The 72,089-nt window shown below is 38.3% G+C and overlaps 5 protein-coding genes across 5 annotated transcripts; 1 reads left to right on the forward strand and 4 right to left on the reverse strand.

Annotated features, from left to right (window-relative positions):
- The first annotated feature begins 23,442 nt into the window (after window positions 1-23,442).
- Window positions 23,443-27,425, forward strand: LOC141643190 (E3 ubiquitin-protein ligase SINA-like 10). Its single transcript, XM_074452232.1, has 2 exons — window positions 23,443-23,911; window positions 25,939-27,425. Exons 1-2 carry the CDS (start codon window positions 23,660-23,662, stop codon window positions 26,590-26,592), a joined length of 906 nt encoding a protein of 301 aa, XP_074308333.1. The 5' UTR covers window positions 23,443-23,659; the 3' UTR covers window positions 26,593-27,425.
- A 123-nt stretch (window positions 27,426-27,548) lies between these two features.
- Window positions 27,549-28,627, reverse strand: LOC141643192 (gibberellin-regulated protein 1-like). The gene is made up of 3 exons (XM_074452234.1): window positions 28,471-28,627; window positions 28,256-28,295; window positions 27,549-27,896 (listed from the first exon to the last, which is right to left on the reverse strand). Exons 1-3 carry the CDS (start codon window positions 28,546-28,548, stop codon window positions 27,715-27,717), a joined length of 300 nt encoding a protein of 99 aa, XP_074308335.1. The 5' UTR covers window positions 28,549-28,627; the 3' UTR covers window positions 27,549-27,714.
- Window positions 28,628-32,048: 3,421 nt separating this feature from the next.
- LOC141643191 (uncharacterized) lies at window positions 32,049-38,622 on the reverse strand. The gene is made up of 8 exons (XM_074452233.1): window positions 38,452-38,622; window positions 37,735-37,825; window positions 37,567-37,626; window positions 36,609-36,671; window positions 36,307-36,510; window positions 36,092-36,212; window positions 35,773-35,987; window positions 32,049-32,332 (listed from the first exon to the last, which is right to left on the reverse strand). The coding sequence occupies exons 5-8, from the start codon at window positions 36,319-36,321 to the stop codon at window positions 32,237-32,239; spliced, it is 447 nt and encodes a 148-aa protein (XP_074308334.1). The 5' UTR covers window positions 36,322-36,510; window positions 36,609-36,671; window positions 37,567-37,626; window positions 37,735-37,825; window positions 38,452-38,622; the 3' UTR covers window positions 32,049-32,236.
- Window positions 38,623-42,616: 3,994 nt separating this feature from the next.
- Window positions 42,617-44,707, reverse strand: LOC141641515 (uncharacterized). Its single transcript, XM_074450174.1, has one exon. The coding sequence runs from the start codon at window positions 44,705-44,707 to the stop codon at window positions 42,617-42,619; it is 2,091 nt and encodes a 696-aa protein (XP_074306275.1).
- Window positions 44,708-47,445: 2,738 nt separating this feature from the next.
- On the reverse strand, window positions 47,446-58,954 carry LOC141643193 (regulator of nonsense transcripts UPF2-like). The gene is made up of 17 exons (XM_074452235.1): window positions 58,593-58,954; window positions 58,303-58,370; window positions 56,512-56,599; window positions 56,008-56,210; window positions 55,228-55,572; window positions 53,928-54,032; window positions 53,325-53,452; window positions 53,040-53,216; window positions 52,764-52,845; window positions 52,033-52,356; window positions 51,728-51,925; window positions 51,507-51,608; window positions 50,847-51,098; window positions 50,529-50,747; window positions 49,968-50,138; window positions 49,100-49,285; window positions 47,446-48,705 (listed from the first exon to the last, which is right to left on the reverse strand). The coding sequence occupies exons 2-17, from the start codon at window positions 58,357-58,359 to the stop codon at window positions 47,761-47,763; spliced, it is 3,582 nt and encodes a 1,193-aa protein (XP_074308336.1). The 5' UTR covers window positions 58,360-58,370; window positions 58,593-58,954; the 3' UTR covers window positions 47,446-47,760.
- Between the last annotated feature and the right edge of the window lie 13,135 nt (window positions 58,955-72,089).

Consider the following 72,089-nt stretch of genomic DNA (forward strand, 5'->3'; position numbering starts at 1 on the left):
CGAAATAATCTCAAGAACCCTAATTATTTCCCTAACTAACTGATGATAATGACTTGATGAAAGCTTGATGATTATTCTGAAAACTAAGGTTACGTTATATAGAAATATTACGTAACCCTTATTCCTAAACCTAATTACAATGGGCTTCAGAAATCTCGTTCTTTTAACTTGCGTCAGATTTATCGGTGTGGTCGATCGACCAAGGCATCCGGTCGATCGACTGATACGCGCTGAACAGCAGCTTCTGTAACTCGTGCTCTGGTCGATCGACCATGAAGACCAGTCGATCGACTGAGGTAACTGGTACTTGGCTCCAAAAGCTTCGTGAATTCATCTTTCAGGCCTCGATACGCGCACCAAGTTCGTTTCTTGTGCAAATACTTCATGTCAAATGCAATGCAAGATACTCGGGGACGGATTCGGCTCGATATCTACTCATTTCCGCAATAATCTGCAATATTACAAGAAAATACGAAAGTAGACGAAAATGGGGAAAATGGTAGCTTAAACTACATAAATGAGCTCTGAAATGCGTGTAAAATAGGGTGTAAAACATCATATAAAAGACACGCATCAAACTTCCCCAAACCAAACCCTTGCTTGTCCCCAATCAAGAACAAGACTCGATCCTAAAACCTAATGGAACGAGTTCAATATCAGAGCGAAATGCAAACTGAATAGCCTAAACCAATTTAATGCAACAACTAGCAATCAATTAGCAATATGAATCATGCAAACGAGTTATGTAGTCGTCAAAAACTGCTGAACCATCAACTGTAGAGACTTATCAAATCGGACTCTCACGGATCGCTCATATCACTCAATAAATACAGGTGAGTATATGTAAAGATAGAAAGAAGTAAATGTAAAGACACTCACCTAACTACGACCTATAAGAACATGCCTGCAATCTAATATAAAAATAATCTCTACAACCGTACATATGCATTCCAACCAAACAAATGACCATGACACATGCCGAGGTAAGTATGGATATGTGAGGTAAGGGTAAGAAGGGGCTAAGACGAATTTGGTAAAAACAGAGTTAAAAGCCAAGCTAGTAACTAAGGGAACCAAACTAATAAATCATCCCAACTTCTAGCTCAAAATTTCAATCGAAACGGTGCTAATAGCAAGCACAAATCTCACAATCTCCGATATAATTGTAATTCCCCAAATAATGATAATAAAGCATGGGAATAAAATCACCAACTAATCAAAACTCCAACCATGTGATTTTGATTTTTTTTTTCTTTCTCTTCTCGGGCTTCAGTCGATCGACCAAGATGGCCAGTCGACCGACCGCCCTCTACAGTACAGCACTCATTTTCTCTTTTTCGAATCATTTTTCTTCTCTTTTTTTCTTTTTTTCTTTTCTTCTTTTCTTTTATTCCTTTTTCATCTTCCCAACATCATCTCAAAATGAGCATTAGCTACCAAAAACAAAGTAACAATCCCAAGAACATAAACTACTAGCTTGACAAGGGCAGGCTAAGTGTAGGATGTAGTTATCGGGACAAAAAAAAGGCTATTTCTGGCAATGTGGAGCTTATGGGCAAAACGAATAAAGGGGTGACCTCTTCCACATGTGTCAACTAACCACGAACCCGAATGCATACAGGTATTAAGCAGATTAAGTTCATACTTATGCATATTGATATAACATGTCTCATAAGGAGTAACTACTCACAATCCTAGATGAACTGGTCATGAATGACACCAGTTATAAGCTCTAAACCTCAGAAAATGATGTAGTTTGCCATAAATCCAAGTCAAGTCTAAAGTTCAGCAAGAAATTTAACGAAAACTCGTAGACTATGCAAATGATTCTACTAATAACATGTCAATTAGCAAGGCTTAGGCATATACAAGTGCAAATACAATGTCATCATAGAAATACTACCGTTCCGACTCGACCTACATGCTAAAATAAACATGCATTTTTGTATTTTTTGAAATTTTTTAATTTTTTTGAATTTTTGTATATATAGAGAAATTAAACAACAATGCAAGACAAAAATGTAAACGTGAATGCAAAAACATATGAATGTTATGCAAAACCCTTCCCCAAACCAAATCACACAATGTCCCCATTGTGCAAAATCATATATAAAGAAGCAAAAGGAAATGGGATTTTGCGATAAATAACTAAAGAAGACATGAAATTAAGCTCGGAAACTCACAAGACTTTAAGTGCAGCAAAAGGAAACCTCCCCAAACCAGCGTGAGTTAGGAGGTTTCGGTAGCCAGCAGTGCTACCAATAAGTACCTGAAAAGAAACAAAAGTACCGCGCGTAAATCCGAGAAAACAATTTATTAAACGCAAAATTATGTGTAAAATAAGAAAACAGAAGAAAACAGAAATGAGTCGGAGAATAAAGTGGAGAAAAGACTCCCTCAACTCCGCAAATCGGTCAAACACAGCAGGGGAATGATCGAAAACAGGTACAGCAGCGAACATGGTCGATCGACCACATCACCTAGTCGATCGACCAGAGTGAACAGGAACAGAAGCTCCTGGAATTCGCAGCTCAGTCGATCGACCATAGAAGGCAGTCGATCGACCGGAAAACCTGCTGTAAGTTCTGATTTTCTTCGAATTAGCTCAATAAATTGAGCCAACATGGTCTATAAACCTGCAAATACACATAATAACGCGCCCAAAATTGCGCAAAACCCAAAGTAACAGCCTAAAGTATTTAAAATCTTAAGCAAACTTATTAAAATGCGAAGTCTCGCGCACACAAAAGCAGTAAAAAGTCTAACAAAAGCAATAAAATGAATGTTTTTGAAAAAGTCTTAATCAACTAATAGTTGATCAAGAATGGCCACGGAATGGCCCACTTGCTCGGCTCCTGGCTACAGGAAGTAGCCTCTACAGTGCTCATCTCCTAAGTTGCACTCCTATCAACTTCAACATCCGCAGAACTCAACGGATCAACAGCTTCAACATCTTCCCAAGCAATGACCTCTTCTGGCTCATCAAAATCCAAGTCGGACTTCGTCACTTTGACTGGCTCCTCATCAGGCTCCTCATCTGTGTCATAGCTAAGACATCCTAAGCCGCCTCTTTAAAGATTTGCGCCTTCACAGCTGGAGCAACATGCGGCTCTTCCTTCCCCAAACCAGCTCCTGCAACATCCAAAACAGAAGAATCTTCCTCCAATTTGCTCCGAATCTGGGGCGGAGGTGTTATAGCAGAAACAGGCATAGAGGCAGGCATATCAGAAAGCACAAAATAAGATTTCTTTTCAGAAATCGTATTACAAGTTACTGGCCACATGGGGTCTTTCTTCTTAGCTGTCTGGGCAAAGACAATGGAATGCTTCCCTACCTTAAAAGTCAATGTCCCTGAGCCAACATCTATAACTGCACCAGCAGTGTGCAGAAATGGTCTACCCAAAATGATAGGAATATGAGCATCCTCGGGCATATCTAACACAACGAAGTCAACAGGGAAAAAGAACTTTCCTATTTGCACGGGAATGTCCTCTAAGACTCCTATAGGCTGGACCGCAGAGCGATCAGCCATCTGTACTGTCATGTTGGTAACTGCAAACCTAGTCTATTTCAACTTTCTAACAAGACTCAAAGGCATTACACTAATACTGGCTCCTAGGTCACACAAGGCCTTTTCAATAGAAAAGGTGTCAATACTACATGGGACTGAAAAGCTACCTGGGTCTTCTAGCTTGTGAGGTGCAGTATGGGTCAAATAAGAACATGACTCCTCAGTTAGTGCGACAGATTGCACAGTTTCAAGTGACTTCTTTTTAGACAAAAGTTGCTTCATAAATTTCATGTAAGCAAGCACTTGATTAACTAATTCAAGAAAAGGAACTTGTACATTTAAGTTACGAATAACATTTTCAAATTTGTTAAACGATACATGTTCGTTCGTCGGCACCAATCTCTCCGGATAGGGGACTGTAAGAAGCAACTTAACCCTCTCCTCTAGATCTCTTACACCGGCATCGGTGGATTTAGGCTGAAAATCCACTACCTTCTCCTTGTTGAAGCTTAAACCCTCTTCAGACAGTCTCAAGAATGAGCCATTAATCGTCATCGGGTTATACTTTGGAACCGGACTTGACCCATCAGCATTTGGGTCTTGCCTCAATAGTTTCGGAGTTGTCGTACCCCGAAATAAGTGGTCCCTCAAGTTATTTGGCATTGGAGGACGAAAAGATTCAACATCAGCAGCGTTGTCAGTCGATCGATCATGCATGTCAGTCGATCGACTGACTTCTACAGGAACAGTAGTTGTGTCACTTCGCGGACTGGTCGATCGACTGGGTATGTCAGTCGATCGACTGATATACCTGTTGATCGTCTTCTTCTTGCTATTATTCGTTACTGCCTTCTTCTTACTCGGTTCCGCCTTATCTTTTTCAGTAGCTTCCTCGACCATAGCGGTCCCATCAAAGGTAGACCCACTCCTCAAGGTGATAGCATTAAGGGTCTCTTTTTGATCCGGCTGAGACGGTAAATGCCCCGAAGCTCGAGTTGCACTCTTGCTAGCCAATTGAGCAATTTGGCTCTCCAGCATTTTCATCCCGGCCTCTCTAGCTTGAGACTCTTTCAACAACAAATTTTTCAACTCGGCAAAATCGGAGCCATGGGACTGCTGCTGCTGCTGCTGTGGCACATAGGGAGGCTTTTGAAACTGTTGTTGCTTATGAGGAGGCATATAACTTTGCTGCTGCTGTGGGGGTAGAGTTGGATTTTGGACATTTTGGCTGCTCCACCTCAATTTTGGATGGACATTCGGCTCAAAATAAGTGTTTGTCTGCCTATAATGTTGAAAAGCAGCACAAGACTCATAGGGATTAGGACAAAAATCTGAAACATGTCCCTCAGCTCCATATCTTTTGCAGATGAAAGGACCGTCTGACACAGCATTCACTTGATAAATCCCTCCTTTTGAAGCTCCTCCCAACTCGTACTTATCAAATCTCGTCGTAAGAGCCTCTAATGCAGCTACAGAAGGGGATTCAGCAGCTCTCCTTTGATTTCCCCTGAAATTTCCATACTCAGCTTTTTGGGTGGCCAAATCATCAATAATTTTCCACCCCTTAGTTTCTCCAACATTCTCTAGGAATCTGTCATTAGCTGCCGCATCCAGGATAGCCCTCTGATCGTAAAAAAGCCCATTATAAAATTGATTGCATAGGCTCCATTTCTCAAACCCATGGTGCGGAATAGTTCGCACCAGCTTTTTGAAACGGACCCATGCCTCATGAAAATTCTCATCAAGACCCTGTTTAATCCTCGTGATCTGAGCTCTAATGGCATTGGTCTTCGAGGCAGAGAAATATTTCTTATAGAATGCTAGGGCCAGCGACTTCCAATCAGTGATCCCGTAAGCAGCTCGATCCAGGTCTCGGTACCACTCCCTTGCAGCATCACGAAGAGAGAATATGAACATCGTCTCCTTCACCTGGTCCTGGGTCACACCGGTTGGTGGGGGTATGGAACAGCAGTAGTCAATGAATGTCTCCATATGTTTAGCTGCATCTTCATTTGCAGCTCCCCCAAATTGGTTCCTCTCAACCAAGTTGATATAAGACGGTTTTGCCTCGAATTTTCTATCCGTCCCTGGCAGTGCGAATCCCTCATAGAGATTCTCAGTTGTTGGCTCCGAATGACTATCTATACTTGCTTCTTCAGCCATATCTGGAGATGTGACGGTCTCAGCTAATAAAGTAGAAACAGGAGATGAAGGTGGATCCTCCTCAAATAGATCGTTCTCGTAGTAACTGGACAGAGTACTCAGCTCTTCCTCTGTCGGCAATACTCTACATGATCGTCTCGACTCACGCAAGGTCTTCTCAATCTCAGGATTGAACGGTAGTAATTCACCACCCTATGACCTGCGCATAAGAGGAAACTACAAGTAGAATATGAGAATAGTTTAAGGAACAGATGTCCCTTAAACTAAGAGAAAGACTAAAAACAAAACAACCAAAAATGTAAAAAATTGCCTCCCCGGCAACGACGCCAAAATTTGATACCGTCGTAGAGTACCAAAAATAATATTTATAGTCCAAACTACTACTATAGCTAGTGGCAGTCAGGGTCGAACCACGGAGAGGCGAATGTAATTTATAGTTATCTACTTCTAGTCTAAGGTAACAATTGTGAGAGGGATTTGATTTGAGTTGATCTATAACTAAAGGCAATAAATGAAAAGTAAACTAAGCTAACAGATGAATTCAAATATTAAAAGGGTGCTAAGATGGTCGGTTTACTGTAGTTTCGGCGGCAGTATACTAGGTAAGTCTGAAACAAACACGAGAGACGGGAAAATAAGAAGTCCTCTCGGTCCATTCTTAACATGTAGCATCTTTCGATCTCGCTACAGGTCCCTAATATCACTAATGCCAACTTTCGTCCTGAAATGTGATGTAAAAGTCTAAATTAACTTATCTCTCGATCTCATTAATTTAGTCGTCTTAATTAGGCAGTCTATTTTCCTCCCCTATCTTTCGATCTTTATGGGTCGGTCAATTCCTAGGCATTCAACTAGTCGTGTGCACTCGATTCGTCAAAAATAGAAATTAAATTAATTAAAACGAAGGTAATCTCACTTGGCCGGTCGATCGACCAAGTAGGCCAGTCGATCGACCATGGCGCGATTTCAGGTCACTATTCTACGCCGCCTACTTCTACAGATTCCCTACATCCTAGCACAGGATATTTAGCTACTCATGTTTGCGATAAAAACAACAACAAGATTAACGAATAAAGATATTGAATTCATGGTTAAATTAATTAAATGAACAATTAACATAAAACGATAATCGGCTTTGGAAATTCTAACCTAACAATTCTATACTATGAATGAAAGCAATAAAACTGAATATTAGAACGGAAGAATACCGTAAAAGGAATTGCAGAGAAAAGATCAAAACCGAATGCAAAAGTAAACTTTATTGAAGACGAAATAATCTCAAGAACCCTAATTATTTCCCTAACTAACTGATGATAATGACTTGATGAAAGCTTGATGATTATTCTGAAAACTAAGGTTACGTTATATAGAAATATTACGTAACCCTTATTCCTAAACCTAATTACAATGGGCTTCAGAAATCTCGTTCTTTTAACTTGCGTCAGATTTATCGGTGTGGTCGATCGACCAAGGCATCCGGTCGATCGACTGATACGCGCTGAACAGCAGATTCTGTAACTCGTGCTCTGGTCGATCGACCATGAAGACCAGTCGATCGACTGAGGTAACTGGTACTTAGCTCCAAAAGCTTCGTGAATTCATCTTTCGGGCCTCGATACGCGCACCAAGTTCGTTTCTTGTGCAAATACTTCATGTCAAATGCAATGCAAGATACTCGGGGACGGATTCGGCTCGATATCTACTCATTTCCGCAATAATCTGCAATATTACAAGAAAATTCGAAAGTAGACGAAAATGGGGAAAATGGAAGCTTAAACTACATAAATGAGCTCTGAAATGTGTGTAAAATAGGGTGTAAAACATCATATAAAAGACACGCATCACCTCATATTCTCTTTTTTTCTTGTTCCTTGACAACACGATTGCCGACGATCATCACGAGGATTCTTATTTCTTCCCTTTTCGTATAATACAAATTGTAAGTATCAAGTTTATTCAAATTCTTCAATTTGTTTTTATAAAGCAAATTTGGTATATAAAGATTTACGAATTTCTGAATTTATATTAAAATTTGGTAATATGTATTGGGTATTACTAACTATGATGAGTTTATATAAGTTGTGGGTACTGTTCGCCAGAATTGGAACTGGTTTATTGGGTTTGTTACCGAAGCGGTGATGTTCGGTATTGTTGTTGTATGTCACACTAGCTACCATCTATTGTGCGGTGGACCTTTGTATGTGTGGTCAACAATAATTGGATTGTGTACAAGCATAGGTTATACAAATTGCGAGTTCTTATCTATTTTGTTTGTACAGTGGAGTAAAATTTGATGGAGAGAATGTTGGCAGGGGATGAAAGAGGTTCATTTACAAGATGAGTGTAATCGGTGTTGGTGTAATATAGAGGACGAGTTGTTAGTTAAAGTCTATGGCATTCATTATATCTGATGTGATTCAATTAATATACGAGAGATTGGTATTTTAGGAAAATTGTTGTCCCCTTTTTAATATTGCGCAAAATAGTAATCGGATTACTTATTGTATACTTGTAGCTTGTGGTTATGAAGTAACGGATTTGGGGCTAAGCTTAGTTTGGAATGTTTGTCTTGGGAGGTAAGGACTTTTACCCTTTCTAAAATTAAGAGCATGTTCGGTTTAATGTTTAAGCTATTTTTATAATATTTTAATATCCATGAATTTCTACTTGCATTTCTAAATTTTTGAATATTACACATTGGAATGGTTTCGGCTCAGGCCGCTTTGGAAAATTTGGTTTTCTTCTGGTCTAGAAGGTTTAAGGTCATATTTGACGCTCCTGGGATTTTGTCTCGAAAATTTAACTCTTGGCCCGAGTTCATTTGGGTGGGGATTGTCCGGCCCCCACTCGCTAGGTAGTTAGACTTTCTTCTTTGGCGGTTCCATCCTACTGACTGTCCAAATGTGAGAGGTGCGCACTTTTATGAGTCTAACAAAGCACGGGTGGTGCCTCTAGACCGTGTCAAGGGTAGGACCTTGGCACATAGGTGGTGAAAGTTTTGGTTTTTGAATGTTCTGATAATTTTTATTGGAAATGCTGGCTTTGAATGATTATTTTATTCTTATTCGATCTTATTTGATTAATTTATCTTTGTAAACTTAACATTGTTTATTATTTCCTTGAAACTCAGTTTTGCTAACGTCCTTATGTTTTGGGTCGTTCCCCCACTGGAACCCGTACCTATTTATGTTTTGGGTACAATTGAGATGCTTGAGATGCTGCATGGGTGCATACTGGATCCGGGGATTAGTACGAGCGTGGAAGGATTTTGAATAAAGACTCCGTTTTAAATCTATTTATAATTTTATAATATCGTATGATTTGAATTTTATTTATTGTTTTAGATTTTGTAAGAATTGAGTCTTCCGCTGCAACGTTTTAATTATTTGATAAAGTTTTGAGACATGTATTTTGTTTTTAAAGGTTGACTCTGTATTTACCTTACACTTGGCATTTTCAGCTAAGTGTGGAGTGACAGCCGTGAATTTTCCATCTTTAGTTTATCGTTTTTGGTCGTGAAAATTTAGGGTTGTTACATCCTGGAACATTAGTTGGAGGCTCGATCAACCGCAGACGCTCCATGAGCCAAACCTACCAAAGACGGGAATTAGTATCCGACCAAAAAACAAAAAAAACGATAAAAAAAACGATCGAAAAAAAGAAAAAAAAAACGGTTGGTATTGTACGTGAAGGTTCTTACCTGCAAAATGATAGGACTTCCCAATTACGGAAGCTCGCGGTTGGCTTTTTCTATTATCCAGCCCCAAAATGATCTCTCCTAGACACAGACAAGCTAGGCTCCTGCGCAGCTCCATTTGCTCAATCAAGCTCAAATAACGAGGATCTCCTCTCATTTCCTTATCAACATGCCCTTGGAGGACATAACCATGTAGTAGGCAAAACCCGAATGCCCTACGCCTCGCTACATAAGAGATAGAAGGGTCTTCCCTGTTTATGAATCGATCAATAAAGTCAAGCATACAGACTCCTTTTGAGGTCACAAGACGGTCAACCTCAACTTTAGTCAGTCCAAGCAAATCTCTAAACTTGCTTTTATACCCTTGAGAGCTAGAGGGTATGGCGGACATATTTTCTGGGTCCCATCCTCCAATTACAGCAATTTTCTCAGGAAAAGGACATATATCACCTCCAGGGAAGGCAAATACATGGAAATTAGGTTCCAATATTCGAGACAAACATCCAAGAAAGGGTTCACAACCTTCACCAATTTGAGACTCAAAATCGACCCCAAATTGAAAGCACCCATATCATGCTTCTTAACGTTTGTAAATTCATTTGTCTACTCCTTGAGACGGTTTTCCAAGGCATCCATAATTTGTAAAAAAAATTATGTGATAGGAGAGTTTTTATATAATAGACGGAAGAAAGATAGAAGAATTATGTGAATAAAAGCTCCCTGAAAGTCTATATTTATACTAAAAGCTGTTTCCTAAATTCCGTCAGAACTGACCAACCGAGGAAATGGCGCAACCACCTGCTTCGCCTCTTCGAAGGATCGCAGCTCGTGCTGCGCCTCTTCCTCAGAGGATTTCTGAAAATTTTCTGCGTTGGATCTTTCCTAATTCATTTTGCTTATAATTTCCTATTCTTATAGGTTATTATTTTGGTAATTCCGTTAAATTACCATATTTTATGTTTCCTAATTCTCCAGGCACGCTTTTTGAGGCGACATCGACATTTTCGCCAAATAAGCACACTTACCCATTTCATTTTATTTTCTTTTTTAGGGGAATCATTTCACTCCCCGTTTCACATTTCATTCCAAACTTATACATTTCTTTTTTCGTTTTTTTAGGGGTAGACCTCCCTACCGCCCGGTCATTTTTTGGCAATTTTTTCCGACATTTCCGGGCAATTTTTTTGCATTTTTTTAGGTCTTTTCCTCGTTTTGCGCAAGTTTAAGCCATATGTACAATATGTGTTTACGTGTAATTCTATGCAAATTTCGGCAGCATGCCGGCGTAAACCGTCATCTACCAAACCTGTTCTAAGCTAACCTGCAGGAATGAACAGACAACCCAGCAGCAAAGGCACTCAGGCCATCATATATACAACCAAAATGCCATATGTACGTCCAACTGGGGGCTCCTGCCCAAAACGAGTCCAAAAATCCAAAATGAAGTCCTAAATGTACAAAATGTATACAACACAGGCGACGACAACACAAGCAAAGACAACTACTCCTGGTCGCCACCTCGCTCGATGACCCTAGCCTCGAGGGAAGCGATCTCGGCGTCCCTGACCTCCAACTCCCTCAACAGGCGAGCCGTCTCCTCCTGGGACCGTGCCAGCTCCCGCTCCAGGTCGCGCTCCCTCTGCAAATGACAAAGAAATGCCTCATTTCAGTCATTTCAAAATGCGAGAAAATTACAACAGAAATCAAAGTAAATGAAAGGTTCATACCTGTCGTCCTCGGCCGCCAGCAAGTGCCTCAATGGCAGTAGCCCGTAGCCGGTTGGCCACCCTCCACAACGCCACGTACCGAGACTGTGCCATCTGCATTTCAATAAACAAAGATTTTCAATGAAATGGACAAATGTATTCTTATATAATAGCAAAAGCTAACTGAATCAGGGGCTTACCCTCCTAACCAAGTGCGGCCACTCCTCCAGGCCAGCATCTGTCACCGCCTCGCCAAAGTTGCGCAGCTCGGAGATTGTCATCCCCGTCGCGTCAGTGTACTCAAGAGTCTCGGGGTACGCTGGGGGCTCGACGCCCGCCTCCTCAACCTCCTGCAAAATTCAAAAAGAAGTTTTTATTCGATGATCGTACATCATTTTGTCAAGTCAACTCGAAAAGAGAAAATGAAGCACTTACCACGACCGGCCAGTACGCCAACCTCCGACGAACGAACAGAGTAATCCTCACCATAAAGGAGAAGAGCGTCGCCACCAACGTTTGCCAGGTCAGCCTCCCTCTCAGCGTAAGAAGGCTCCCTAAACATCGTCCTAGGAGGACCGATGGGAGCCGAGAAGGCATCACGAGAGCACTGACGAGTCAAACGCTCGCCTAGATACCACATTAGACCCCATAGACGTCCTCAGCAGCAACCGACTTGAGCTCCTAGGTCGAAGGACCTCAGCCACGAAAGGAAGGGCGTCGGGCTATTCCACCCAAGGCCTGGGCACCCACTAAGACAAGCGAACAAGGGGTCATTCTTATGATCGCTTCTACGGGACAATGAGTAAACAAATGAGAGAAAAGCGATCAAAAATACTTATGTCACTCAGCTTCAGGGCATTCACGCCCCATCGACAGACATCGTAAGAAGAGCGTTGGCTCTTCCTACGACACATCACCCAATCCCGCACAACTGGGTAAGCTCTCGGTCCAGGCTCTGTCCTCTTGGGCGCGAAGCTCGGGAAGTAGGAGTACACCCACGCCTGCAAAGCAAGATAATCGATGACGATCTTTCACGATTCGATAAAAAGAAGAAGCAATGATTTTCATGATAAAATGAAGGTTCATACCTCCAACAACAGTCCAGGGCCGACAGTAGCAGGAGAAGTCCCCTTCTCCACCAGCTCAAGACGAACCATGGCCCTCATGTAGCGTGTGAGGACCGCAAAGCCAGGAGTGACCTAGTCCCAACTACCTATGCCACTCAGGTCAGAAAGGAAAGGAAGAAGCTTCGTCGATAGCCTCTCCCCCTTGTCTCCAAGGTAGAGTGAAGACAAGAACCACCAAAGCCACAGACGAGCCCTCTGCTCCGCAGTACAAGGAGGAGGAGCCACCTCCCTCCCATCCATCGTCACCAACGCTGGGGTCTTACCCGCAAAGTAATCCCTGACGTAAGTGCTCGGCACTTACACGGGAAACGCAGCAGCGCTCGCCGCCAGGTTCCGGCCAATCAGCCTCCTAGCCTCAGCCGAGTCCACCCTCATGGCCGTCGACGGCCACACCACAGCCTCCTCTCCACACGGAAGACCAGAGATCATGCCGTAGTCCACCAACGTAACCCCAACCTTACCAAAAGGCATGTGAAAGGTCGAGGTCGTATCCCAATACCGATCAAGGAAGGCTCGAATCAGGCAAAGGTTAGCCCGAAGCTTCCTTCCCTTGATCTCCCTCCACGCTCCCACCAAGGCTCCGAAAGCTCCTAGCTCGATGATGGCCTGCTCCTCCTCCGACAGTCTCCCGTAGGCCTCCATCATCGTCATATGGCCAGAAAAGGACCTCATGTTCCTAGCCTCTTGTATTGATTCGGCGGAAAGCTATCTTAGCTCAAAGTGAAGGAGAAATGAAACGGCAAACAAATAAAGAAAGATAATGAGAGAATGACAAGCTCGAGACGTACCAAACTCTTCACCGTCTTGTAAGACATGTGGCTCTCCACTGCCCAAATGAGATGGTGACCATCCCATTTCTCAGCCCACTCGTGTGCCCTCGCTAGCTGGCGACCGCCTCTTCCAAGAGTCGCAGCTCTTGCTGCGCCTCTACCTCAGCTTCCCTCCAATTCAATTTTCAAAAATTCATTACAAGTTCGTTATTCGTGGGCTCATCTTTGGTGCGCCTCTTCTCCAACACCATATATCGTATATTTGGTCCGTTTGATATTTATTCTTTGTCCGGACCCATATTTTCGAGCAGACTGTGAATCGTCGCAGTACCGTACCTTCGAGCAGACTGTGAATTGTCACAGTACTTCATCAAGACTTTGCTTGCAACAACGAGCAGGTTTTCTTCGACGGTGTTTAGACACACCTCAATTATTTTCCCAGCGAGAGTTCATGACAGCCGATTGTACTTCTCGAGATATGGAGTTCGCTTGAGGCCGACGCGAGCAGATTCCACCCAGCAGTTTCTACCGACGTCCTGCTGCCCCTCAATGTTAAGTTTTGTTTCCTCTCAGAGTTCGAGAAAGAGGTCACAGATATGGTTTCTTCTTATGGCTGACGAGCTTCCTTACGTAGTCTAATGGATTTTAAACGACTCTCCCCGATAGTCGACAGACTCTAAAATGTTCCCGACGATAGGTCCTTGGCTCAGACCCCTTGAACCGCCTCGCGTCGCCATAGTCTTCAGGTTGTAATCTTCGATTGACCTGATGGCTATACTTTGACTTTCGCCTTGTCCAAGCCTCAGTCAAAGTGGGGGCTCTGTAGATACCTCATTTCTGCATCTCCCGCAAACCACTCGGTGATGATTGGGCCGCATGTTTGGTACACGGAACGATTTATGATAGTTCGTAAATTTATGGTCAAGTGATAGCTCAAATACTTGTGTTTACCCCTTGGTTGTCATCTTCGCGCCGTTACGGTCGTTTTGACAGTAATTAGAGTTCATTTGGAGTCCGGGTCAAAAACCGTCTTCATTTTCTAATAAGCCATTTAAAATGTCGAGTCGGAGCGTCTGGAATATTCCGGATATTTCTATTCCATAATTTTAATATTTTCATCTTTTGGCAAAATATATCCCGAAATCATATTTTAAACAATAAGGAAGTTGAGATCTACCGCAATTCCATGACAGAAACGCGGAAAATCTTTCTTCCGCAGGAGAAAACATCTGGGGAAAAGACGCAGCACCTGCTGCGCCTCTTCCAAGAGCCGCAGTGGTTGCTGCGCCTCTTCCCCAGCTCTTTTTAAAATCTTTTCAAGATTTGTTTCCAAAGTTTTACCGTAACCCTAATTCCTCCGTGTGATTAGTATAAATAGGAGCCTTCGTTCCTCATATTTCTCACGCGAGTGTCCGCCCTTCTCTTCTCCCTTTTGCATTCTAAGACCGCGTTCTTTGCTTATTGACGTCTACGTGCTTGAACTTTCGACCACGTAAGCTCGGATCCTTCTGAGTACCAGTCTCGTTTTGCATGACCGGCCAATTTGAGCAACTCCACTCAATTAATCAAATCAATTTAATTTAATTCCTCTTACGGAGGCACTTTCATCATACATTCGAGTCGAGCAATCACTAATCGTTAACTTAGTTAATCTCGTTTCGTCAAACATGTAAGTTTGAGGGTGTAAATCCCATGTTTTATTATTATACTTTTTATTGTATGAAATATTTTAAGATTTACGTCGAAAACATGTTTAAAACCGATTTATAAAACCTTTTATCAAACCTGTTTTCACGGATTAACGGAAGGCGGACGTCGAGAAGAAACGCAGCAACTGCTGCGCCTCTTCGAAGAGTCGCAGCATCTGCTGCGCCACTTCCTGAGGCTGCCGCAGTTTCTGCCTTTCTTCTTCTTCCTTTGTTCTTTGTTGATTCGTCTCTCTTATTTCGTTTTGTCTTATTTTCTTATTTTCCTCGCACCTCATAGTTATAATATACATAACTCATATTAATTTATCACCTTTAAATCCGACTTAAATCCCAAGTAATCAATATTTGTGGATTTTCGTCATTAAAATCAAACCCGGGTTTTAGAGATTCGATTTGTTCATATCAAGTCTCTGGAATTCGCCTTTTGTATATCTTTCATCTGTTTATCATAATCTAACCTAATTAATTAACTTAATTAATTTTTATTAATAAACCTAATTTGTGATTAGTCTATAATTAATTCTCATTCGTTCTAATTAATTTAAGTTCGTTCTTTATCGCTTTTATGACCACTTCACATGTAACTAATCCGTTAAATCACTTCTACTTGAGTCGAACATTAATAATCGATCATTAAATTCACCAACGAATATTAACAATATGCAGTTCCGGCTTCACAGCCAGAACTCACCTCAGGAACAGACGCAGTGACCATTGTGCCTCTTCCAAGGGACGCAACATTGTTGCGCCTGTTCCGAGGTGATTTCTGTCCCCGAACTTCCGTTTCTTGCTTTGACCTAGCTTGTTAGCTTACGTATTAATCAACTATTAATCGTAATATCACCACTAATCTGTCCGTTTTCTAACCTTAATTATTTTCCTTTTCTGTTCTCAAATTATCCGTTTTAAACGTATTTTCGACGTAAATCGTTGAGCCATTGTAATTATTGTAATTTTTAATTATCGTATTTTGTTTCTTGTCCTTTTATTATCGTTTGTTTGCTCTCACATGTAATCAACCTTAAATCCTTAGTTCGACCCAAATGTGTGCTAAATTGCGTGTTCACCGACTTAGTTAATTTTCACATGCTAGGATTAATTTATTGAATGTTGCATTGCATGCATATAATCGACAACATATCAAGTATATATGATTTCCCTAATCATTAGTAGAGGCCGCTATCGAGGCGGGCGGGATTAGGTGTTCGATCAAAAGAGCTTCCTAATTGATGCGTGCATTTTATATAGGTATTTTGTACTTTATTTGCACGCATTTCAATGAATTTTGTGTAGTGTTTAGCTACAAATGTCTCCCGAATTGTCTACTTTGGTTTCTCTTGTATTATTTACAGGTATGAACCGTAAAGGAGCATATCAAGCCTAAAACATGTCCTTATACATGCATTTAGAAGATGAGTTGAGTCGGAGCCTTAAGACTACTATTTTGAGATGCACAAAGAAGAAAGTTCGCTAGGCGAGCAAAGGAAGAACTTCAAATTGCTAGTGCCTAATTTGAAGAGCCTAATATCAAGTTCTACAACTAATTTTCAGGTGATTTCAATTGGAGATTAAATCTTGTCCTATTATCTTTCCAACGCCACCGGAAACGCCCTGTTTGCCCAAGTAACAAAGAAATGGCAGCCGTTTGAAGTTCAAGACGCGAAGGTGAATTGTCTTATTTGGAAAGTACTCGATCGAGTACAATTGTGTTCGATCGACTCCTTTTTCTACTCGATCGAATGGGGACTTTTTGATAAGTGTTCGATAGAGTACCTAAAGTACTCGATCGAGAGGTTTTAGCTTGGTTTTGCTCGATCGAGTGATTTAAAAGTCCTCGATCGAATATTTAGCTATTATACTCGGGATTTTTATCCCGTGATAGGTTTAGTTTTGTTAATTTTCACTTTCCTATATAAGGGAGTCGTAATTAGGTTAATGGACTTCTTCTTTTACCTTTTTAATACTTCTCTTTTCTCATACTTTCTACGGTAAACTCTTTTTCTCTTCCCTTTAATCTTTACTTTGCTTAGTGGAACGATCTTTACGCCGGATTGCTTAAGATTGTAATCACACCTTTCTCTCTTAATCTTAATCTTGTTATTTGTTGCGTTAATTTCTTGCTTTCTCTCCTTATTACTTTCCGCCCTAATTTAGTTTATGCATTATTATTATTATTATTATTATTATTATTATTATTATTATTATTATTATTATTATTATTATTATTATTATTATTATTATTATTATTTCATCATGCCTTTCATTAGTACATTCATTATTATTATTGTTGACGCCATTAGTAATATGAATAGCTAAATTCTCTTATGTTAGGATTAGAAAATCCATGGTAGGATTGTGAAGATGTAGCGAATAGGCTAGATAATTTATATGTGAGAATCTGTCTCCATAGCAATATAACTGTATACCAATTTAGTTGAATGCATGCTTCTAAATTACATTAATCTGGTTAATTTCGTTCCTGGATCAGAAGATTGGAATGAACAGACATGCTATGAACAGTAGACTACCCTAATGAGGACGGAAGTTAAGTTAGCGGAAATCTAGGATAGATAGTGGACCGGAAGGACCTTTCCTGTATCCTTCTCACCGTAGATTGTCTAGGCTATTTGCAACAGAGTCGATAAACTGCCATGGTGAACCGAAATCCTGACATACTCTCTTTTATCTGATCACATCTATCATATTCTTCCTTTACTGCTCTTACTTTATTTCTCTTGCCCTTTGACTTCCAGTAGTTTAGAAAATCAAATATAAAAACCCCCAATTGTGACCTTAGACAGACCGAGTTGACAAGTAAATAGTGACCGCCTCCCTGTGGAGATCGACCCTACTTACCGCTGACTTCTGTTAGTAGTATCTAGGTATTTATTTTTGGTACTGAAACGACGGTATCACTAATACGTACCCCCACCCCTTACTCCAGATCTCTGTGAACATCCGTATTCATTGGCATCCACAAGAGTCATTTTAGACATAGAATGCAAGGGTAACGAGTTCTTGGTGTCTATGTCATTACTTGGGGTCTTGACATGACGCGAAGTATTCGAACAGTTTCCAATTTTCCACAATAAATTGGTGGCGACTCCACAAATGCAAACGCTTGTTTTCCCAAGCGCCCTCGTGCCCCCCCCCCCCCCCCCCCCCTCCCTCCCCCGTGTCCACAACTACAAGAGAAATCACAATACAAGACATAAAAGGGGAAAGTGAGACTTATGACTAACTTCAAAAATGGATGAAATTCTCTCCCAATTCCCCAACTTAATAAATAACCATGTAATGAGCATCAAAATGAGGTCTTTGACATAGTTAGTGTTCAAATTTTGAGAATTCAATTCACATTTTTAAGATGAAACTTTCTTGATTTCATAGTGTAATAATAACCATCAAATTCCTAACTTATCAACACTTCTCAAACCATTTTTAAGACAAAATCAAAGTTGTTCATGGCTACTTAGGAAGTTTTCAAGAGTTTCACCCAAATTTCAAGATGGAAAAATTTCGTTTTGATGACACATACCTTATTACCAATTAGGGTGGTCAGTCATAAGGCAATTAAACCAACTTTTTACTCATGAAAATCAAAATTTGGGCATGACTTGTCTAGAATTCAGAAATTTAAGACGGAGTTTTAAGACGAAATTTTCACATATTGAACAAAATTCATCCATAACAACAAAGGTTAAGACCTTGTTGTCCAATTAGACACAACCACAAACATTAAAATCCACATATAAATGCATTATCAAAATTTCGTATTCCTCGATGATGACCAAAATTTTTGACACAAAAATTTGATTTTTAGCAACAATAATGATGTAGAAAACTATTTGCTACTATGAATTGAGTAAAAATATGAAATTAATTGACAAGACTCAAGCACATTAGTGTAGATCTAACAAATTCAAGATGGAGAAACAAGAAGAAGAACGGTCTACTTACCTTGCTGATTATGAGAGATTTGAGACGGAAATTTTGAGTGGAAAACTTAGTCCAAGTAACAAATCACAAAAATGGAGTTTTGGAATTATTTTTAAAGAGATTTTGGTGTTGTTTGAATGAGGTGAAAATGAGATATGAATAAGATAAGGAATGAAAAAAAGGGGATTAAATCCGTGTAAGTTGTTAGATTTATATAATCTCATTAATTTAACATATTCATATATGTAATAAATTATTTAGTCATAAAATAAATATTAGATCTTATGCATGCAAACTTAATAAAAGGAGATGGAAAAATCGATTTCTCACCATCTTATTTTCGGCCATTTGGGCACCAACAAGATCTTCTTCTTGTTAGTTATTGAGCTTTTCAACAATGGATGAACAAGGTTCAAATTAGAACCTCTCCCAAAAGCATATACCCAAGGAATACTCTTAATAATTAATAATATTATGAACTAGTAATATTATTAATCTAGCTTAAATATTTGACCCAAAAATATTAATTTGTTCTCTTGAATATTTCGGTCAAGAGAGTAGTGATTTGTGAGGTTTTTGTTTCTCTAAGTTTTCACAAATTATAGAGAGAATTCATTTTCTTACACTAGAAAATATGAGTTGAAGTTGTGTAATGAATAATGGAGGAATCCATATTGTTGCACTTGATGGAAAAACCGGTGGGAGGGCTATTGGGGAGCCAATGCATGGTCTTGTTCTTCTCAAGATGAGACTAGGCATGCAAGGCTAGAAGTAGGGTTGTTATCATTGTGTTTCCATTTAAATATAAACAACACAATATAAATTCTATCCTCCCACCCTTATTTTCGGTACATGCATAAAATGGAGAATCCATTTTATTTTGTCATTTGTCAATTTGTGACATATGTGACATGTTACTTGACATGTGAAATTGTAATGTATTTTTAACATATTAAAAATCAACATACTCATAAAATATGTCATATACAAAATCGACTAGTAATTCGTAATTACTTGTACCAAAACGGTTTATCAATTATAAATCACAACATCTTCTATTTATAATAAAATATTCATTCAGTTTCAATTGTTTCGTAAACAATAATTTTATCTAAGTAATAAAACAATTCGATTACTTAGACCGTATCTCATTTAATCAATTACAATAAGACACGTTAATATTACTCACAAAATCATCAATTTTAAGCAATTTAATTAACCCATATCGGCATACGATTAACTAAATAATCAATTAAGAGTATTTCTCTATAGGTATGACCTAAGGGGATCAACTGATCACCACCGTCGCACGACAGTAATGTCAAACTCTAGTCAGCCAATCATTACCGATATGTGTGGACCAGTTGACTGTAAAATATTACATCCCACATGTATTCTTAAAACGAGATTTAAACATGTGATCATCATGATCGACAGTTGTGATCGCATTATTGCCGGAGGACACATATGTAAGTCCCATCCCAGCTCCACTCAGTCGAGTGGCCGAGTTTACTCGGTCGAGTGCCCTATTTTCCAGGATGTTTCCATCTTCTAAAAAATGGTCCACTCGGTCGAGTGTCAGGGCTTACCGGTCGAGTGCGAAGTTACTTGGTCGGATGTGAACTCGTACTCGGTAGAGTGGTTGCTTATGGTTAGAAATTTCGAGTCGAACTAGAACGATGAAATTCCTGCAACACAAAGAGAGGGTTCGGGAGTCCACCGGCTATCGGTGACTCACCCGAGTTAGTTCATACGACATCCTATTTTACCATCTTTGGTACATTATCGTAGTACTAATAACTTCTCTACCACATAATTCACCAATCATATACAATAAATACACTAATATACACTCAATTAACACAAGGTGCAAAATTTAAAGAGTAATGTCATCATTCGCATACCAACATATACCAACTATTTCTAAGCATACTACTCCTAACAACCTAGCATTCAACTTCCACACACCTTCATGCATAATGGCAAGTACTATATCATACAAGAACTTAATGTAAATCACGTATTCATGCAATCATGCCACTATACAACTTTCCACATACCGTTCACCCATACTCTTAACTACCCACGTAGTGACCAATCGAGACAATAGAAACTAATTTTGATATGAGGGCGCCCACTCATCCAAAACCAATCTCCTATAGTACTCAAGTCGGGTTCATTTTATTAGACACACCTAGGTTCATTCTGGTTCATTGGTTTAGGTTCCAAAATCCTCGCTCTGATACCACTTTGTAACATCCCCTTCTTACCCGGCCAAAGTAATTGGGAGATATTACCTTCTCGGTTTCCCGAGGCGGTAAATCGGAGATACAATAAAGAAACATTTATTATAAATGACAAGTTTGGTGATTACAAACCATTAACTAATGAATAAAATACAACTCATGACCACAATACTCATCTAACTAACTATCCTCGTCCCGTGACTCGTCAACCTCGTCCCGTCTCCCGCGTGCTATCCAAACAACTTGTACTTAACTTGATCCCCATATGATCGGAAATATCATATGGATCGACACAGACCACCCCGGAAATAGGTGACAATTACACAGACACACAACATGTCAGTTTCAATAAACAAATAAAATGTGACACGACTCAAGTGTGTGAATATGCAACAGGACTCCTAATATGAATGACGCACTATCAACCAACCTCCACTACCACGGTACCGGAACACGCCCAGACATACCGACAACCACACTGGTACCGGGACACGCCCTGGCATACCAACATCACAAATAGGTACCGGGACACGTCCAGACGTACCGGGTCCGGAAGCTAACCGGATCCCTTGGCAGACGTCATGCCTTAACCACACGAGTCCCTCCGTGACTCAAGTCATTAATGTGCACATCCCTCTTGGAGTGGCAAGCTCCAAGAGGCGACTTAAGCGTAAGACGGTCTCCCAACCGTCTTACTTCTTCAAAACAGCAACAACAGCAACAACAGCAACAACAACAACAACAACAACAACAACAACAACAACAACAACAACAACAACAACAACAACAACAACAACAACAACAACAACAACAACAACAACAACAACAACAACAACAACAACAACAACAACAACAACAACAAATCCTCCAACATATATGATAATACCAATACATGAATCACACCTAACATATCATAATCATCATCTTAATGATGTGATTACCACTAAACATGTTATAATGCAAATGCCCTAATTATGTAAGACTAACTACATACAACATCAACATAAACAACATCACATTATTGAAACCGAGTAGGATTAACCTACCTTTTAGCAATCTTCTCAAGCAACTCGAATTCGGGCCGAAACCGTCTTGAGGAACCGTCTCATCCTATACAAATCACATGATAACTATCACAATGCATCCTATACTAGTTTATACTACAAAACCCCTTATCATTACCCCTTAATTACCATTATTACTCATGCTAATTACTAATTAATTACCCATAACGAATTCCCTCAAAAGTTAGGGTTTAAAAGACTAGAAAAGAGTAGATCTTTACTTACTAGGTGAAGGAGATGAAGAGGAAAGTGGGAAATCTTCTAATCAAAGCTTGAATCCCAAGTAGTAGGTGTTTGTGAGAGTTTAGAGAGAAGGGAGAGAGTTTGGAGAGATAAGGAGGAAGATGTAAATAATTTTAGGGTTAGGGAAGAAAAGGGTTTAAATTCCGTATTCTGAAACAGCGTCACTCGACCGAGTGCCGGGTCGAATGGACTTACTCGGCCGAGTAGAACTCTACTCGGTCGAATGGACTCACTCGGTCGAGTATACTCTTCACTCGACCGAGTGGACCCACTCGATCCGCTGCAACACCACTTGGTCTAGTCTAGGTCTAGTGTAAGGCTATCATTCCCTCCCAGTGATCTCTTATCGGTCTAAAGATCCTCTCACGCGTCCCAAGGTCTAAGTACGGGTCCCACAAAGGCCGGGTATTACAGAGATAGACTATTTTATTAACTTAGCTTACCCCATTGACTAATATGATAATTTCAGTTCGATTTTTAAATATAGATAGGATTAGTAAACTGATGATGTGTCATAGGAAGGTATAATGAAATACAAGATGGAACACAAAATGAGATAGAGAAGCTGTTATCATTGAATAGTGTTTTCTACTAACACAATTTCTCATTTGTAACATATTACAAGCTTGTCACGTTTCACAACCGGTTTAAATCATGGTTAAAACGAAAGGTAATTGCAAAATATCACCGTTTCACCGATATCTTTTCATCACAAGTAAGAATAGTTATAACTAACTCGGTTTTTGTAACATGTGCCCTAAAGACACACATCAAGAACCTCAATGTGGAAAGATTAACAAGATCATCAAATATAAACTCATTTTACTATAATTAATTAGAATATGATCTCGCTAATCTTTCTACAATTAGGTTCTTAATATGTGCTCTTAGGGCAAACGTTAGAAAAATCGTAATTAAATGCACATGGTACTCCTAAAGTTTAATTTAAAACTTTGCATGAAATACCCAAATTTTTAAACCAGAAAACTTTAAATGTCGATAACCCGTGTTTACAAACTCGGAAAATGAAGATTTTTTTTCAAAATCGATCGTCTTTCCGAGAACAACTATTTGAAAAAAAAAAAAAGGTTTCATTTTGATCTCGTGACTAGGACCCTAGGAGTTATTGTATTTCAAAGTTTTTTTTTACCGAACAAATTTTGAGTGACCATATCTCTTGGTCACAACTCACGAGTTCCAAACTCACCAATTTTTTTTTCAAGTTGTACTTTTTGAAAATTCATAAATCCAAGTTATGAGTACGACCAAGTTTTCCGATTTAATTTGAGTATTTTGTGTAAAATGTTAAACTTACTTCAAAGTATTACCGTATCACTTGAATTTTCCGTTAAATCATCGAATGAAAATCTGAAATCGTATCCGCGATTCCGATGCCCTATATATTGGTGACAAAGGACCAAAATAACCATAACCATAACCATTGATTGATACAAAGGGGTAGATACAAATATTATATTTAAAAAATGGCGAAATTTTCAGTTGAGGAAGAAGATGATGAAGAATTCTGTGTGCGCAGTCCTAAGAGAATAAGAACTTCTTCACCTTTGCATGATCATCATCATCAAGAACAAGATCAATCAAATGATGATGATGAAACCAATTCAACTGCTAGAACCAACAACTCTTCTGGTGGACCTGTTTCTGTCATTTTATCCGATCCGGATGTTTTGGATTGCTCCATTTGCTTTGAACCCTTAACTGTTCCTGTATTTCAGGTGATTTTAATTTTGCCCTTTTGCTCAAAGTTTCAATTTTTGATGAATTTTATGTTGTTTAGTCTGTCAAATTGGTTTGTTTTGATACCCTTTTGCTCCAAGTTTCAATTTTTCATGAATTTTGTGTTGTTTAGTTTGTGAAATTGGTTTGTTTTTTATACCCTTCTGCTCCAAGTTTCAATTTTTCCTGAATTTTGTGTTGTTTAGTTTGTGAAATTGGTTTGTTGTGATACCCTTCTGCTCCAAGTTTCAATTTTTCCTGAATTTTGTGTTGTTTAGTCTGTGAAATTGGTTCGTTTTGATGCCCTTTTGCTTAAAGTTTCAATCTTTGTTGGATTTTGTTTGTGTATTTGTGACATTTTAGGGGTAAAGAGAAATTGGGATGTGGATTGTGTAGAAGATTATGTTGTGGGTATTACAAAGGAACGGATGCCGAAAATGGGATTAATGGTGAAATCTTCGATTTGAAGTCTGGATTTAGTTATTTCTGTGTTTGGAGAAATTGGGATTTTGAAGAGGTCTCTGTTTGCAAGTCTTTTGTTGGCTTTGGCAGTTTTTGATGTAGTTAACCCTTAAATTGTGAGGTTAATGATTGGAAATGGATGGATTTGGTGAATTTCTGCATGATTTTGTTTTTTGTTGCACGGTTGGGTTGACTTGAAGAGGAGGAGTAATTTCACAAATGTGAAGCATAATATTTGATAAATTTGAAGGAGTTCAGGAGCAACAAATGCATTGGTTAGGTTCTTTCTGAAGTCTGAATTCTAGAAGCCTACAACACTCGGAGGTATTAATGAGCACACAGGAAAGAATGACATAGTGTGCATGCTCATGACCTCTCAAAACCATAGTGAGCGTTTTATTGAACGGTTTCATTTGTGAGATCCATCTTGTATACCCCATTTAATTATATGAATTGATTAGTCTCACATCTAATACGGTCTCATATAACTTTTTGTGCTATAACTATACTTCACCCAATATCTAGAATCACCACCAAGTCACCAACCGACTTTATCCCCTCCTTGTTCCTCCAAAATGGGTGCCCAATTAAAGTAAATAATGTTCGGACCAGCGATGTACTGATGTCATTGTGTGCATGTTTTGCACTATTGGCCCTGAATCAGACTAGCAATTGAGCTCTCAGAATTGGACTCAGTAGCATCTCACTTATCGTTTCGTTTGATGGAGGAATGACTGCATAGCTTATACGCCCTAGTCAAGGCTGTTAGGGAGCTTAGGGTCTATCTCATATTATTACGTGTAATCATATTTGCTTTACTTCCAGTAGCATTGGTAAAATGTTGCTAGAACACTGCAGAAACAGTGTAGATTGTACCCCCGATTAGCCAATTTCTACTTAGTACCATCTCTTTCCCATATTTATTTCCCCATTTGTACTTGGTTCAATAAACGTTGACTTTGACTGTTAATTTCTGTGCATATATGTAGAGATAAAAATATAGATAGGCCGTGTTTGATATATGAAAACAACTACTCCCTTCGTCTCATTCATTTGATTACATTTGGTTAAAATGCCCTTCACGGAGAATATAAACGTTAACAAATGCTTGGGACGTAAGGAGTAATTTCATATTATCATTTTCGAATTTTGCAAATATTGTGTATTGGGAACAATATTAACGGGGGATGAACTAATTGTTAATTTTATTTTCAGCAAGTATTTTGTCCGTAACATGGTGTAAGGGGTAAACGTAAATGGGATGGAGGAAGTAATAGTCTACTTTATCTTTCAGCAAGTATTTTGTCATACGTTGTAAGGGGTAAACGTTGTTAACAAGTACGGAGTAGTCAACAACAACAACAACAACAACAACAACAACATCAGAGCCTTAATGTTGTTGTGTTGTTGTTGACAAATAGTCATACTGATAAAATACCTGTCTCTTAGCAACCTTAATTTACAAGAACAATTGTCACCTAAATAAATAAATAAATCAACTAGAACAATGGTATTGTACTTCATGCTTACAATCCTAAACCTTGTTTGCTCATGACTTGTACAGTGTGACAATGGACATATAGCGTGCTCTACGTGTTGCAATAATCTCGGGAACAAATGCCCTTCATGTTGTGGAAAAATAGGCAACAACCGTTGTCGAGCCATCGAGAAGGTAATCGAGTCGGTTAAAGTGTCATGCTGTTACATTAAGAATGGTTGCAAAGAAACTGTTAGTTACTGTAAGAAACATGAGCATGAAGAGAAGTGCAGTTTTGCACCGTGTTTATGTCCATTTACCAGCTGCCTTTTCCGGGGATCACCTCGAAAGCTTTCCCACCATATGTCTAAAGAGCATTCAGATCTCGTAGTCCGTTTTCGCTACAATTCCATCTTTTCGGTTTCTCTGGGAATGAGTGAGAACTTTCTTGTTCTTCAGGAAGAGAAAGATGGCATTGTGTTTATCTTGAGCCATGGGAACACGGTTACTCTTAGATGCCTTCATTCGGGTTCATCAAAAGTCGGGTTTAAATATGATATTGTTCTGAGTAAAGGTTGTAGTTCTCTTAAATTTCAATCTTCTACACATTTTAGTAATGGCCAACTGAGTATGCCTCCTTCAGTGGATTATGTTATGGTACCGGGTTACTTCTACGACACGAGTGGCCGCCTTAAACTGGAGATTTGTGTCTGGAGTAAAGATGCCAGTACATGGAGGTAATGACATTGAAACTACTACTAAACCAACCTTATGTGGATACTAAGGTTAGTGTTCTGTTATGTTTAATTCTTGTTTTGGCTCCTTGAAAATTTTAGGCTAAATTGTCAAGCAAGTCCAGCTATGGTTATTACAAAGAAAAAAAAATCAAACTAAAATCATGCATGCATAATAATATAATGATATAAAGCGTATAGTCCGTGAAAATGGAATTAAGCATATAGTACCAAGGTTTTTCTTTCAACAAATTTTAGCACACTTGTGAAATGGCAACCGAATCAGAGAGTCCGACAACCTAAACAACGTAAAAACAGTTACTCTGTAGTCCTGAGGTTAGTTTTATATAATGTTTATTTCTTGTTTTAAGGTGAAGTGTAGACTGTAAATGGTATTTATGCATCTCTTTCCCTGCATTACTTTAAGATCATCTCATCATGCACATTCGCGGCAAAAACGTCTTTACCAAGAAGTTTTGAGCTTGAATTCATGGCATATAATGTCACGTTAGCATATGGTGCTAGATTATCATTAAAAGAAGTCACCCTTGCTTGACAATTTGGTGTAAATTTTTTGAAATATGGAGCTATCTTGTTCTCTATCACGGAACTTGTTGAGCTCTGAATATGTATTAAGGTTAGAGACGACAAGTATGTGTTTCATTATGTGGTTTTGTGTTCATTAACTGGAACAATGAGACTCCTCTTGCTGTAATATAAGTGTGCTTGTATATATGAAGTACTATGTAATGATGAAGAAAGACGGTGTTTGTAACTGAGCTTGCACTCGAGAAAGGTACTCAAGTTTAGACTATTTATATGTTCACCGAATGTTTATATGACGGTTTGTGCATATAACATGGAGCCCTGAATTTTTATTTTGACAATCTGATATTTTACAATGATGATGGAAAATTAAGGCCGTCATCGTCATGAAGTATCATGTTAAAATAAAATTGCACATTACAAAAATACAAGCACTTTATATATTTTCACAAATGATGGAATGAAGATGCAATTACAAGTAAATGGATTTATTTATTTAACGACATGGCAAATGCAAAGGACATAGTTTAATATGTATAACGTTTTGGGAAGACGATGTTTAAGCATTGTCCGTTGAATGAAACTAAGGACACTTGCGTTTGCCACCATGGGTAGTCTGGTTGTAGTAGCAAGCGCACACTTGTTGGTTACCGGAAGTACCTGGTGGAACGCAGCCACAACGGGCACAACAAGTACCGCATGCCCTTTTGCATAGGTTTGGCCTGCTTGATAACTGGCACCTGCCCACACATGCTGCTCCACAATCTGCACTCAGTTTCATTTTGATTATTAGTCGTCCTGTTTTAGTTGATGACTCGATAAGATTCACAGGAACTTGGGTAGTCAGTCTTGTATAAGATGGTTTTACGTTTGAGTTCATTCTATGTATTCACGTAATCTGTAATGGGTTAGCTTCGTAGGTAACACGGTCTTTGTTTGTTGAGTTTTTAACCAAGGTATTAGCGTAATACTCCAATCGTATACAATTTTCAAACACCCTATAGACAGAGCTCACTGACGATAGTGTTATCGCCATAATCACGAGAAAGTACTTAGAAACGCGAGAGCGTATGGGGGAAGGAATTCTTTTCGTGTAGTGGTGGAGAGTATGTGTAATTACATACCTATTCCGAGGAGAGACCTTTTCGGACCATTTCTTTCAATCTGCAAACAAACAACATTTCTTCATTAGGAACAACTTACAGTATTCCCTTCATTTAAATGAAGGGGATGATAGGTACCCAAATTACATAAAGAGTATTATGGTTTTATCTCGACGAAACAAGAATATCGCAAAATAAATAGTACGTAAAATATTTATGGATTAGTAAATTCGTACCAATTGATGAGCTTGAACAGCATGGAGAACAAGAAGAGAGAAAAGAAACATAACAATAAAATGCTTAGAAATGGCCATTATGGATTAACCAAGTATAATGTGTGTAATTAGTTTTAGGGTGTTGTTTGGGATGAATGAAGTGAATAAATGCAGGAAGGATGCTTCATGCATTTATAGTGCTCCTACTAAAATGCCAAAATACAGCTGCTTTGATGGCACACTAATTTCAATTATTTTTTTTAAAAAGAAATGTGTAAAAATACAGCTGCCATGATGGCAATATAATTAGAGAGTGCAATGGTGTAAAGGAAAGAAAGATGCCCTAAAAGGATGAAAGGTACTGTATTATCTATCTAGGAGGTTCTTAATGAAAGGAGCAGCCTCTTACCAACTTCTTACTCGTGGTGCTCTTCTAGATTACTATCACTTTAAAGTAATAATAGCACTTAGGTTGTTGGGTGCATACAATTATACAACCACATCATGTATATTTTAAGTTTGGTTAACCTTATCGGTTAATGCCTAACATGAGTTGGTTGTCTCGTCGGTAAGACTAATCCATTAAGACTCACAAGACGACTATTGTAAACCTGGCAAACGGGTTAATCAGATCGTGTTTGGAGTCGGGTCAGACCAGATTCGCATCGTTTTCATGACAATTATTGTTAAGTTATTTATGATAATAATCGGTGTGTAACAATAAATATTCGGTCGGATCAATTTGGGTTAGGGTCAGGCAAAGGTCATGTTATTCAGACCGAGTCAATTTTGACAAGTCTATGCAATAGTCCGTCAAATTCTTAAAACTCATTTCCAAAAATATGCAAGTTTTTATGACAATTGAAATATAAACGCTGTGTAATAGAAAAGAGAGAAAATAATTACCTAAACTTGAAAATAAGTAATGAGAATGTGAATAAATGGAGTTGATAGATAGAGTGAGAATGAGAATTTAATTTGATGAACTTTAAAATTAATGAATTTGTTTAAGAATGTATTAGAAGGACACATGGGGGGGGGGAGGTAATGACAATAAAGGAAGTAAAAATACAACTTAAGATGACAATTTGAAATGGATAACTGAGATCTTCTCTTTTTGTATCCTATTCTGATGTGGTACTTAGTTTTAATCCGAACAAACAATATTGGTAGCAGTTTTTAAAGAAATATTACTTTGGTAGTAGTTGGCAAAATATGAATTATACGTGGTAGCAGTTATCAAAGAACCCTTAGAATTATTTATTTTCCTCTAAATCTTCATTTCTACTATTCCCTCCCTCCCCGTCATTTGTTTACCTTTGGTTTTGAGACAAAGACCAAGAAAAAAAGAGAGGGTCAATTATTAGTTGACAAATAGACCAAATTGAGTGTGAATAATTAAATTACCAATCAAAAACATTCACAAAATAAAAAAAAGTAAACAACTGCTGAAATATTTCATTTATACCTCCATTTTTCCTCCATCATTCCCTCCCAAGACTATTTGATAATCAACCAATCAAAATACTATTCAATAATCAACCAATCAAAATACTAGCTTCATCCATCTCCTAATTAACCAATGATTTCTAGTGTTTATCAGAAATTCATCAACTGGAAATTTTCGGTCTGTTTTCTTGATTTTCTACCTTCTTAAAAATTTGACTTAATTTGCTCTCCATACTCCATAGCCTAGAAGAGCTTTTTTCAATCGTTCGTCTTTGCTAAATAAAGAAAATTCAAACAGCAAAAATTCAATGTTTATTATAGAAAATCTTGATATTAGAGATGCAAGCTTATTTGAATGTCTTCTAGTATTTTTCTTTGGATCAATTGATGAAAACAACCTTTAATGTTACACTTTTTAAAACTTAACACCTTATGAAATTTTTTTTAAAACTTAATACCTTAATGTGCATTTTATTCACATTTTGGTACCTTAAGTGAATTTAGGCCAAAAAAATGGAATATTCCGGCCATTTTTTAAATACATGACGACGTATTTATGATGCACTCTGTTTACATTTTCAACCTCTTCCCTTCGCTCTTATAACTACAAGTCACGATTGATTCAATCTCGGCAGTATTTCACATTTTTTTTGCCTAAACCCATTTAAGGTACCAAAATGTGAATAAAGTGCACATTAAGGTATTAAGTTTTAAAAACTTTTCATAAGGTGTTACGTTTTAAAAAGTGCAACATTAAAGGATATTTTCATCAATTGATCCTTTTTTTTTTGTATGGGTTTCTAAACAAACCGTGTTCCTCTATACACTTTTGGGGTTTCTTTGCATTCCCTTTTTTGTTATTATCTCAAGGGAGTTATCCTATTGATTTTGGATTTTTTTTTGTCTCCAATTTGCAACTTAGTTCTTGCTGATGACTTGTGTTTAATTTTATTTTTTGGTGTTTCAATTTCTCGGTCTTTCTTGTGGAAAGTTTGTTCTTTGTGCCCTCTTTTTAACAATTGTTCTTCACGGTAATTTGAAAATTCTTGATTTTCTTTTACCGCAAGGATGTTATAGGTTGATTCTATCAACCTAGTTTCCGTACCTTATCCAAAAAAAAAATATCGAAAATACTACTTGATAATCAACCAATCGAAATTGTATTCCTTGCTCTTGAGGTTGGGTATCAGCCAAAAGATGAAGTACCTTATTAGCCAACCCACTAACAAAAAAACACAAAAGACAATTGGCAAAAATTAGACAAACGTCTGAATTAGAAAATTATCATCTTAAAAGCAATGAAAACCACCAAACCTCTTCTCTTTGCAGACTAACATCCATCACTAATTGACTATCACTTTCTAATATGATCTCTTACAGCCTGTACCCTCTCGTTTCTCCAATAAATTTCATTAAGGCGAAAGCGACAAAGTTCAACAACAAACAGTACCAAAGAGAGCACTAAAACTGATCCTTCACTCGGGACTGAACACCAACGGCTTATCTTGTACGGAGTAGGATATCAAGCGTTCTAGTAGCGTTTCTTTTATTTTGACAAGTTCATCAAAGTCGGACAATCAAATAATAGCCAAGAAGGCAAGAACATTACCTGAAGTGCAGAATTAGAGTGACGGGCACTACCGCACTACCCATCACTGGATGATAGCACGTAACTTCAAAGAGCTGCAGCGTAGTCCCACCGCGACTAAACCAAAACATACCCCATAGATTGGGATAACTTCATGACCTTGACAAGTATCGACTCAAATTCTGTATACCAAGCCTGACTAAGATTTGTGCATCTAATACATATTCATTCAAATGCCATGGTACACATAACCCATATGACATATGTAATGCTTGAATGCGTCAATCAGTTTGCGGTTCTTTAGAGGTCGAGCAAATTCGATAACCTATAATTCTATATATTGTGATATGGTCTTCTCCACATCTCGTGAGCCTCTGTTACACTCAATAACAAATGACAGCTTTTATTACATCGTGGAGAAGCAACAAAATCGATGAGATTAATTTACAAGGGCCATATCTCTGTCCAGGCTCCAACCATTTATGATAAATAGCACAAAAATTTATATGAGACCAGCTTATATGTGAAATAAACCTACTAAACCTACAATTAAGAAAATAAATAAGAAATTTGGATGGTATCACATATGAGACTGTCTCATACGTAATTCCCAGTAATAATAATACATCATCTACAAGTAACGAAACATCAGCTCCAAACCCTGATTTTCGTCTTTTGGTAGACAGTCTTTGGAATCAATATTTAGACGGATTGGTGTTATGCTACAAAAGTGATTGATTACTTACCAAATTATGAAGATTCTTGCGGTATCTCAAACCTTGTTGGAGAATCTATGCCCATCATGCAGCAGAAGCCAGAGATCAATATTATTAGCAAAACTATGGTCTGAAAATTCAAAAGCTAAACATAAGCAAACTATTTCATCTCGGGAAATGCATGAGTGATGAGAACTTTGAAAAGTACAAGGAGGCTAGACGAGCCGCTAAAAAGGCCGTACGGGATGCGAGGGCAAAAGTTAACCAAGAAGTGTATGCCAGGTTGGACACGAGAGAAGGAGAGAAGAATATCTATAAACTGGCTCGCATAAGAGACCGAAAGACGCGAGATATTGGGAGAGTTTGGTGTGTGAAAGATATGGACAACAAGGTTCTGGTTCAGGATAACGAAATAAAGGCTAGATGGAGTTCTTACTTTGATAATTTATTCAATGGACATCAGGAACAAGGTTTTTGGGATGTAGAGGTAACACCAAGCATGGTTAATCGGGAATTTGTGCGTAGAATACAAAAGAGTGAAGTTAGAAAGGCGTTAAGGAAGATAGGGTCAAAGAAAGCAGAGGGACCGGATGGTATACCCATAGAAGTTTGGAGGTGCTTCGGGGAGAAAGGGATCGAATGGGTAACCATGCTCTTCAACAAGATTTGGAGGAGCAACAAGATGCCATCGGCTTGGAGGAGAAGCACTCTTGTCCCTTTGTACAAGAACAAAGGTGATGTTCAAGAGTGTTCCAATTATCGGGGAATTAAACTTATGAGTCATACGATGAAGTTATGGGAGCGGGTAATCGAGCAAAGGCTTAGGAGATGTGTAGACATCTCGGAAAACCAATTTGGATTTATGCCCGGGAGATCGACTATGGATGCGATTTTTATCATGAGACAGTTGATGGACAAGAAGAAGGACTTACATATGGTTTTTATTGACTTGGAAAAGGCATATGATAGGGTACCAAGAGAAGTACTTTGGTGGGCTTTGGCGAAAAAGGGTGTGTCGCGAAAATATATTGACCTCATAAAGGACATGTATGAGGGGGCTAGTGCAAGTGTTCGCACTAATGTTAGAACGGAAGAATTTCCTATTACCATCGGGGTGCATCAAGGTTCCGCACTTAGTCATTTTCTCTTTGCTATAGTTATGGATGAGTTGACAAGGGATATTCAGGACGACATCCCTTGGTGTATGATGTTTGCTGATGATATTGTGTTGATTGATGAGACAAAAGAGGGGGTGGAGAGAAAGTTGAAATTGTGGAGGCAGACTTTAGAGACTCGTGGGTTCAGGCTCAGGAGTGAGTAAGACTGAGTATTTGAGGTGTCAGTTCACTAAGGTGGCGGGGTTGAAATCGACAGAGGCGGGGAGTATTATTTTCGATGGGAATGTTGTTGAGGGTTCGGATTTCTTCAGATATCTAGGATCTATTATTAAAAAAGATGAGGAGTTAGACGGAGATGTGGCTCACAGAATTAAAGCGGGATGGTTGAAATGGAAGAGTGCTTCAGGGTTTCTATGCGATAAAGATATGCCCCAAAGATTAAAGGGAAAATTTTATCGCACGGCAATTAGGCCTGCCCTACTTTACGGCTCCGAGTGTTGAGCCGTGAAGCATTGTCACATTCAAAAGATGAGTGTGGCAGAGATGTGCATGTTGAGGTGGATGTGCGGACATACAAGGAAAGATCGGTTAAGGAATGAGGTGATTAGGGAAAAGGTAAAAGTGGCGCCAATAGAGGACAAGATGATGGAAAACCGACTAAGATGGTTTGGCCATGTGAGAAGGAGACCTATGGACGCACTTTTGATTAGGAGGCCTGGAGACTTGGAGAACAGAAAAAAAAAGTCCCTAGAGGCAGAGGAAGACCGAGACAGACATGGCTGAGAGTGATAGAGCACGATATGAGAGTTCTGGGGCTTGAGGAGAGTATGGTGACGGAGAGGGCACAATGGAGGGAAAGGATACATGTGGATTTTTAGTATTTGATGTTTTGACAGATTTAGTGTTTTTTTTAGTTAATTTAAAAAAATTAATTTATTTATTTTTCTCCCCTTTATTACACTTTTTCACCAACCACTTTCTTATAGATTTTACCTGGTTCATTCCGGATCCTTAACTCTATTTCGGTTTTTAAAAATCGTTTTAATATCTTCTCTCGATTTAAATTTTAAGTTTTTATAAAAGAAAGACGGAATTTGATTTTAAAACCCCTAAGTTCACCTTGACTTTCCATTACATTTTCGTTCTTCCTTTTTGTTTTTCATCTTCCCTTTTTTTATTCGCATTTTGAGGCGTGCGTTCACCCATGGACGGTTCGAAAAGATGATTCATGTCAGCCGACCCCAAATCATTTTGGGATTAAGGCTCTGATGTTGTTGTTGTTGTTGTTGTTGTTGTTGTTGTTGTATAAAGTAGTGACAAGGCTCAAGTTCTTAGGTTCATGAAAGCTTCTTGTTTCGTTTTATAAAAACTACGGAGCTGATGAAAGATGTGGGGTCACAAAACATGACAATAACATACAAAATGACCTCATAGTTTAGCTAATCAGCTAAAACTGACCTTGTTTCTTTTTACTTCTGGCAATAAAAAAGGACAAACTTCAAGAGAGAAGATTATTCATGGACAACCCAAAAATGAAAAACAGGAAGTTTACTCATGGACAAAATTTAATTTCTTATTTTTAAATCATGAAAAGTCGCCCTCAACTACATATACTTCAAGAGGAAGGGCCGTAAGGCGTGTGGACTGTGGAGACACCACTGGAGGGCTAAACCGATCAACCATGTTACATAATAGCCGTCCTAAAGTATCTATATTTCTATGAGTTGGTACTGGCAAGCTAACTCATTTTGATACCGCCTTCCATGGAGTTCATTAAAGACGAAATTAGAAGGCTATATATACGGTGATGTAATATACATACCAAAAAAACGACACGATAATAACTACTTGTAACGTGTTCCAAGTTTTTAACAATTATGAACAGTAATAATAATCATCTGTAGCAACAATGCAAAATAAGTGGTGTTCCACAGCCACTTCATGGGCAATGAACAACTTTACCGTCCTATCCGCAAAAGCAGGTGTAGATCCAGGTGTATTGTGGCCCAAGGACATCTACGAATTGTTGTCAACCCCAATTCATTCTGGGATGATCGCCCTAGACGGGTCACATTACCGATTTTGAAGGCTATAATACATGTTAGAAACGATTACAGAGGGAACGGTGTCGATATTGTATGAAAATTATTAGGAAGGATCCTAGGGGTGCTTCATGGATGTAGTGATGATAATTAATCAACTAGTACACATTAAAGGCCAGCCAATATCAGAATCAAAGGCCTGCACAGTTTCAAATGCTTCTTCTATACAAAATTTATATAGCTTAATGGCGTTATCCGATAAAATATTTAGGTCTGAAAGAGAGTTCAAGTGCTTACGCCGACATGAAGCAAATGCAGAAAGTAAGAATGCGCTAGACATGGAGAAGGAAAGCAGGAAGAACACTGTAATTAGAAACATGATTTACACTAGAAGAGGGTGAGATATTTACCACAAATAATGCCTCGAGAAGAGTATTCTTGATCTGGCAAACTCCATCACAAAAAACAGCTTCCAAAGAAACGTTTCCAGGAGCTTCAGCTAGGAACCTCCAAATCTGGTAGCTTGAAGGGTGCTGAACGGGTTTATATGGATCCGAGACATAAAGAACTGCATACTTGGCTCCGGAGTTGTCCAATGAACTAATCAACTCGGAGAAAACTTCACCTGATATACCAATATTTCAAAATCCAGATGAATGAATTTTTGAAAACTTAAAAATCATAAACCAATTTTATCATCTACACAAAACATTTTGTTTTATGATTTACCTTCCGGATGTGGATGGTCAAGGTTTTTCAACGAACTGAAACCTCTATGGCAAAGAACTAGCAAATCTGTCTGGCCCTTGATACCTTTCTGAGCTTTCTCCATGGTTGAGGCAACAAACTCCTATCCAATTTATCGAGTTTGGAAAAATAAATCAATGGAAAAAATGCATAAAGATATACACGTATAAATAATTTATCAACAAACTATGAACTACCTGTACTGAGTACATGTTTGAAAGTATAGAAAATTATTTGCCCTCTATCGAGCAAGAGTCAGTGACAGCAATGCTGCCAACACCCAATTTATGGTCACATGAGTCTTCAAACTCCTCAAGCAAAGAACTTTCTAGTGTCCCTTCCTTCACCTCTGCTGATACGTACGGATATGCCACTGAAAAGTTGGACTTCATTAACGAGTCCTATCAAAGAGGGTGCAAAGCATAAGAAACTGAGTTTAATGATAGATTAGGCCTAGCTGCCTAGGCCATATCAAACAAGCAAATAAAGTAGACATTACCTTGAGCAAATGCACAAGTGAAGCCTCTGACATAACTTTCCCGGATATATCAGCCGAACGTAACTAGAGATTAAAAAGCGTTATAGTTACCAATTGATTAAACGCGTACTTGTAAAAAATATATATTCATCCAAAAAGCAATGTTGGCGGGGTGAAATGTCAAGCACCAATGTTCACACCACATGACAGATTCTAAACGCGAACAACCTTTCCCAAAGCACCTTCCTATGTCTAACAAGTGCACGCAAATTAGAAAGCTCCTATATGCCAAGAGTAAAAGTCCAGCAACTGGATTTTAAAACTCTATATGGTTGGAACAAGTTGCAGGACAGATGCCATCAAGCCAAGTCCACGAAAAAAATCAAGTCTTAAATCCATCGAGAAAATTCAGATTAACACGCCTATATTAGCACACTGCAGCTAACCCAACCAATTCCGCAGTATATATTCATCTCTTCCTGTCTATTGTTCTTAGACAACACCATATCTTAAATAAAATTTGACACCTTAACTGTAGTACGAATACTCTCTCTCTCTCTCTCTCTCGATTTCTGGACATTTATCACAATCTTGGACAACATTAATTCAAGAGTGATTAGTGGAGTAAATATACATACCTCTCTACTCTCTCCAATTTCAAGAGAGTCAATTTTTTTTATTTGTAATGATACCCATCTATTGTAGATGGGTTACTCTCTCCAATTTCAAAATAGCCTTATTTCAGCATTAATCTCCATTAAACGTTAACGTCTTATTTGCCTTCCCAATTACATAAAGTGTGCACCTGCAAATTACCTAACTTACTCGTCTGATCTGGCACAGATCTTAGTGTGAACATTTCAGAACGCACGATCATGGGAATTGGATGGTATTCCCTACTATATTCTACTAAAGTAAGATCAGGCAGCTAATAGCAAAGAAGTGATCAAAGCTAACACAATAAGATTGAACTGCATACCTCTTTCCCGACAAATACTAAAGCAACATCGACAGGCTGGGCAGAACTTTTGCTTTCACACTGTGACAACAAATGCACCATAAGATACCGAAAGAACTGCAATACTAGAACGGATATCCACAGAAAACTTCAATAACTAGAGGTGGTTATCTAAAATTAGAAAATTACCATTATATTTGACCAGCTTCCTTTGAACATAACATCCCTTGCTAATTCTTTCGATGAAAGTGTTTGATAATTTACATTTTCTTGCAGATCCCTGTTATAATTAACCATAACATAAAAGATGAGTTCACATCAACACTACAGCTTTGTGAATAATCAAGCACGCAATGTCACAATGGAAGAACACATAGATTTTCATTAAAGGTAAAAATTTGACATTAGCAAAAACAATGAGGAGACCACATAAAAGCAGGTCCTGTGGATTCTAAGCTCAACACAGAACATAGCTGAGATATAATGAGCAAAACCGAGAATCCATATTTCTTCATTATCACTGAAACAATAAAAAATGGATCAAATATCGAGCCTCACTGATCAAAACCATTCATTCACAAACGAAAGAATATTGAATCAAACACATTTCTAAAGACTTGAATTTGAAGTTAAAAATAGTATTAAGGTCAACAATTTGCTAACAGCGGTGATAATAAGCATAATCAAACTCAAATTCGCAGAATGCGCAACATAATCAGTTAATCAAATTCGTAAACGAGATGATGTACTGATGATTTGAATAATTGGGAAATCATGAATCAAGAATAACATTTGTAGGCATTTAATTTGTGGAAATCAAATAAAATGAAATCAAAGAGAGGATTAAACTAGGGATAGGAAAGGGAATCCTAAGAATTGGAAGAGGGGAAGATGTAGAAGAGTTACCTGAAGGTTGTTTATTTTCCGTTTGTTGTGTTGTTTAGTGTTAACAGCTCCAAACCTGAAGCCTCCAACACCACCACTACTCCTCGACGTCCTGGTCAAAATTACGCAAATTCTTGTCTCAACGTACTCCCTCCCATGTCAAAGCTAACATGTATAAAAAGTGAGATCAATGGATGAAAACTTTTTAAAATTTAATACTTTAATATGCATTTAATTCACATTTTGATACCTTAAGTGGATTTAGGCCAAAAAAATGGAATATTCCGACCATTTTTTAAAGACATGACGACGTATTTATGATGCACTCCGTTCACATTTTCAACCTCTTCCCTTTCCTCTTATAACTACAAGTCACGGTTGCTTCAATCTCGGCAGTATTTCACATTTTTTTTTGCCTAAATCCATTTAAGGTACTAAAATGTGAATAAAGTGCACATTAGGGTATTAAACTAGTTTTAATTCCGTGCAAAAAAATGCACGGGTTGATTTTTAAAGTATGACATACGAAATATGTTAGTTAATACGATAATAATATTCTGGAATTATAATTGAATGAAACAATGTATAATTGTATTATTTTTAACCTATGTGCAAATATTATTATACATGATTAAATATTCATATAAGTTGACTAAATTAATAAGTATCGAAAAGTAAATTTCACTTAAATATAATTTAATTCACTAATAGAGATAATATATAATACAAAATAGGTAATTTTAAATTACAAATGGCAAGCAATGAAAAGTTTTAAAGTGTGTCGGGTAATATTTAAAGTGTTTCTGCAAGTTTCGTGAACAATGGTTAGTTATACTAAATGTATAATTATTAGTTTCTATATTAATAGATTCCAATGAATAAAAATGTGGCATATTAATGTTGATAACGATAATTCAAATTCAAATTCAAATACTTATTTTCACACTACTAATAAAGTAAATACTCATCATATTTATTGTTAGCTAAATATTTGGTTTTAACAATAAAAGAAATCATGGGTAACTGGAGTTGGAGCTAAAATAGGGTTTTGTTAATTTTTTTTTATATCATGTGTCTGCCGCACCGCTCTTATCTTTCTCAATCTCTATCTTCTTTAATTAAACCAAGAGTAACACCAATCACCTTCTCCATCTCTACCTTCTTATTTCATGTGCAACATGTCAATGACTATCGACAACTGATCAACAACAATAGCTCTTTTCTCTTTTCCACATGTTGCCTCATATTTCTTACTCCTTGAGTCACTTGGTTCTCTAATGTAATTATTCTAAATACAAATTTTGAGTCCTCATAATTCTATCTTGATTATCACAATTAGTATAGAATTTATTGATCGATCATAATCTTGAATAAGAAGGTAAATGTGAAATGATGACGAATGATCGAATCAGAGACGCCATTGATGAGTATTGATGAAGCTTGTGAAGATATTTGTTGAAGATGAAGAATTAGTTAGAGAGAGAAGCAACAGAGTAAATAGAATGTTCTGAATGTATTAAATTAGAATGTGTTATGTACATGAGTCCTTATATAGTCTGGTTACAATTGAGTAAGTATAAGAAAGACTAATTACAAGTATTAAGCTAACTGACTAATTACAAGTAGTAAGCTAACTGTCCTGTACTAATCTTCACCCCCCCCCCCTTCAAGGTGGGCGTGGTGTATCAAACAACAAGCCGAACTTGGAAGCCAAATAGTGATGCTGTAACTGCCCCAAAGGTTTGGTGAATATGTCTGCTAACTGTGAACCAGTGGGTACATGAGTTGTGTAAATCAAACCTTCTTGAATCTTCTCCTGAATGTAATGACAATCAATGTTCAAATGCTTTGTGCGTTCGTGAAAAACTGGATTAGCCGCAATGTGTTGAGCAGCCTTGTTGTCACACAAAAGCTGTATAAGCAATGAAACTGAAATATGAAAGTCAAGTAGCAGGCGTTGTAACCACACTATTTCCCCTGAGGTATAAGACATGGCTCGATACTCAGATTCAGCAGATGATTTTGAGACTGTCTTCTGTTTCTTGGTCTTCCAAGAAATTAGAGAATCTCCAAGAAAAACACACTGTCCTGTGACAGACTTGCAGCTATAAGTACAAGTACCCCAATCAGCATCAGAGAAGCCTCTAAGGGTGAAATGATTATCTGCCGGATAGTATAAAGTGGCATTCATTGTATGCTTAAGGTACCTCACCACATGTAATGCTGCCTGCCAATGAGGTTGTCTTGGTGAGCTCAAAAATTGACTCAAGTGTTGAACAGCAAAAGACAAATCAGGCCTGGTAAGATTCAAGTACAAAAGCCTTCCCACAAGTCTTCTAAAAATCTCCGGGTCAGGAAGTATCTCACTAGCATCAACAGATAATTGCAAACCCCGTGGCAAAGGAAAGGAAGTAGGCTTGCAGCTTTGCATACCAGTATCTTGTAGAATATCATGAACATACTTGCGTTGATTCAAATACAAACCTTGTGCTGTCCTCTGAACTTCTAAACCCAAAAAATATTTGATGTGCCCCAGATCCTTTATAGTAAAAGCACTGTCCAATACTTGTTTTATGTGTGAAATGTGTGTTGAGTCATTGCCACTGATAAGTAGGTCATCAACATAAACCAGTATGGTGGTAAAACTAGTTCCTGATGACCTACAAAACAAAGAATAATCATTCTTTGATTGGAGAAATCCTTGAGAAAGAAGGAGTTTGGTCAATTCAAGATTCCACTGTCGGGAAGCTTGCTTAAGACCATATAATGATCTCTTTAACTTGCAATATTGTCCTGGAGCTAAAGATTTGTATCCTTCAGGAGGTGCCATATAGATTTCTTCATCGAGAAACCCATGGAGAAATGCATTATTGATGTCTAATTGGTGAATTGGCCAATCTTTTGCAGCCGAAACAGCTAAAAAAACCCTCACAGTGGTAAATTTAGCCACGGGACTAAAAGTATGCTTGTAATCCTTCCCTTTAATCTGATTGTAGCCTTTAGCAACCAACCTAGCCTTGTATCTATCCACTGTCCCATCTGCTTTATACTTCACCTTGTAGACCCATTTAGAACCAATGGGTTTAAAACCAGCAGGCAAGGAAGTGATTTCCCAAGTTCCATTATCCTCTAAAGCGTGCAACTCCTTGTCCATGGCATTTATCCAATTTAGGTCATTCTTTGCCTGGGAATAAGAAGCTGGTTCAGGGATAAGGTGGGTTTTGGAAGAGGATAAAAACACATGATATGCATGGAGATAGGCTGAATCTGGTGAAGGATCAGCAATGGATGCATTATGCTCAGGTAGTTCAGTATTGGATGTGGTAGTTTTCCTTTGAGGTATCATATGACAAACAAAATCTTTCAATTTAGCCGGAATTTGAGTGGTTCTTTTAAAACTTCTAGGAGGCATAGGAATAGAAGAAGTGTGATTGGGTATACTGGGAGAAGAATCAGTAGTAGTAGTAGTAGTAGTATTTGGACTGGTATGTAATTCATGAACAGGTGATTCAACACCAACACCAGAAGAATGAACATCACTATGATCAGAATTAGAGGAAGGATTGTGTACAGGGTCATGTACCTTATTATGGAGTACTTCATCTTCTGCTATAGGAGGATAAAACTGAGTAAATGAATGTGGGAAAGATATTGTTTGTGATGGCCCACAAGAATGAGGAGATGCAACCTTATAAGGCAAAATGGACTCATGAAAAATTACATCCCTACTAATGATAATTTTATGACTATCAAGATCATATAATTTGTAGGCCTTTTGTTGATAAGGGTAACCCAGCAAAATACATTTCTTTGCTTTGGCACCCAACTTGTCTTTTGGTTGATGATTAACCAAAGCAAAACATAAACAGCCTATGATCCTTAAATCATCATAAGAAGCAGGTTTGTTGAATAACAGTTCTGTAGGTATCTTCCAAGAAATAACAGAACTAGGAAGCTTATTAATGATGTGTGTAGCTGCTAACAAACATTCTCCCCAAAATTTTATAGGAAGATTGGCATACAGAAGTAAAGCTCTAGCAGTTTCCCACAAATGCCTGTGTTTCCTTTCCACACAGCCATTTTGTTGTGGATTACCTGGAGCACTCTTTTGATGTATTATACCCCTATCCATAAACAACCTATGACAACTGTGCTGCACTATTTCTGTCCCATTATCACTTCTAACCTATTTGACAACTTTACCAAATTGTGTCAGAAAATCTTTAACAACTTCTGATACTTGATACTTGTCCTTTAAAAGAAAAGTCCAAGTCACACGTGTGTGATCATCTAAGATAGTCAGAAAATATGTAGCCCCAGTTAAAGTAGGCTTCTTGTAAGGTCCCCACAAGTCAATGTGGATCAAATCAAAAGCATTTAAAGCATAAGATTGACTTCTATTATATGGCAATTTATGCATTTTTGCCAAAACACATGTCTCACATTCAAGTTTCTGAACATCAGCACATTGAACAAAATCTAAATGCTTCAACTTAGACAAAGAAGTGTGTCCCAATCTAGCATGGAACAAGTCTATCTTAGAAGTACACCCCTTATTATGCTTACAAGAACAAAGAGAAACTTGTAAACTATTATGTTGCATACCATTGCCTACTAAATCTCTTTGGAACTTCAACTTGTAAAGTCCTTCTTCTCTTAATCCAACAGCAACAGTGGCCTTACTGTGATGGTCCTGTATTATACATCTATCAATGTCAAAATTGATAGACAAGTTGGTAGAAGACAACAACTTCCCAACAGATAGCAAATTATGCTTGAAATCTGCTATGTATAACACTTTATGTAGAATAAGATCTTGGCTTAAAATAATGTCCCCTATTATAGTCACACGTTTATAAGTCCCATCAGGCAGACCAACTACAATAGGTTTTGAGAGATTTCTTTTGTTTTGAAACAAATTTATTGCAGAACTCATATGGTCTGTTGCACCAGAGTCAACTATCCATGTTTTAAAGCAAGTCTGTAAATTCGTGTATGCATTAGTAACAAAAGAAGTACCTGCAAAATTGACTGCAGAATATTCGGAATTCATAACACCTTTCTGCTTCATGTGAACCATTTGCTGATAGATTGCTGCAACAAGCCTAGCATCAACTTCCATGATCCATCCCTGCATGATCACCAACATAGTGCATTCCAGAAGTAATATTATCACCCGTGAGAGGATTATCTTGACTTGTCTCATTTGTGACGACTTCAACATTATGAGCAGCACTTCCAGGAAAGTTTCCTTGACCAGAAAATCTTGCTTGATATTGCTCTCTTTGCTCTGGATGAAGGATAAAACAAGTAGCGTTTGTATGCCCAATTGCCCACTCTTGTTACAGTGATCACACCACCTTTTACCTTTCTTGTTCTGATGAGAACCTTGATTAGAAGTCTGATTTTGAACAGAATTGTGACCTTGACCAAAGGCAGAGCGTTGACCAGAACCTTGATTGTTCCCTTCTCTGGTCCAAACATTCCAGTTAGGTTTGTTCCAAGGACCTGAGAACTTCCCTTTGTGAACAGCCATAGCACTGGACTCCACTTGAGTAGCGATTGTCTTAGCAATAGATTTCTGGCTTTCAATTTGTTGTACCAAAGAATAAGCCTTATTTATCTTAGGCAGAGGATCCATTGACAAAATATTTGTCTTGAGATTGTCATAGAGGTCATCTAATCCCATGAGGAAGGTTAAAACCTTCTCCCTAGATGTAATTTCAAGTAATCTCTTCAAGAAACTACAAGAACATTTAGTTAAGGCTCCACAAGTACAATCCGGTATAGGTTCCAAATCCTCGATATCGTCCCAATGACGCTTCAATTTATTATAATACTCGACAACTGTCTTATCAGATTGATCAATATTTCGCAAATCTTTCTTCAATCGATACAATAAAGGCGCATTTGATTGTCCATACATTTCATTTAATTCAGACCACAAACACTTAGCAGATTTGGGATTCATGAAAATTTCCTTAATTTCTTGAGTTAAAGAGTGTAAGATCCAGCATCTTACCATATAATCTGACCGCTTCCAACTTTGAAACCTCGGTGACGTCAATTCAGGCATTGCGGTGCTTCCGTCGATAAAACCTTGCTTGTTTTTAGTACCAAGCCCCATAACAACTCCTCGGCTCCAATTAAGTAAGTTCTTTCCATTAAACGGCGGATTAACGAGCGACATTCTCGGAAAATCAGAATTTGAGAGAAAAAGTGGATCATCGTATGGATTCCTGTACTCGCTGTTAACTTCGGTACTTGAATCAGGCATGATGTAAATTTTGATGAAATTTTGATGAAAATCGATTGAATTTTGTGTGATTTTGATAAAATTGAATCAAAGGAACGATTACTTGTTTTTGTGATTTTAATTTTGAAACGAAGAGAAGTTCTTACAAAAAAAAACGGAGAAATTGATCGCAGAAACCCTAAATCGAAGAAACCCTAAAATGACGAAAAATTAAAATTGATTTAGGTATAGCGAAATGCGGAAAACGAAGGCGTCAAGAGTAGGGATGGCAGTGGGTCGGGGACCCGACCCAGACCCTAAGGGTCGGACCCTAACGGGTCGGGTATGGGTCTCATTTTTTCAGACCCAATGGGTATGGGTCGGGTATGGGTCTTAAGAAAATATTTCGGGTCCGGGTCCGGGTTTATGTTATGAAACCCATACCCGACCCTTAGACCCTTTATTAAAGAAAAAAAATCAAAATTACAACTTTTCTGAATTCATACTGACAGACTGTAGAAACCCAACTAAAGTTTTTTTCTCTTCCCTCATCTCATAAAGTGATAAAACCAAACCAAACTCTTCTAACAATACCACCACTCCACCACTGACACAAAAAAACCACCACCACAGCACTGATACGCACGCGGCTGGCAACCATCTCTCTAATAGCCGGCAACCGACAACCACCATTAACGGCAGATTAATAAACTCATAATGTTAAAGTAGTATGATTTTTTTTTTAATATTATAGACCCCATAGCTGTTAATCTTGTTATTAAAGTGGCTGAAACTCGGACCCTCGGGTAGACCCAGACCCTACCCTTACCCATAGGGTCCGGGTATGGGTCCTCAAATTTTAGACCCTTGCGGGTCTGGGTCGGGTACGGGTCCAAAGGAAAAATCTCGGGTCGGGTCCGGGTCTAGGTGGACCCTACCCAGACCCTACCCATTGCCATCCCTAGTCAAGAGACAGGCAAGCCTGCTCTGATACCATGTGAAATGATGACGAATGATCGAATCAGAGACGCCATTGATGAGTATTGATGAAGCTTGTGAAGATATTTGTTGAAGATGAAGAATTAGTTAGAGAGAGAAGCAACAGAGTAAATAGAATGTTCTGGATGTATTAAATTAGAATGTGTTATGTACATGAGTCCTTATATAGTCTGGTTACAATTGAGTATGTATAAGAAAGACTAATTACAAGTATTAAGCTAACTGACTAATTACAAGTAGTAAGCTAACTGTCCTGTACTAATCTTCATAGTAAATATTTTCATAGGAACTTAAACTCTTTGTTTTGCATGTGATGTTTCAAAAAAGAAATTCAAAACAATCAGCTACTTTAAAATATTACCTTGTTTTTCTGTACAATGATGTCATTTTTCTTTATATTTTAGCACATAAGAAATTAGTATTTTATTTTTGTAAAATAATTACTTTTTTTTTTTTACATTTATTTGAACAGTAAGTGTAAGTACCAATTACCAAACTATATGTGAACTATCAAAGTGTTTGATGTTTGAGTCAAGTTTTTCTTTATTTTTTATTTTTGATATGAATGCATTTACAATTTATCTATTTTTGCCTAAAACTACTAAAACTAACATTTTATTTTATTGAGGTTCTTGTTTCCCAAACTTATAGCGTATTTATTCAAATAAAGTGCTAACCATTCAATTTATTAGTTTTTCTTTCCGACATTAGAAAGATAGGTTATGGTTTCATGACTCATTTTGAAAAAAAATACTCCATATTTCTTTTGTGACTTTTTACTGTTCAGTTTTAAATACAATTTTAAAATGTCCCTTTGCTTTAAAAAAAATAATACTCCGAAACTTTCATATATAAATTTTGTAGGTATATGATAATATGATTGTATATTGTTGTAGAAAGAAATTAAATCCCCATGAATTGATTGAGGAGAGAGGGTAATTAATTCATATAGAAAACATAGAGGAGCCCATATATAGATTATATTTTTAAACTCTTCAACCAATAAGAAGTCAAAGAAAACCTGACTTTTATACTATTTAGATTTTAAAAAACTATTTATAAGGTGTTCAGTTTTAAAAAGTATAACATTAAAGGATGTTTTAATCAATTGATCCTAAAAATTTGTTCATGTTACCTTTGGTCTAAATTGGAGGAAATACAACACAAAAATATATGGATAAACCGATTTTAGTAACCAGTTAGCTTTTATTGTTACTCCGTATAAAATAAAATATACTCGTATTATTATATCCTCCCTTTTTATCCACGTGAATAATAAGAACGGTTTTTATGTTTGCTTGCTCAGCAAGTCTTGCTTAAGATGGTACTATCCGTCTTAAGTTTAAGTCGAATCAAATACATACCAAATCACCCACTTGTTGCCTAGAAAATACCAAAAGTTTTGTCTTTATTAGCACTCAATGGGATGATTTGATATGTATTTGACCCGTCTTAAGTTTAAGATGGATAGTGACCGTCTTAAATATGAATTTGGGTTGCTTTAAAACCATTACACCCTCAACTTCTGTGCACAAAAGCAGCAATTAGTTTAGGAATTCAAATCTGAAAATTTATGCTCTATATGAAGGTCATTTAATCATCTACTAAAATTTAGTACGTTATTTGAACTATTTAGCTTGTAGATACCATTAAATGATACAGTATACCTATTAGTGATGATATTAAATTAAATACGAGAAGAAAATGAGGGTGTACGTTGTCTTATTTGAATTATTTTTGAAATTATAAAAGTTCATTTTCCACCTTTCTAGCCCTGATCCTGCTGAAACAAGTACACAACACGATAAATAACTCACGCGGTGAATGTTTTAATTACAAAGCTGCATTTTTACCCTCGAAAATAACTCTCATTTACTCAGAAAATTCTATATAAGCTTTTCAAACTAATTTACGACTTATCAACATACTAGCGCAACTAAGAACAAAACCCCACAAACTCTCACCGTCAAGTTCTTTTACTCATGTCCTCCATCTTCCAGTTAATGCTCATCAGCTTATGCCTACACCAATCTATAAATAAAAGATCACTAAACCAGGATGACTTTCTTTCGACTGTAGTGAATGAAACATCTTTCTTATCTTCTTCGGCCATAATAATACCCACCACCTGAGTGATGATGAAAGCGAAAGCGAGGCCCCGAATGTCTCCCACCACTACCACCGCAAGTACTACCCCATGAAATCTTGCTTATTCTAGCCTGAGTCCAACCTTCTACTTGATTAGTTACCCCATTCACATCCTCTTCTTCTCTAGCATTATACTCTAACACCAACCTCTTTATGTCCTGCTTCTCTTCCAGCTCAGCAGCTTCATTCTGCCTCGTGGTTCGCACCAAAGAGCATTCTTGAGGAATGTACATTTGCTTCGTTTGTTGCTTGTGCCCACGCTTCACTAAAACTTTCACTCGCACATCTCGATTTCTTCCATTTTCATCTTCTAATGTGTCACTAACACTCTCCCCTTCCGTTATTCTACCTTGATGATCCTTTGATGAACCCTCTACAACACTTAATGGGATTGTTATGTCTAGTGCGGGCCGGGACCGCAGCTCAAGTTTTCGGGTTTCCAAGCTCTCTTGCATGAGAGCCTTGAGCTCTCGATCAAATTCGTCTTCTTCTTTGGTGTCAAGATTTGGGGCAAGTTGTCTAAAATGGATTTCCTTGGCTTCATATGAAATGGGTCCTACCTCTTCTTCATCGTGGTTGTCATCATCATCGTCCTCATACTCACTCCCTGCCTTGTGATGATCATCATCCAAGTCATCATTGTAGCCATGAGCATGAGGACCGATTGAGCCCCTCCCAGAGTCGGTTTCACTATCCTCGGTCACATCGCCATTTGACAAGCATCGGGCGTCGGCCATGCCGCTTTGTGTTATGCTGTTCGATTGTTTCTTCATTTCCAATCGTTTCTCATAACTGGCCTTGACATCCTGCTCCTCTAGTTCAGCAAGAGCTCTGTTGACTTCTTTAATGGACATATAATGCGTCATATTTGGTCGCAGATCTGCAAATAGATCCTGAAAAATACAAGAGGTCATATACAGCAATAAAAATACGAAACATAATCCGGGTAAAAAAGAATTGCTTTCATAAGTTCCAATAAATGGCAAATAGACCTTGCAAAACTGACGCTACCACCTACCCGTACCCTGTTGGAACATAGACATACCCAACTTGGATAACCTTTTTGCCAAGTCTATTATTGCCACACCGGCCGCACAAGCGCAAACCCATGAGACTAATATCCATTGCCTCATGTGAGCCGTGTCTGTAGGTCAACAAATTTCTATAAAGGACAAGCCGATTCTTTCCATTATCCAGGCACAGATCTTGTAAAAATTCCAGATATGAAATGTCTGAAGAACCTTACAGATACAGCAAAAAGAAAGGGAGAGGAGTAGAGTATGGCACCTGTAAATCAAACTCAATATCAAGTGGAAGGGCACCCTTGCTTAAAGTATATCGCTGGAAATGTATCAGAAATCGATCAAGTTTCCTACTGGAGGAACCTCGGTCAAAATATTGTCCACAGGTCTCAAGAAGTATCATCACCATTCTAATGCGGAAACAATCCTCGGGCGGGTCCAGAGCACCTTGCTGATGAAAGAAGACTATTAGGAATGAAGTTGAAGATAGGAGCCAAAACTCAGTAACTGACAAGCCTACACTTGACCAAGTACCTCTTTTTAGATTAAAAGACAGACAAAGGTGAACACTAAGGTTAATCAGCTAAGTTGATAGACTTTTGTAAACTAACAAGTAACAACTAAAACTAATTAAAAGACAAAGACAAAGGTGAAGGAAGACTAAGGTTAATCAGCTAAGTTGATAGACTTTTGTAAACTCACAACTAAAACTTTATGGCAGGGATGCCAAGCAATAATAGTGCAATTATAACATTGCCCTTAAGATTCACTCTTGGCTTGGTATGGCATAAGGGAAGATATACGTATAGAAAGCAAGTTAGGCAGCCAGCCATAGTGGCGGATCAAGTATTTTCTTAGTGAGGTCCTACACTTGACCAAGTAACTTGTATGCTGCAACAAGCATCCACCACTGAGCAGCCATATAGATCAGCTAAGGTCAAAAGTCGCCGGCCAGCAGTAAATTTTTTCACTTACCGTAATGTGTGACCAACAGACAGCCAAACAAATCAGCAACAGCCAAAAGCCATAAGTCAGCAGATAATGTTTTCACTTACCCTATAACCAATAATCTGAGTTCAGCAGTAAAAATCAAACATCTAACATGGGAGCTCAAGGGTTATATAGATCAATACCTCAGCTGTACCATGGCCAAAAACAAGGATCAAATAGAGTGTCTCAAAAATAACTGACGAGTCCACAAGTTCATAGTTGTACAGCTCTCCTAAGAAACGCATGTGTGCAAGGCGTCGTTGCTGCATCCCATAGTCGTTCAATTCTAACCCCATTCTGATCTCCTCCAAAACCTGAAACCCAAGTAACATCACTTGCACTATTCTGTAGAAACAAAAGAACATGTATGATACGTAAAATCCAAGGAAATGATACATGAACCATCATTAAATATAATACTTCGTAAGAATTACTGTGTGGTGCAAAATTCTTATAAATTTAAAGTTACTTTAAAATCTCTTAATAGTGTCAGTTATGCGTCCATCCAGTTAAATATTACTTTGTAATTGGCAACCAAAGATTTCAGAAGATTTGTTTTATAAATTCATTCGAGGCTGACCAATTTCTTTGCGAACAGAAGAAGGGAAATTCAAAACAAAAAATTCCAGGAATCTTGCACTTCCAAAGAAGATGCTACACCAGAAAAAAAAAAGGTATTAAATTACATATAATTACGTAAATACCTCATCAACAACAGCAACTGCAAAATTATCATGATAGTAACTGAGGCCAGCTGTTAGAGATGCAATCAGATGAATTTGCCCATATTTTCCCCTGTGAACCTTCAGAAAGCATTTCAACAAATACGGCTCACATTCACTCCAAGGTAATTTGTGGAGCTGTCTAAGCACATGCTCAATTGATGACTTGTCAAGATCTGAAAATAACAGCTTTCTTATATACTGCAGGTACCAAACAGATGTACTTTATCATCATTCATCAACATCATTAAGCAAATAAACAGGAAAAAAAAGGGACAAAAATTCACAAAATGATCAAACCTGATGCAGTGGAGGGCGGACTTTAGAGATCCTAGCAGGTCTATCAGGAGGTTTGCACAAATAATAAGCATTTTCAACTAGAGTGCTATGGCGAGGATCCAAATTCTTTACATTTTTCAAGCGCTTAAGAATCTCCAACATGATAGACATACGTACACTAGTCTCAGGAGAACGGTACAAAAACCTCCCACATGTCTCCAAAAGATTGCAAGCCACATCTATGTTATGGTGGGAAAAATCATCGAGACAAGTCTGGACAAGAAAATTCATAAGTGTGAATAAAACCTCAAGATATTCATTTCAGAGCAAACAATCAGGATATCTGACTCATCATGGGACAAATCTGATCACAAATCTAAATAAAGAGAGGAGAGATATACATTTCTATTAAATAATCGAAACCTTTCATCCACAGCCTTGGCCCTTGAGGGCTGAGAAATCTCTTAGACAAAGATGAAGCCAAACAATACGGTTTATTATAATCCATAAGTAGCACTAATGACCCAAACTTAACCTTCGTCAAACATTCAAGTTTGACCTTCACTTTTAAAGATAATGATTTAATGCCATACTACTTGCACCATCACTAGGTCTGATACTGAAATAATCCATAAACATTGTAACTTCTACTGAACTCCAATACCTATACATCAACCATACCTTTAAACAGCTAAACACAAGTCCAGCTGGAGCAATTTTAAATTTGCACAGTTCTCCTATGAACCTGATATTCCTGATCTTTGTTTCAATGTTCATTTGGTCCTGAAGTAACAAAATCACAAATCATAATTACTATCAGCTATAATGGTCAAAATGTCACCAAAAAACAGGGTAAGATAGGTAATAATGCAGCCATAAGAACATGAAATCTCAATACTAACCTTCTTACTAGTTAAGAAATTAAACTCCTCTTCCAACAACTGCAAGAGCATTGAGGAAATGTCCCTCATACAGGTTGACAGTGTGCCAACCATGCGCGAGTAGTATGGCAGCAATTCAAGGGATGTTCTGGGTACATTGAATAATGCCCTAACAAGCTTTTTCCGACTAGACTTTGAGTTCAAATAGCAAAATTCTACCTGAAAAATATACAATTAAACAAGCCTTATTTCGTAAGTGCAATCCAGAAAGAACTATAGCAAGTATAGATCACCAACTACCAATTCTAACATACTAGAATACGTACAGTTAATTGATCGATAAGATCACGGCTGACACAACCAGGAAGACGCCGCAAAAAACTTTCCAATTTGGTAGCTTTAAGACCCTTTTTATGCTTGTGTTTTTTCCCCTTCTTTCTCCAATTTTTTTCTCCCTTGTCAATCTTTTTTTCTTTCCCCTTGCCTTCCTCAGCATTTTTATTCTGTTCTGTGTCACCTTTCTCCTTCTCTTTCGCATCTTTAACATTCCCTTTCTCATTTATTTTACCATCCTGCAAGACTCCAGAGTCTGACGGGGACTCGACAATATCCTCAGCTGTCTGGCTGTGTTCAGATTCTGAAGCAAGATCCTGATCAAGAATTATCAAGAGGAGGAAAAAAAAATCATTGGTACACAATTCAGAATAAATGTGCACGGCCATGCCATTTATATATAAAAATGAAATATATAAGACACAAAAAGAACAGTTGTGAGACCCTACCACATGTACTTAAATGCTTAACCATGACTAAATCAAAAAATCTATGGGCTCCATCCTTTTTCCAGTTCTCAAGAATCTCAAAAATTTTGAGAGCAGAAATGGCTCAGTCTGGACATCCTAACACCAATTTTTCCGAGCAATTCAAATCTGCAATTTCTATATGGATAATGTACACTACTCGTATAAAAAAATGACCATTGTACTAGTAGACATTTAATGGTACATGATGAAATCTCAATAAAAAAAAGAGTGTTGATAAATAAACAAATCCTTACATCTGATTGTTCATGAATCTTTCTTGGTTGCTCATTGACCTTGGACTCAGCTTCACCCAACAAAACAGCTGGAACAAAGGCTCTGGAGAAGAAGTTGTTACAAACATGACTACTTATTAGTACAATAAAGACACAGATTGTCATTTCCCTCTTAAGGCTCACCATTTATTCTTTTCCGGGGAGGGGAATCAAATATCTCAATCCTTGTTAGAGAAACCTACATATGATGACGTGAATATGCATTGAGCAATAGATGTAGAAAAAAAAACAGCAAACCTAAGGTCTGGCACGCATTCATAGAATGCCCGTGTATCCTCATCATCCCACACTGGCTCAACAGTGGAGGATTCTATACCAATGGCAGAAGATGCAGAATCACCACCAGTTGTTACCCTGGTAGTATGGCCATCCTCAGGTATCACGGGAGGTTGCATATCAAGGGCTTCAGCTAAGCTGATGATAAAAGGAAAGGAGAAATCAAACAAAAAGGCAAGTCAAATTAAAAAACCCAAAAGACAAATGTATAAAAACCATCATTAGCTGACAAAGCAAAGAACTTACGATGAGACGCCTCGATACAGATTATCATAAGACTTCCGCAGCTTCTCATATGAAGATGCATTATCATCACTTAGCTCACCCTTAGAGTTAAGAATTTTTGCATTCTCTTGCTCCAACTGGTGAAGAGACTAAGCACAAAAAATCAAAAAAACAACATATGTACAGATGTACCAGCATCAGAAATCAATCAAAAGAATAACAATGGCCGAATATGAAAAATAACATTCTTTTCAAGGCAATTTGGGCACATTCACTAGAAAGGGGAAGATAACGACTCCATTCAGGGATGACGATGAAAGGAACAAATGATTAGATAATTAAGAACACAAACCTTTTAAGAAGCAAATAACTAAATCAGTATACAAAAAATCTCTTTTGCTCGAAGAGCAGAAATTGCCACAAACACAACAACACTACAAGATACACTCAATAACCCACCCAGGCGGCCAGAGGGTCAGGCCTAAATACTGGCAACAGTTAGACATGTGAAACACAAACAAAAAAAATGAATATAAAGTGAGAAGAGGTGGTGAAAAGAGAAGCCATTTATATATGTGAGAAGGTCAAAGAAGGAAGCTCATGCCCAAACATTTCAGAACTTACAGCATGTTCAGCCTGTAGTACTTCAGCAATGGTATCATAATATCCATCAAACACCTTCTTGAAAATTTTCTTCTGATCATCTGTTATACTGAGATCCCTGAAAAACTGCAATAATAGCAACACATCAGCAGGGCACAAAATAGGAAAACAGTAAAAATCTACAGTAGCTAAGATAGTTGAGCCATTGATTGCTCTAGGCCTCTAGTTATCATTTTGCAAGGAAGATACAAAACAGCTGCTTAGTGCTTATCATTTTTCATCGTAATGCCAAATGCACTCACCCTTAGAAGAAAATACTAAAAATAAGAAATACAAAAAAGCACCACATTACTTTCTAGAGTTCTCATTATGCAAGGAAGGCAGGAAGCTATAAAAGAGCTGCTTACTTATCATGCAGCTCCAAATCTCCAATCCCTGACACTTGCTATTTATAAAAAGAGCAATTTTACGGTAAGACCATCTTTTTGTATGAGACCATTAGACGTAACTATGGTATATTTGAAAAGTAACTTAAAAATAATAAAGTTACTTGTGAACTCAAAAATAAGTTGCTTTTCAAGTATAATAAAGTTACTTTAAATAGTCTCCTAAAAAAACGTCTCACCATAAAATTTGTATTAAAAAAAATTAAGATGAGAAGCCACACAAAATTAAACTTGTATTCCTCAAACTACACACAGCTCAAGGATAACTGCTTTACATAGCCACCAAACAGCTCAACTGAGTCTTTGCTTGCATAAATATATGATGTATTCACTAAATCTTTCTTTTTAAATTATAAATAACATGATGCATTTCAAATTGACTCCTTAGAAATTCATCTGTTTCTACGAGGGAAACAATCCTCTCCTCTTATTGACCTGTCTCGACTCCAATCCATCTTAAGAAGTTATCTAAGAGGTTTACATGTACACAGGTTACGAGAAGGAGAAGAAGTTTAAAGCTCCAAGGAGACGTAATAAAATCAACAAAAGCTAAATCCCAATATACTAAAGGGCTGGTAGTTGGGAGCCGTAGAACATAGCATGGGTAAACTATAAAAGATATTATTTTGAATTAGAAAACACAGAAGACATCATATAAAATTTTTAGCTTATTGATAGGCAAATTTTATACAAAAAATCTCTTCCCTAAAGCTTCAGTTTTAGAATCCTAAGTAACCCGTCAAAGTTTCACGTATTTCAACCCCAATTGAACCAGTAGACATTAGCCAAGCCAAACCTACCTCTTCAAGAAATTGCAATCGAAGATAGGAAAGTCAGCTTTAAGAAGGTAAAACATAAGATAAGACCAAACATACCTCTTCATGAAATTCTGGCCCAGATAATGGAAGACCTAAAAATGCTCTTCCTTGCCGAGCAAAAGTAGCTAGAAGCGACAGATTGGTCTGGGTATTATCTCGGTCCTTCAAGTGTTCAACACTAGCAAGATCTTTGATGATAATAACAAAAATACTGCTGTCTTCAATAACTCCAACAAAATATAGTTCCAACAGGAGCTTTAACATGCTTCTCTTATTCATGGCCTTTGAATTCCTATCCGTATCCAAATCTTCAGCTACCTTTCCAGGAAAAAACACCTTCAAAAAGCCCTGGCTAATGCTTGACGAGAAGTCTGGGTATCTTTGATGAAGGAAGGAACAAATCTGTCCAAAGTCCACATTAAATACTGCAATGTCAAAAAGGATCCCAAGAAGTTGCGTGACAAAATAAAAGCCCTATGAACATCTCTCATCTCACTCTTTGAGCCATTATTGACCTTCACCCCTTGAAAAACATGACATTTTTCAGCAATTAAAAGAATTTAGGCATAAATAAATATAAGTCTACACTTTAAGACTATCAATGGGGGAAAAAGACTCAACACAACACAAACTGCAAGTCAGATCATAATATAAATTATAGAATTAAGTAAAAACATTGATGATAACTTCAAAAAAAAAAAAAAAAAAAAAAAAAAAAAAAAAAAAAAAAGAACTAGCTACCCAGTCCACCTGCCACCAGAGCTATTCATAAATGATAGTAGTATAATTTTATAGGTTTGATTACAAAGCTACACAGGATCGGAGCAAACAAGCTACCTGAACAGCAGCCTGTATGTCTGAGCTTTTAAGCTTAGTGTCACATATAACCGCGACCACCTCAGTCACAAACTTGCTCATATTGATGCCTCGCAACTCATCCATCAACCCTTCTCGAGATTCTTCTGTTATCTGCTTGAACTTTTTTATGACAGCAGTGTTGCGTTTGATGCTAGAATCCAATGTTCTTAGAAAAGCAGGTTCTGCAAGGGAGAATACATGCACGATCAGCAACTAAAAAACAAGCACCAAAATAGAAGGGAATGATTTGCCACAAACTTTTCCCATGAAAGTGTTGAAAATTTAACCATGTGCCTCCATACTGACATTATTGCAGGTTTGACGACAAGCTTGGACATGCAAAAATATGAAGTAATATGCATAGTGTTCTAATTCTTCTAATTAAGTAGATCAAGATGTGATTGGTATTTTGCCGCGATACATTAGAGGCATGAGCCAAGGCACGAGGCAGGGTGAACCTATAAGAAGATTCCAACAACTTACCAGGTCTTTCAGGTTTCAAATTACTTTGACGTAGAGCCATCTTTGCTTCAACTGACTTCTTTAATTCCTCAATGTGAGCAGCAGCTTCCTGAATCCCCAAAAATTTAAAATTAAAAACCCAACCAAAAAACTAAAACTTTCACTTAAATAGGACATATTATCATATTTTTTATTAGTCAATGTACAAAGCGCTGCTATATCTGTTTTAAGGGAGTCGAGATGACTGAGCGAAGTTTTCAAAAGGTTTCGGCCCGTCTCTGCAAAGAGGTCTTCTACTCTTCTATATTAACAAGTATGACACAAAATCAGTGTTTGGAGCTTAAAAGACGAACTCCAAAGTGGATACATCACCTCAACTTTCCTTAACAATTTTAACACAAGTTTAAGACAATACCCAAACAAAAACAAGGCGGCAGGAGAAGAAGGCGTTGATGACAGCAATAGCGAAAACATGACAAGATCGTAAAGCTAAGTACTTTTTTTAAGACAATAGTCCAATACAGCGACTAATCTTCAAAATTGTGCTTCTATAGAACGCTAGTATTAAAAAAAACTTCAGCTTCCACGAACCAGTTAACCTCGTCATCTTGTTTTCAATCGGTTCACCACAACAAGACACTCGTCATCATGTCAAGTAGCCTAGTACCCTAACTAGTAACTACTAGATACGGAATATATCATAGTATCAAATTACTAGTGCATTAAATTATCACTCTCACTATTTCACTTGTTTCATTACATTAGCTTTTTGCACATGAACAAGGAATGGATTTAGAATGTGAAGCAAGTCAACTTATATCCCAAATTTACTAGTCCATCAAAGTGAACTTTACATTGGGGTAAGAGTATATTTGTAATTTTCTGTACTAAACTTCACGAAATTAGATAACGTAAACAACCTAGTGAAATGTCAGACAACCACAATTAATCCTTCGAGCTTCATAGTATCATAGTATCCTAAGCATTGGATAGAGACTACAGAGTATGTCATAGTATCAAATTACTAGTACATTGGGGCGTTTGATTAGGGGGTTTTAGGAAAGGCAAAGAGAATGAAATCCCCTTTCCCTTTGTTGTTGTTTGCTTATCCATCTTTTCCTTACCCTCTACCCAATTTTCAGAATGGAATTACCCCAAACTCCCTCCCCTCCTTCCATACCCTTACCCTACTACCTCCTATCACCAACACTACAACCCCCTACATCTACCACCAACACCCAACACCTCCTCCCACATCGATACCACCATCACTGGCGCCGCCGATAGCCCCTCACTCTAGAGTCTAGCCCATTCGCCGACCCCACCTTGACAGGTTTTTTCCGCCTCCCTTTGCCAGCCCCACTTCCCTTCGAAAGCCACCATCCCCAACCTCTAAGCTCCCTCTATTTCACTCACTTCAATACATTTACTTTTTGCACATGAATAAGAAATGGATGGAGAATGTGAAGCAAGTGGACCCGTCCATCAAAGCGCACTTCACACTTGGGTAAGGATATATTGTAACTCTATCTACTCAAACTCACCAAAATAAGACATGTAAGGAATCAAGTGATATGTCAGCAAACCGCAACTAATCCTTGGAGTTTCATAGTGAAACAGATTGCAACTCCGCACACCTCAACTAATAAAGTAAATTATGGCATAAGATTAGAACTACTCAACAACACGATAGCATTTCGGTGAAATTGTAAAGAAACCTTGCCTACCTAAGTCGGATATTGAAACCATGAAACAAACACCATCAAAATTAACTGCAATTTACAAAATTACGACATCGAAACGATTAATTACCTCATCATTTTGTTTCTGTTCACCACCACTGTGGCATTCCACTTGTTGTTGATCCATTTCTACAATTTCTACAACACCACAAACATAAACCCTAATCAAATGCCATCATCATCGTCATCATCAACTCTAACCACAAACAATTTTACTTATATTGGTTTATTACGTAACTTAAAACTCTCAAATCACGAACCCTAATTCGGGCATGAAAAGTAAATTGGGGAGAAAATTCGAAATTTTTCAACAACAAAAAAGTAAGGAAAAAGGAGAAAAGGTAATCAAATGGAGGATACCTGAAATGTGGTGAAAATGGCGTCGTGTATGTCACTGAACGAAGTGAAGTGAGATAAAGAGAAGGGCGGAATCAAGAGAGAGTATAGAAAGTTGTGATCAGAGAGACGGCCATTGTCGAAGCTTAATTCTCATTTTACGTGCTCTAGAATTTGTGCTACTCGTACTGTTACGTACTTAACACAAGGTTTTATTTTCGAACTTTATTAAATCTCAGTTGAGAAGGACGGTGCACCGGACCCAAATCGAAATTGAAATGGCCAAAAATGATGGACTGAAGATCGGACCGGAAAACTCCGGTTTAAAACCGCATAAGAATATGTCTGTAGTTGCCTACTTACATTTACTTTATTAATGAGTTATTAATGTTATAACTATAAAAACGTAAAATATGTACTATTGAAATCCATTAACGATAAATTAAGCATATTTAAACATTTTTTTAAAGAATATTATATAAACTAAGCTAAGAAAAAAAAAAGTTAAAACGTCAGATCTAATCTAGTCCAGACCAAAAAAAAAAATGGGGTCGAAATGGACCGGAATCTGGAATCCTTAAAAGCTTGGATTGGAGTGCAAATCGAATATTTTAAATTCGGTTCAGGTCGAGTTGATTCCATTCTAGTTTGGTCCAACTTTCGATTCGAACCGAATAATGAACAATCCTGTTTGCACAGGCGGCTTCAAGGGGCCAGGGACCAGGTGCCCACCATGAGTTTCTGTATGTTAAGTATTAGGCATTGCCAATAATATCAAAAAAAAATGTTGCAACGGTTAATGCTTTGTACAAACTCCCACGGGACCCGTGTTGGATTCTCGGTGATGGGATTTGAATCCCAGTCACTTTAATAAAAGTTTTTACGTAGGATCACTTTAACAACTCTTTTTTTTTTTTTTTTTTTTGAAATGTAAGTTTTCCATCAAGATCAATAACAAACGTTTTTTAGAGACAAGTCATACACTCAAGGAATTCCTAATATTAATAGTAATCATAGGTCAACAACACATAAAAATCCACGTTTTGCTTAGAATAAGGCCGGCTCAATTGAGTGCCCGACTTGATCGAGTGCCCTACTTATTCGATTGAGTGCCCTACTTACTCGGTCGAGTGATGTCATCCCTGAAGCCAAATTACCCACGCATGAAGGTCACTCGATCGAGTGACATAGCCCTACTAGATCGAGTTTTCTATATGATTCTGACAGGTATTACAATCTTCCTCCCTTAAAATGAACTTCGTCTGCGAAATTCGTTCATAAGCAAAACCACTTAACACAATACAATGCTTACACCCTATCAACATAACAACACCTTACTTAGCCAAGTGTCAACCTAGGTAGCACCAAAACGGACATGGACACGGACACGGGACACGGCATCCCATGAAATTTAGGACACGGAACACGTTATTTAAATTTAATAAAATATATATTTTTTATTTATAAACATTCGATTTTATTTTGTAAAACTATTTATATTAAATTTAAATAAGTGAAAGTAAAACTTAGGCTTGATTAGAACTCATTTTCATCTCCCAACCAAACCCATATTCTAATCAATCTCTTTTGGCGGCTCATTTCTCGTCTAAAGAAAATCATTCACCCCAAATGATGTTCAAATACCAAGGACACGCGTCGGACACGTGCCAAATACCATGGACACGCGTTGGACACGTGCCCTTATAAAAATAGAAAGTTAGACACGACTTTATAGATGTCCGAAACATTTAGGCGTGTATCTGACGAGTGTCAGTATCCGACACGGTGTCGAACACGGGACGGCTGATTAAGAAAAGTGTATGTGCTACCTAGGTGCCAACAAACTCACCCCCACACTAACTCTCACAACCAATACTTAAAATACTCAATTTACCAATTTCAACAATCACTAACCATCATGCTAAACTACATCCATCCAACGACCTAATAACTAACAAACCAACTAACACAACTCATAAAAAAACGAAAACTACTAAAAAGGTAGTATTATAGCATGCCCTCCTTAAAAACGAATTTCGTGCTCAAAATTCTCAACCATAGTCCTTCAAATATTCACACTAACAACATTCATAACTTCGTCCTCCATGCTTCACCGCACACCATTCATTTACAACACAATTCTAACACAAAACTATGTAACTGATCGCCAAAATACGCGACAAAATGTGCAACTATAATAACATTAGGACATCGTACCCGTCTTAAAAACAATGTTACGTCCTTGTAGCCCCTAAATACCACTTACTTGACCAAATCCTCAATAATTTTTCTTCACCACTACAAAACTCTTCTAGACATTAACCAGATACTCGCCCAAAACATTTCACTCTTTATCCCGTCAATCAAAAGAACATAAACTAATTTGCATCCTCAAAAACAATTCGACACATTTTCCGCTAACACCTTGCCACCACTATGCCACGTAAACAATTCATCCAAATCAAGTTCCTAAAATACTCCAACAACTATAACCTTATACTAAAATGTCTCTTTAAATATGATAACGCAATATCCATAGCTAAAATGTGTTCGCCCATAATATACTCTACCCTCTCACCCAGAAGTCAAAGGTTAAAGGAAACAACAATACATATAACACCACACCCAATCCATATGCCCATAATAACATAACTTAATTAGTCATTTAAATTACGTTTCTCAAAACTAACTTCAGGTTCAATCAGAGGCCAAATCGATATTCATTGCAAAACATAGACATTCTTATAGCCAACTAACTAGTACACCATCCTTGACAAAAAATAATACTAATTACCTCAAACATCTACGTAACTAATCCATTACACCTTTTTAATATCATGTTAGATTTCTATCCATATCATTAACATCACACACAACAATTAGATGACAATCCTATGAATAGCATCCCATACTACTATTCACATGATTGAAATCTTACATAAAATAGACATCAACCGCATAAATGACATCCCATACTCCCATTCACACAATTGATAACATATCGTGTATCCCAATAATTCAGTCTTATAACTCTTTAGGTTATTCACTCTTATACGCTTTTCTTGTGAATACTCTTTAACTTATTAAATAAAATAAAATAAATATAGAATCTCGAAAAGAAGCCCAAAAGGATATATATAATTACACAAGTGAAATTAAAAACATGATAACATATATACGATTTCCAGATACATGGAGAAAGGCGAAATAAAGAACCCGTATATATGGAAAATTCGTAAAGGATAAGAATACAAAATGAGGTTTAAAAAACTGGATATCAGACAGAGTTTTCAAAACCGTATTTCATATGCGTTTTTGCCCACCCTTACTGATAACTGATAAGTACTTACTACTGTAGATGTAATACTACGGTTTTATGTGTTGTTGGGTACTCTATCGATTAGGACTTACTCTGTCGAATAAGTGAGTGTTGCGTGCGAAATAGTGTACTGCTGATGGGTACTCGATCGACTAGGTAGGTTACTCGATCGAGTAGGGGGCACTCGATCGAGTAAGTCAGTTTTATGGATTATTTGACGGGTTTGATAACAACGCATGAAAAGGTTGTATAAGCTTCTCCGTCAGTTTCTTTTTACTTTTTACCAAGTTCTGAACATTTTTACAAGAAAACAAACATCGTTACATTCTCTTTTCGCATTGCTATCAAATCCAAGGGGCTAGAGTCGTTGGAATTCAGAGTTCTTTATACCGTTGAGACCGTGGTATTGTGGGTAAGATTCTTGTACAGTTTTTATGTCGTTTCATTGATATTAGTTGAAACCCTAATTGGGTAATTTGGGGATTTTGGGAGTATTTTGATACTAGATGGTAATTGTATGATTGTGTATTTGATAGGAGGTGATTTCGTAGAGGAACTTTGCTGCTTCGCTATTGTGACGGTATTAATCATTGCTTTTCCATGTAGGTTTTTCCTACTCGGTTATTTATTACATAGTTGATTGGTGATGGTTGTGATATTGTTAATCTTTATCATGTTAGTATTGTAATTGTTGTTGTTGTTGTATAATTTGGTTGGATGTGTTTGTCTGTGGTTAGTGAGGCGCGTCCTCGGCTGAGTGGAGTCACATGCGGGAGTGGCTTCACGCCCTTGATTCACCCTCTGTGGAACCCGCCATAAGAGGGGATGTGCACATTAAGGAACATGTGTTTTCGCTCGGAATAGATGCGCGGAGATTTGGCGGGTACTGCTGCGGTCCTCTACTGGCGGCGTGGAATATCTGTTGCGATGGGTATTCTGGCAGGGCTACACACTTAGTGTGTGGGCTACACACTTAGTGTGTAGTCAGGTGTGTGGAGATGTAATGGAGTTGAGTGATCTGTGTGTTGTTGTCTTGTGTATCTTGTTTTGTGTAACCAGTAACTGACCCCGTCTAAATGTTTTAAAAACTGTGGTGATCCATTCGGGGGTGGTGAGCAGTTGTCTAGCAGGTATACTATGGACGCCATGAGTCTGATAGTAGTCTTCCGCTATTGTGTGATGACATTTTATTTACTTTAGTTGGTTTGGTTTGGAACAGTTGAATTGTACTTTATAGTTTTGGTTTTGATGTAATCACTTTAAATTTATTTACTTAAAGTATGTTTCTTGATGGTCACTTTGGATTACTATGCCTCGGGTAACCGAGATGGTACCACTTTCATGCATTAGGTGGTCTTGGTAAGGCACCTGGGTGTATGGGGGTGTTACAAATTGGTATCAGAGCGACGATTTTGGAACCTGTAACTAATGAGCCCAATGAATATAGACAGTCAAATTAAAATGAACCTGGGTAGGAGTTGTTAGGAGCTAATGCAAAGACTTGGAAGACGTCCTAAAGTCGCAAACTCGCCCTACAACTTTAAACCGGTCACTATGGGGTGTCATAGGATCGCTATGTGTTTACTTATGTTATATTCATATGATTGGATGAATATGGTGGATGAATAAATTGTATGAATACGTTGTATGAATATGATCTATGAATTGGTTTGAAAAGATGAAGTAAGTAATTGCATGAGAATATGAAATTCAAGTGGAGAACATGCTTATGTGATGGAAGTGGATTTTCTACTGTTGCTAAGTTAGTAACATATGAATAGGGGATTTTATGTCGTATATTATGTTATTGTTTTACGTAAAGTTATAGAATAAAAGCATGTGGGTAGTACATGATTGATAAGTTGAATAATATATGTGCATGATGGATGTTGTTGTTTGGCTTTTGTCGATAGTAACATGTGGTTAGGGATACTGGTTTTACGAGTATCGAGTTGGTTTTGTTTACTTTGTTGTTGTTTAAATTGTTTAGAAGTAAAAATCAAGTAGTTATGTTGTCCGATTATAAAGAGGTTGTCTTTAAAATGTTATAACTTGAGATGTATATATGATTTTGATGTCATTACAATTGGAGGTGATATCTTGTTCTTTTACGATTCTAACGATAGGTCACACGCCCAAAATGACCAAGAAACGAGTGAGATATGACCGTTTTACGAAAATTGAACAGTGCTGAGAATTGCGTAGGGTACTCGATCGAGTACCCCTTACTCGATCGAGTACCCCTTACTCGGTCCATTAGCCCTGGTAATTTATTATGCGTGCTTTTGGCCTTCACCTACTCGATCGAGTAGATTGTACTCGATCTAGTGACTCCTGTTTTAGGTCATATGATTATCTTTTGACTTCGTCGCATATTATGTTTAATTCAAAGGTGTTCTTTTGCTTCTTTATGCATTGTTTTACATATGTGTTGATCTTGATGCATAAGTTACCCAATCTTATGATGTAAGAGTAACACCTTATGGTGGGTATGAGTTTGGTAGGGAGGACATAAGTTATATGTGGTTGTGATGGATAGTGGAAAAAAGGGAAGGTAAGATTGATGAGTTTATTGAGGCATGGAGCATGTTTTGTGAGATGCGGTGAGTGATATGATTGCGAGTTTGGGTAATATGAGGTAAGTGCATATGGGCAAGGGGTGATGTAAGTGTAAGGAACGTGAGAATGAAAAGATTGAAATGAGGGATGCGAATGGTGGTAACTTGGGATGTTTAAGGATTATGAAGGGAGATAGTTATAACTGGGTTGGTTAAGAATATATGTAATGGAAAAGTCGTTATAGATAGACGGAAAAGAATGGTTCATAAAGAGCTTAGATTGAGTTATACTGCGATGTGGATTTGTAGATAGAGATTTAGTTTGGGAATTTGGATTATCAAGAGCTGAAACTAGAGTGTGATTTCCTTGGCAATCAACGGTATGAAATGAGTTTTGGTTTCTAGAGGCGAAAAAAAAGGTTGAAGAGTAAACTTTGCTTATGTGGACGAATTGGTGACAAGTATGGGTGATAGCATGATGGGAGAAGATCCATGGTAAGAAAGAGTGAGATGGTACTGATATGAAATAAAGGGATTTGAGTTTTAGAACAACGAGAAGGTGTGGACATGGCCCACCAACGTATGCCCAGCCGATCTGTGGACAATGGCAACGGTCTTTTTGAAAGCCACGCTCAGCGGCGTAAAAATGCTTTCGACCGGATCGTTTTTAGATCGGCCGGTTTCGTCTCGGTAAGGGTCTCGAAATGATTAGAGATGTTCAGAGTCGCCACCAAGCATTTGTGGGATGCCTGGAACCCATTCGAAATCCACTTTATACCTCGGTCAAATCGAAGCACAAAGCAGCGTTTGACATAGGCACTAAAGATAAGGAAATCGTCCCTCTTTAGCATCATATCTCTAGAATGACTCTCGTACGCCTTGGATAAGGACGTCCACTATCCAAAGTTTCTGAGTAAGAGGTGAAGGTACGTATTGGGAAGCCCATTAATCAGACTCCCAATCCCGCCCGCGTTAGCGGCCTCTACTGATCGATCTTGGTTGGTTGAATGCAAAAGTTGATAAAACGGTTTAAATGCATGAATGCGCATCCAATAATTTAAACCTAACATGTGAGAGCTTTCTAAGTCGGTTGATTTAATCCAAGTATCAAGTATAAGATGTCGAGTTGGATTAATGATTGATTTGCAGCAAGACGGAAATTAAACATCCGTTTACCGTATTAGGTTTAGGGTGCATAACAAGATCCATTTGTCTTAGTAAGGCATTTTTGAAATATGATTTTTGAATAATCAAATAGTCATCTGATACGTCCTATATCCGGGCTAACCGGAGTCGGGATCGTCCTAGACTAATGCTGGAAGGGAACAGACCCTGTATCAGGTGGCTATATGAGGCGCGAGCCAGCCGACGATACAAAGGGGCCTCCCTCTGGTTTTGAAAATGAGAAATGGAGGGCCTGTTTAGGCACGGGTTAGTCCACGGTTTATGTGCCGTATTCTGACCTTTTAGAAAACGATATAAAACGTGTTTAGAAATGGGCATTTGAACCCGGTTTGGTTTGAAGGGCCGTTTAGACCGCATTTGTTGATTTGAAGAACTAGACTCGAATAATCATCATTATTTGGATAATATTCGGTGTCGGGTTCGATTTGACAAACTTGACATGAATAGTTTTGAAAGTAATTATGGACTAATTGTTTTAAGTCCATTTGAATGTTATTAGTCGATACTCATCATCGCATCGGGTTAAAAATCGGCATGGTATGTAGAACCAAGGATGACTTTGTGTTGGGGACTAATATGCTTGTTTGAAAATGTAAAAAAATGAAATAAAAGGTTTTAAAATACCTTTTAAATGTCATTAACCAAATATTATCATCGAAACACGGATTTAACCGTCATGGTATGAGGAACCAAGGGTGAAAAATGTTTTATGGTTAAAACAAATGAAATAAAATAAAGAGGGTTCGAAAGTATTTGGAATGGTAAAAACCGATTACAAATATGAAAATGAATTAAAGGGAAATGACGAGAACAAACACGGTTGATCTCTGGTCTGAATACCCCATTTAGGCGCGGGTAAGTTGGCGACCTAAGGGGCTTCTTCCTCAGACCAAAAATCAGTTTTGGCTCGTTTATTCCATGTTTTGGTTCATGTTATGCACGTTTTAGCATGTTATAGTCATGAAACAAATGAAAACATAATAAAAGAGGATTTTTACACCCTCATAATTACATGTTTGGTTATGGCAAGTGACCGACGTAAGTGTAACAACTCGTTTGATCGGAAAAGACTCGGTTTAAAACCGTTTTGGTAAGTAAAAAGAGTGTTTTGATGTTAGTGATGGTGTAGTGGTCGAAGTGGTCGGTCAAGTGATTTAATGCACGATGACGGTACCAAACAATGTGTAAGGCTCGTGTTTACGATCGGTAGGTCGTAAATACGCGTCGGGTTATGACTTAAGAAGTCGAGTCGAGAATTTTAAGGGAGAATAGAGGGGGCGGACACTCGCGTAACTCTCAAATAGGTGGCATTTGAGGGGTATTTATAGGGAAATGAGTGGTTGTGTGAGTTTTTAGCGACGTGTCCACTTGGGCTGCTCAAAGACGCGCGAGCCACGTCGCGGGTCTTCGAGGTGTGTTGTCGCTTTCACAACAAACGCAATCATGATTTGTTCTATCCTAAGTTTTGTAGTCACATGTTTGGTACTTGACCAACATGAATCCGGGAAAACTTAAGGTAGAAGGTTTGAAATGTTTTGTTTTTGGTGGTTGACTCGGTTTGACTCGTTGTTGGAGTCGGGATTTGAATTTTTGAGTCGGTTTTTGGTCCGGTGTCGGTTTTGACTCTAGTTAGTGTCATTGCGACCCCGTCGTCGTGCATTAAACACTCCATGTATTTTTGAAATGTTTTATTTTCGAAATCGTTTTAAGTTTTCCGACGTAAAGTTGTACACAAACTATCGATCAAACGCCGCGATTCCAAAACATGTTGTAGTCCGATAATCATCGGGTGTTTGTTGGAGTTTCAGCAAATACTGGGTATCTACAGAGCCCCCACTTTGACTGAGGCTTGGACAGGGCAAAAGTCAAAGTAGAGCCCTCACGTCAATCGAAGATTACAATCTGGAGACCCAAGCGACGTCGAGGCGGCTCGAAAGGATTCGGGCCAAGGACCTACCGTCGGTAAGGGCGACGCCAAGGCGACTCGAGGGTACGAGCCAAGGACCTGTCGTCAGGAACAGTTTAGAGTCTGTCGACTATCCGTGCGGGTCATTTAAAGTCCATTAGACTACGTACAAAGGCTCGTCACCCATAAGAAAGAGTCATACCTGAGGCATCTTCGGATATGTCCTTGCGCGTTTGCGGATAAAGGCTCGCCAGCCATTGTAAGAAAATGTACCCGAGGCATCTTCGGGATCTGTTCTTGAAAGGTTGCGGACAAAGGCTCGCCAGCCATGGTAAGGAAATGTACCCGAGGCATCTTCGGGATGCGTCCTTGAGTGTTTGCGGATAAAGGCTCGCCAGCCAATGACAAGGAAATGTACCCGAGGCATCTTCGGAATCTGTCCTTGGATGATTGCGGACAAAGGCTCGCCAGCCATGGTAAGAAAATGTACCCGAGACATCTTCGGGATCTATCCTTGAAAGGTTGCGGACAAAGGCTCGCCAGCCATGGTAAGGAAATGTACCCGAGGCATCTTCGGGATCTGTCCTTGAAAGGTTGCGGACAAAGGCTCGCCAACCATGGTAAGGAAATGTACCCGAGGCATCTTCGGGATCTGTCCTTGAAAGATTGCGGACAAAGGCTCGCCAGCCATGGTAAGGAAATGTACCCGAGACATCTTCAGGATCTGTCCTTGGACGTTTGCGGACAAAGGCTCGCCAGCCATTGTAAGGAAATATACCCGAGGCATCTTCGGGATGTGTACTTGAAAGGTTGCGGACAAAGGCTCGCCAGCCAAGGGGCGGTCGGTTAATGGACCATGGGAATAGCCGCGTCAAATGGGCTTGTTTGAACGTAGCGAGCTTGTGATGCCGCCGTGAATTTGGATGAGAATAGCCGCGTCAAAAGGGCTTTGTTTTGAAAGTAGCGAACTCATGATGCCGCCGTGGAAATAGCGAATTTGGATTTTCACTATCACTGTTTTTTGAAATTAGCGGGTTCCGCGGGGAAGCCCCCTGCTGGTATTTGAAGGAATAGTGAATTTGGAATTTTCACTATTAATTGAAATGACCGTTTATGTGCCGCCGTTGACATTTGATGGAAATAGCGAATTGGGAATCTTCACTATTAATTGAAGTGACGGTTTATGTGTCGCCGTTGACATTTGATGGAAATAGCGAATTAGGAATCTTCACTATTAATTGAAGTGACGGTTTATGTGCCGCCGTTGACATGTGCGGTGAAAATAATGGAATTCAATTTCCAGCTATTATTTTGAAAATGACGGTTTTAATTGCCGTTGCTTGAAAATTTGAAGAAATAGCGGATTTTGAATTTTCGCTATTATTTTTGAAGTTGAAGGAAAATAATGAATTTGATTTCACCATTATTTTCGAAATTGGCTGTTTTGATCGCCGCTTGCTTGAAATTTTTGAAAATAGCGAATTTAAATTTTCACTATTTTTTGTCTTTGAGGAAATGACGATTTTCAATATCGTCAATGAAAATCCGAATTTCGTTATGTGGAAATTGGGCCAAAGCCCAAAATTCGCTGGAAGAGTAAGGGACGCCTGATTGAGGCGCGAGCCACCTGGCGAACCAAAGGGGCTTCCCTTTTTTCTGTAAAAAGACGCGAGTTCAGGCTGCATCCCATTCACCATCTCGTCTTCTTCATTTTTCGACAAAAACAAACCAAAATCGCCATTGTTGGACCTTCTAGCTTGCTTGAATTCGTGCCATTATCAACAATGTCATCTCAAGGTATGTATTATCTCTTGAATCCATTTAAATTTGTTGATCTTTAGCTTGATTGAATTAGGGCGGAATTTTACCCTAGAAAAATTGGGCGTTTTTGATTAAGCCCATTTCGAGTGAAATTGATGCTTGCATTAGGTTAGAAACCTGTTTAGGAGTATAGGGGTGCTTTTAGTTTGCATTTTGGTCCCCGTTCCCGCTCCCTATGCTCGAAAAACGCGAGTAAGGTGAGACACCGTCTCATTTCGCAATGCCAAGTTTATTTGCTTGGGTAGTGGGTCCCACTAGGTTGCATTGTAGTTGGGAAAACCCGTATTTGCCATTTATGGACCTTTGTTGGGTATTTGTAGGCAGAATTGGATTTTTGCCTTTTGTGATGGTCTTATGTCTGACAAAATAAGCGCCTGTTTGGGCTTGAATTGAGTCAGTTTGCCTTAAAATGGACTTTATTGGTAGTTTAGGTCGCTTTGAGGCGTGATAAAATCACGTTTGCCTTTTTTGCGGTTGTTGTTGAATTTTTGACCGGTTTGGGCTCAAATTAGCGTATGAATTGCCTTTTTGAACTGTAGAAAAATCCCCATTGTGTCGGGAAGGTATTTTGGGTTGTTGGCGGACCTTGTATGGGTCTTGAAATGCCGTCTTTTTGTGGTTTTGACTCGTCTTCTGCTTGAAAAGATGGGCGAGTCGTTCGATTTTTTGTTTTTTTTTAATTGTTTGGTTGGATTTTGGGCGGGATTGCCCTTGTTTTGTATTGCAGGTTGTGTTTTTTGGATTTATCCATTTCATGCCGTCGTAATGTCGAAATTTCGGCTGACGTTTTTTTGTTGTGTTTTTTTATTGCAGGATATCGTTTGGGACCTATGGGGTCTGCCGTTGAGGCCTTGGAGGAGGAAGTCGATCCTGGAGGGGGAGTGACGACTGTTTTTTTGTTACAGGCTTGGTTGTGTTTCTGTCTGGCGGCCTTTGCCAGGCCAATGATCGGGCATCGATCGTTGGTCGTTGCCTGCGGAGGTCCGGACGTCCGATGAGTGGGGTTCAGTACGAGTGTGTTATCCCACGTTACCGCTTTCGGTCGTTGTCGAATTCAGCTGAGTAGGGTTCAACATCGGGATAGCATCCGTTGTCCTGATCCCTTTTCATCCTCGAATTCTGACGATTGGAGGCCAACGTCGGGGTAGCGCGCTGAACTACGAGCCTCGGTTATCGCGTCGTCCAAAATCTTCCAGGCACCATTTTTCTTTTTGTCGTGGAGCAGGAACGAGGTATTACCGTCATGGTAACCACCTCTGCTTCTGTTGCTGCTCCTCTGTCTCCTGTGTTGCTCCCTTTCTTTTCTGATTGGAAGGGTTGGGAGTGCTTAGTTCGGTAGGTGGCAGATAGCCCCTAGTTCGTTGTCTTAGGCCAGTGTCTGTATGATAGATGTCTGTATTGGATCTTGTTCGTACATATTTACATTTTGCGTGAGGCGGTTTGTATATATGTGTTTTTGGATTGTGGTTCATTTTGTGATTTTTGGCTTTTTTGTGTTGTGTTTCGGAGGAGCGCTATCGGCTGTCGATTCTCCTTTTGCTTTGCACTAGTTCCTGCATTGTTAGTGTAGAAAACAAGCAACAGATAGCACATACGCATAAACGTAAACACGTAAAAGCATTTGATTGAAAACAAGTAAAGCATTTGGTCGAAAACCAAAAAATTAACCAAGATGACTTGAAGTTAGAATTGAAATTTTGAAAATTCCGTGACAAGTCGTCACGTTTGGAATTCAAAAAGGAGTTGATTTGAAAATTTGAGCAATTAACTCGTGTCGTGAATTAAATTGCGTTGAAATTATTGAAATTGACTCGGAAAATTCAAACTCAAACCGTCAGGAAAGAATTTTAGAAAAGGATTTTTGCGAGTATATTTGATTTTTGATTTTTGGAGGTCAAGACTCGAATTTGTGAGTGCTTGAATTTGAGGAAAATTGACGTCGTGTTATCAATTTTCGATTTTGATTTATGATGGAAAATTGCGAAAAAGCGAAAAATTTTCGGGATTTCGACTGACATGGAAACGATCCGTCGCGGATCGGGGCGACTAGCCGGGATTTCGACTGACATGGAAACGATCCGTCGCGGATCGGGGCGACTAGCCCTTCCCCCCTTAAAAAAAGAAAGAAAAAAAATCCGTATGTTTTAAGCTGCGTCACGGAAACCGTGTCGGATTTCGTAAAACGCGAAAACAAGGAAATGTGAGTGTGAGGAAACACAAAATGTCCTTGGATCATCCCGAAGTGGTGCGAGCTTCCTGGCGGGAGGTTTGAGGTGTCAGGAGAAAGCACAAGTTGAAAGAGACAAGTCAACAGCGGGAATCCTGGGGAAGGCCTAAAGAGGCGCGAGCAGCCTGGCGATGGAAGCTGGCTCTCCCATTTTTCTGAAAAATGCGCTGATCATTTTGTATAAATATGGACATTTGCGCTTCATTGTTTCATCATCTGAAACACAAAAACATCTCTATAAAACCTCTTTTTCTTCTTCCACAAAAATATTTCATGGATGCTTTTGAGAATGCGTTGCGACAATGGTGCCGGGATTTGTCGCCGCCCGAAAAGTATCAACTCGTTTGCATGGAAGTTGGGCAATTGTTGGCGCTCCGTCAAGTCAAGGTGCAACCTTAATTTCTTGAAGCATGTTCTCGGTTTTGGGATTCGAAACACCATGTTTTCGTTTTCCCGAAAGGTGAGCTTTGTCCTCTTGCCGAAAAAGTTGGAGCCCATTGGTGGG

This window comes from Silene latifolia, chromosome 2 (assembly GCF_048544455.1).
Source record: "Silene latifolia isolate original U9 population chromosome 2, ASM4854445v1, whole genome shotgun sequence".
Classification (NCBI taxonomy): Eukaryota; Viridiplantae; Streptophyta; class Magnoliopsida; order Caryophyllales; family Caryophyllaceae; genus Silene; species Silene latifolia.

What these genes read in the sequence shown, in the direction of transcription:
- LOC141643191 (XM_074452233.1), bottom strand. An exon ending in TGACCATCCACATCCGGAAG is followed by an intron (nt 35,988 to 36,091) that starts GTAAATCATAAA and finishes TTGGTATATCAG; the next exon opens with GTGAAGTTTTCTCCGAGTTG. An exon ending in TTCTCGAGGCATTATTTGTG is followed by an intron (nt 32,333 to 35,772) that starts GTAAATATCTCA and finishes TTGAATTTTCAG; the next exon opens with ACCATAGTTTTGCTAATAAT.
- LOC141643192 (XM_074452234.1), bottom strand. Translation starts at nt 28,548, where the DNA reads ATGGCCATTTCTAAGCATTTTATTGTTATGTTTCTTTTCTCTCTTCTT. An exon ending in CTGTTCAAGCTCATCAATTG is followed by an intron (nt 28,296 to 28,470) that starts GTACGAATTTAC and finishes GTTTGTTTGCAG; the next exon opens with ATTGAAAGAAATGGTCCGAA. An exon ending in AAGGTCTCTCCTCGGAATAG is followed by an intron (nt 27,897 to 28,255) that starts GTATGTAATTAC and finishes AACTGAGTGCAG; the next exon opens with ATTGTGGAGCAGCATGTGTG.
- LOC141641515 (XM_074450174.1), bottom strand. Translation starts at nt 44,707, where the DNA reads ATGCCTGATTCAAGTACCGAAGTTAACAGCGAGTACAGGAATCCATAC.
- LOC141643193 (XM_074452235.1), bottom strand. Translation starts at nt 58,359, where the DNA reads ATGGATCAACAACAAGTGGAATGCCACAGTGGTGGTGAACAGAAACAA. An exon ending in AACAGAAACAAAATGATGAG is followed by an intron (nt 56,600 to 58,302) that starts GTAATTAATCGT and finishes TTGGGGATTCAG; the next exon opens with GAAGCTGCTGCTCACATTGA. An exon ending in ATCTTATCGATCAATTAACT is followed by an intron (nt 51,926 to 52,032) that starts GTACGTATTCTA and finishes TATATTTTTCAG; the next exon opens with GTAGAATTTTGCTATTTGAA.
- LOC141643190 (XM_074452232.1), top strand. Translation starts at nt 23,660, where the DNA reads ATGGCGAAATTTTCAGTTGAGGAAGAAGATGATGAAGAATTCTGTGTG. An exon ending in TAACTGTTCCTGTATTTCAG is followed by an intron (nt 23,912 to 25,938) that starts GTGATTTTAATT and finishes TGACTTGTACAG; the next exon opens with TGTGACAATGGACATATAGC.